Source organism: Anoplopoma fimbria, chromosome 22 (genome assembly GCF_027596085.1).
Source record: "Anoplopoma fimbria isolate UVic2021 breed Golden Eagle Sablefish chromosome 22, Afim_UVic_2022, whole genome shotgun sequence".
Lineage (NCBI taxonomy): Eukaryota > Metazoa > Chordata > Actinopteri > Perciformes > Anoplopomatidae > Anoplopoma > Anoplopoma fimbria.
Window position 1 is genome coordinate 4904042 of NC_072470.1, and position 72089 is coordinate 4976130.

Here is a 72089-nt window from a genome sequence, read left to right on the forward strand (position 1 = left end):
GAGAGGAGACACTGATCTGAGTACAGCCACACTGACAAGCGAAGACACACAGTCGTCCCTGCTGTGGGCAGATGGCACACATAATGCGCCAAACTTTCTGTTTTACAGTCATCTTCAAGAATTGGATAAAGCCAGGCTCCAAATTCTTGTTTTTACAGAGGAAATCTGGGAAATCTCTTTGTATCACTCCATAAATCAGAAAGATACTATCAACAGCAAATATAATCCATTTTCACCACGTTTTTAGGAATATAATGTGGTATAAATCAGACTATAAATGATATATGAACAAACCCTTCTGTTAACATCTTTACAATAAGGATAGGAATGAAACTAGAAAATTTGGTGTATGCAAGTGCTACTGAAGTGGAGATTTATGGCTCAGAAAAAGACAGCAATTTTTTTGTATTACAAGTTTTCTGTAATTTAAATGAGGCATTATCTAATGGTACTCTACAGATAGTAGTTAAATAAACACATAAATCAGTGTTTTTTGGGGGTTTTCCCCTTAGTCTAAAAGAATACATGTTAAGGAAGCAAAATAGTCCAAATATTAAAAATGACCAGTCGGAACAAATGTGTTAGGCCGAGTTTCTTTAACATAAAACATTTTCAAAGCATTTTTTTTTTAAAAATATATATTTAAAATCGTTAATGGATCATGAAGGATGTGAATCCTGGCTCATGCGTGTGAATTTGCGTCCTTGTGCACATGCACAACACAAACAAGACGATTCTTTAAATTCAGAAAGTGTTTTAAAGATATTAAATGTACTTCCTGAAGCTTGAATTTCTTCTGTCTCTCCATCTCACTTTCTTTTTTCTCTGATTCCCTCTCTCTCTCCCTCTTCCTCTCTTCTTGTTTAATGCTTTTAGATTCCTCTACTATCCCCTCACTCAACCATTTTCTCCACTCGGCCTCCCCCTTCCCTCTCCCTCCCCCCTTTTTATCCCCCTGACTGCGAACCCAAAGGTCACCTCTCCCCTGAGAGCCCTGTTTACCTGAACCGCTCGCTCTCTTTTTGACATTCACCTACTTGGAGTAAGATAGAAGGAGAAAAAGGAGGAACGTATTTAGCTCCTCTTGGCTCGGAGGTCTATCGCTCTACCAAACCTTTACAGGCACAGAAAACAAAATGTCAGTTTTCTGCACAAAGCTTTAATCAGAGATACTTGTTCACAATCTTCTCTTCCTCTCTACATTTAGGTGTCTACAATACGTATACTCCATCTCATTGCTTTGGTCCCGTGCTGGTACTCCTGTCTGTCCGTACAACCCCACCTCATAACTTCCGAACTATCCCTTTAATGATTTGGAAAAATAAGTTTGAAATTTCCCAATCCTTGAAATGCTTTCACATCAAGCTTATTGATTCTCCATTTACTCATTAGAAATATAATTCAGAAAATCTCCACATTTAGCTCTTTGTTCTGTTAATCAGATGTCAGATTAATGCCATGGCCACTTTTAAAGGATGTAGCGTGTATACATCTTTAAACAAGTCACTTCTCTTTTTCCTTTTCATGGAGGATGGATTGGAAAAGTGGTTTCATCCTTTTTCTTTGAATCCACTGCAGATATGAAGGTTCACACACAGAGTGTATAAAACACTTTATCGATATTGTAATGTAGATATTTTCAAACAACTGCTTCAACAAATCATCATCATACTGCTCTTCCTCTCTAATTATCTGAGCAGCTTTTGTGATCATGCAGTGTTTGAGATGTGAGACCGCGTGCCTTCGCTGTCACTTACACTGCGATCAGTGTGTGTGTTTACGTTGCGTGTTATGCATGCTGATGGTGACCCGGACCCCCGCAGGGCCTCCCACCCCTCAGGCCCTCCCCTCCCCCAGGGTGAGGGCAGCAGGATGGGGTCAAACAGACAAATCTACCCCCCTGCTCCATGGAGGCCTGCCCAGGGCCATTAGTATCCATTACCAGGAGGCACGGACAACCACAGCCTGTGGCGCTTCATTTCCACACACAGACACTCTATAGTTTGCTCACTTGCATGAGAAGACTTGCAGAAAAGACATAAGTCGACATAATGCACATAAGTGTGAGTGAATTCCCCGCTTTTATAAGAAATGCATGCGATTAACTGCTCAAATACTCATAAATATAGAGAGATATATCTGCATAGGTATGTAGAAATCTACACACAGACAAACACACTTGACAGGCCTCCAGCAGCTCACGACAGAGGTCCTTACTTCAAACAGACATTCTCAGAGGGGATGACCTTCTGGGAGTCTGTGGGACGTGTGTGTGTGTGTGTGTGTGTGTGTGTGTGTGTGTGTGTGTGTGTGTGTGTGTGTGTGTGTGTGTGTGTGGGTGTGGGTGATGAAAGTGAGAGTTGAGTACAGTCAGCTCCTTCTGACGTCTCTCCGTCACACACAAACAACACACGCCTTCCTAGCAAACAGGTGCGGGCTAAATGGTTATGAATGGGCTGCTGGACGAGGTTTTTACGGTGGGTAATGTCATTTTAATAGAAACATCCGGAGCAGCAGGCCGACCCATCTGTCTGAGAGAGAAACATGGAAGTGATAAAGACAGGGAAAAAGTAAAATAAGGACGAGAAGATAAAGAGAAAGCCATCAAAGAAAGGAAAAGAAGGACAAAAGAGATATAGAAAGAAAAAAGATTGAGTCATCACTGCATCCTTGGTTTGCTGTGTGTGTGTGTGTGAGTGTGTGTGTGTGTGTGTGTGTGTGTGTGTGTGTGTGTGTGTGTGTGTGTGTGTGTGTGTGTGTGTGTGTGTGTGTGTGTGTGTGTGTGTGTGTGTACGTCAGCTGTGTCTGGCTAACAAGCTGCACCCTCAACAGCCCATTATCTAGAGCATGGCAAATGGCCCATACCTGCAAGGTGTGTGTGTGTGTGTGTGTGTGTGTGTGTGTGTGTGTGTGTGTGTGTGTGTGTGTGTGTGTGTGTGTGTGTGTGTGTGTGTGTGTGTGTGTGTGTGTGTGTGTGATTCAGAGCGTAGCAGCTGTGTCATACCTGCGAGCGTCTTCGGGACACTCTCCCTGGTCCGTAATGGTGCAGAAGAGGGGGATTGTGGGAAAGGTGAAGGACAAAAACTGATATCTTCTGCCTCCTTCTCGTCTTTATCCCCCCCTGTCTCCTTCCCCCGTGTGAGGAAGGGCGGCGTGGACGTTTTCCTCGCCTCCTTGGAGGGCAGAGAGGAGACGGGGTGCCAGAGGCCATATACCAACATTAGACACACACTCACACACACACTCGGACAATACAAGAACAACTGTAATAAAAGCAAATAAGACAAGAAAAAATAAATCATTGTCAATAATTGATGATTTAAGAAATGTAATCAAGTCATCTAATTTCAGATATCCATAAACATCTCGTTACTTTTGTTTTCAAAAAGTCTTTAAAATGTTTATTTCTTTTGGCCAAAATTACTAGTAAGTGTCGTCTGATCCTATGGTTAGAGTGTGTCTACGTTTATGCAACTCCTTTAGTTAAAGTTATTACATCAAACACCATTTTTGATGACCATTCATGCAGAGAGAAACCAACGATATAAAAGGCTAAATAATTGCACAAGCATTTAAGAGCGATCGAACCAGACCTACCTTTGAAAACAAATCTATTATAAGTCTTCAAAAATGTTTGATCTGTGTGTGAAGTATAAATAAGGTGACGACAGACAAGAAGCTCTTCTCTTGTCCTTCTTTTCCTTCTCTCTCTCTTTCCGCTTCCTCTTTTCTCTCGCCGTGACCAGAAGAAGTTCTTCTGCACTGGTGCCCCTCCATCCATCCTTCCAAGCAGAAAACACACACACAGACGGACACTCCTCCTACTCACACACACCTACGTCCCACCCCCACCGCATGCATACACACTCACCACCGGCCACACCAGCGGAGGCCTTAGGGCTCAGCCATCTGCCGCCCACCCAGCCCATCGCCCCCCCTCTGTCGTGCCCACCTTCCCAACATATGCAGCCCTTGCCCTGGGTAAGGTGGCAGGGGCACTGGCCCCGGCCTCAGCCAAGAGATAGGGGTGAAGGAGCACATATGTAGCCCAGACGGTGTGAGTGAGAGAGCGGAGGAGAGAGGGGTGGGGGTGGAGACAGAGAGACAAATCAAGGATTAGATATCCGTCTCCTTGAATCTCTACATCTATTTTTCCCGCTCTGTCTCACCCATATGGCCTGTTTCTTGCATGTTCACACCAGCTCAGTGGCCACCAAGGTCGCACCCTGCAAAGGGCTAGTGGGGCCTCCAGCAAGGCAATTGAGAACGGAGCAGAGAGAGAGAGGGAGGAGGGTGAGAGGGGGGGGAGGCTACGTGGTGGAGTTGGCATTGTCACTGAGACACCTCCTTTTTTTTGTGTCCCTTTTTTCTCCTATCCTTCTCTTCCTCTCTCTATCTCTTCCCTCTGTCAAATCTGGCCTCGGGGCATTCTCCGCCACAGAAGGCAGGAGAAAAAAAACGAGTGTTGCACTTTCATCCTTTCATCATCCTTTCCATCCATCTACCCGACCCTCTGCCTATTCCGGATAAGATGTGTGTGTGTGTGTGTGTGTGTGTGTGTGTGTGTGTGTGTGTGTGTGTGTGTGTGTGTGTGTGTGTGTGTGTGTGTGTGTGTGTGTGTGTGTGTGTGTGTGTGTGTGTGTGTGAGAGACGAGCACTATGACAGCAGGGGTGACGTTTTGTTTTAACGCTAACATTAATTACATTGACTATTCCAAAGTCGTCCATATTTCATGAGCGTTCTTTTTGAATGCACAGGCGATGCGGCACTCTCCTATTCTCTTTAGTCTTCCTGTGCCTCTTTACACGTTCCAGGAAACCCAGCGCTCGTGTCAGTATCAGGGTGGGTTAGAAATCCAACAGGGAATTGGGCCAAAAATACCTTGGAAAGTTCACAGAATGCAGTTGTGGTAACAGCGGTGGCAGTTTCCACAGTTATCCAACTAAGTTCAACTTTGGCAAAGCTTAGAGATGTCTAAAAGAACAAATACAACAATGTTTATGCAAATACGCTGCAGAAAAAAACTCAATTCGGTGTTGATATTAATTGTAAAAATGGATGAGTGAAGTAGAGACAATGTTTGTGATGGAATTTCCAAAATGTCCTCAATATGTCAGGGTTTTTTTTTTTTGGTACAACAAAAGCTTTTAAAGCCCACTGTTGGCTGCACAGGAAACAATAACAATTTCCTCATTATACCTCGGCCAAAAAACATGATTGGTCAAAGACAACATCCAAATGTGCTGATAATTCCCACAATCCCCATAAATCACAGCGAATAACAAGCATTATACTCAAAAACAGAAAAGTGTTCTTTCAACTCATCATGCCTTTCAAGTTTAGTTATTGTAAGTGTGAGTGGAACTTATACCTTTATGTTATGCTCAATCTAAACATATGCATGCATTGAAAGCAGAAAAACAAAGATATAAATGAGTGAAAATTCCAAATAAACAATATGCAAAATTTCCCCTTTATAGCTGATTTTACTGAGAAAGACTTTTGGCTGAACCATCAAAAGATACAGACTTGGATTAAGTTTTCTCTGGCATTAAAGACACAGTGGTGCTGGAGTTGATGGGGATGCCATTAGTTTTGCAGGTATTTGATCATAAACCACAAAGTATTGGAGAAATAAAGATGTTGACCCGATGGTGGCTCTTGGTCCAAAGTCGAGATAACAACTTTGTTTGAGTTTGGACAAATTATCCTAAAGGGAACATGAGTGTGTTTACCAATTTTCATGGCAATCCATCCAATAGTTCAACTCTACTTCTGTATGAAACATTGTAGTCCTTCACTCTGCATCATTTTATATTTCTTCAATCTGACAGGAGATTAAGCTTTTACACGCGTGTTTGTGTGTGTGTGTGTGTGTGTGTGTGTGTGTGTGTGTGTGTGTGTGTGTGTGTGTGTGTGTGTGTGTGTGTGTGTGTGTGTGTGTGTGTGTGTGTGTGCGTGCTGCGTCTGATGGATCAGTGATTAAATAAATAATGGTAACCTTTCCTCTAACCTTTTCCCTCCTCCTCCTCCCCAACCCCGTCTGACCTTACAAGACCCACGCACATTAAAGACTCTCTTTTCCTTCATCTCCCCCCCCACCCTTCTTTCTTCATCTCTTTTACATAACTTTATCATACTCCGAGGCTCATGCATATGTCAATTGTATTCCTTTTCCTTTAAGGGTGTTTTCACTAATACTGGACCATGCACCTCACAGAAAGAAGAGTCGAGTCGTCAAAAGTTTCTCTTGTCTGAGGAAATATAACAGCCAAGAAGAAGCTAATTAATATTATATATTTGAAGTCATGATGAGCAACTTGTATTACTCTATGGGCCTAGTATTCATCAGCATCTTCATTTTTTCTCTCACTAGTTTTCTCTCTCTGCATCTTTCTCCCGTTTTCATCCTCATCTCTGGGATTATTCCCTCTCACACTAACTCTCCTCCTACAGGTCTCTGTTTCCGTTTCGCTCGCTTCCCTTCCACCCGTCAGACCCCTGAACCCCCATGAGCCAAAAAAGGTTCAACTGTTTCCTTCTTTTAGCATTAAGCTGTGTGTGGTTGTCAGTGGCTGTGTGTGTGTGTGTGTGTGTGTGTGTGATCTTTAAGATCTGCAGGTTCAAACGACTACTCTCACCACGCCTTGCCACTGAACTCCCCAAGAGGTCACTGAGACACCCGAATGTGTGTGTGCAAGTGTGAGTGTGGTTTGTGCGTGTGAGCTGACTCCCTGATCTCCTGCTCTAATACCCCGAGGACCTTTGGTTCCTTAACTATAGGAGGTCCTAAGCAACCAGCCCCCACACACACACACACACACACACACACACACATATCTTCAGAGGATATCAAAGATTATACATCAATCATTCTCACCTCTTGAAGTCTTGAAGAACGAGCACCTCATACGAAAGGTCAGCGCACGCCTGGAGAGCTACGACAAAATCAATATGCAACGATGAAGGTGATGATGAGGATGAATTATAGAAGGAACGATGGTGAGGATGAGGATGGCGACAAAACAAAGAGGGAGAGGATGTTGAGGGGGAATAGATGATCGGGATTTTTTTATTATCTTGAAAAGAAAGAATTGTTATTTAACGTTGCTGTTTTTGCAGCTTTTTGAGATGTCAAGTTGATGAAGATGTTTCTTCATCGGCTTGTGTTAGTAAATAAATAAATGTAAATAGCATTTATTTTATCGTTGGCGCAGTTTTGATTCATAGAGTGATGAGTTTAATCCGTGCAAACTTTCACAAGTTGTTGAAGTATGTGCCATGGTGTGAGGGCCTATGTGCCATCAGTGCTCGATGGCCTCTAATCAAGATGATAAAATCTTTTTTAACTTTTGTACGTTAAGTTAGTTTAGCGGGGGATTCATTTGCTTTCTTGTAAATAAAGCAGAAGAAAAACTGTTTAATATGTTGCCTTCATATTTAGCAGTACAAGTTTAAAACAGGTACAAGTTCAGGTCTGAAAAAATGTTCAGCCCAGCTTTGCTTCTTATTTTTTTTTGCCGTTAAATGCCATATCATACCACACACACACATTACAAATCTTACATATTTCCTCTGTTGTCCTCGAGGCCACCAAAACTTTTTCCTAATTCTCAGGTGCAAGAATAACAGAGCGGTTCCTCTTCTGCTGGTTTGAACTTCAGTGCAGTTCTGCTGCGCTGAACTTTGCTTGGCCCGGAGAGCTGAGTAACTGATTGAGATAGGAGCAGGGGAGCTTATCTCTGAGCGCTTGGTGTTTGGATACGTATGATGTCAGACCAGTTCTCATAATGCTTTCTAGGCTGCGTGTACAGATAAGCTTTGGGATCTGGAGAAGGTAGAGACATGTGCAGGTAGCAAACAAGACACAATTGAAATTGGAGCAAGAGAAAGGGCCCGTTTCTGTTCGTTTGTTCAAGTGTGTGCCTGTGAGTGTGTGAGTGTGTGAGTGTGTGTGTCTGATGTTCTTCTACGCCGAGCCTACTTTAGCTCACCGTACTCCCCGAGCAGTGACCGGAGCAGTAAGCCCCCCGTCCAAGCACTTGGAAAACTGGAACGAGGCGAGGAGAAAGAGGGTGATGGACGGGAAAGAAAGAGAACGATGCGATGGGGGAGAAAAAGGATGGAGCGCAAAGAAAGGGAGGACAGGAGAGGAGCGGAGGCAGAGACAGACAGACAGAGCAAGCAGCACATGGAACGGCACGAAACGGAAAGAACTGACGGACGAATGGAACCAAACGAAAGGAGGAGAAGTGTTGGATTGAGGGATGAGAGGGAAGGCGAGGCCACCTCTTCTTCTGCCTCTCCTCCTCTCGTCCCTCCTCTCCCCCCCGTGAGAATGCCGCCCGCATGTGTGTATTTTTCTTCCTCGTCAGATCTGCCGCGCTTTCATTCGCACACAAAGACGAGGACGTACCTGGCACAGGGGGACGTGAAGGAGCTGGCAGAAGTGTGTGTGTGTGTGTGTGAGAGAGAGTGTGTGTGTATGTGTGAGGTGAGGGAGAGAGAAACAGATAAAGAGACACTGGCTCACCTGCCTGGCAGACGAGGACGGCCTGTCTGTCTGAGATGTCCCACTTAACACTGACACACACTTAACCCGCTCAACACCAGCAGGCTCCTCTTTCTCCTTCTCCCAGCTCTAACATTCATACAGCCGACACACTGCATGACTATATTTAATGTAACACTGGTTGTATTTCAGATGTGAGGTGTAACTTTTGGTTTCTATATAGGTTCACTTTTGCCCGACACTATTTGTTTTCAAAATTTTTAAAATGACGATCTCCTTTCAATTGGAATAATGTGTATAAAGTAGCATAAAACCAGGGATTATTGTGGCACTGAACCCATCATTTTATAAAGACATTGACTAATAAACTGTATTTAATGTTGATTGCTCAGATTGGAGCCAATACTTAATCTGCTTAAGTAACTTTGTTGGCCCTCTGACTTTTCATGGTTTGTCCAATACTTAACTAAACTAATAATGTTCCTTTGTCTTTCGTACTAATTAGCAAATGTTAGCATGCTAACAGGCTAAACTAGGATGGTGCACATGGTAAACACCATCATGTTAATATAAGTACGTCCTCACAGAGTATCTGGCGTGGCTGTAGACTCTCAGGTATTTTTGAAAATGTATATTTTTTCCCTCCGTTCTGTCCACTTGACCTTTGTTCTAAAAAAAATATATATCAGTCCTCACTAGAATGAAAAACATCTTCAAATACGAGCTGGGCCAGCAGGTGGTGAAAAAGGCTTTGTCAACGTTATAGATATTTAGAAATATAGACAAATGAAACCACAATCCTGCAGGGTTGGATTCCACTATAAAACAGTCTTTTCTTCACATTGTGGGTGAATAAACTGATGCATGTTGAGTTGCGATCATATTTTACAGAGAATTTATTTGCAGGAAAATACCGGAGAAGAGTTGCAAGAGATTGCAGCACTTAACAATAATAGTAGGATACTGTTTCCCTTGTTCTCTAAGAACGTGTTATGAAAAACACCAAAGAGTTAATTGATCCTTTTCACTGGATGAGATTAATTGTTTGTCATACAATTTATGTGCAGATAATTTCCTCTCCTTTTTTATTGAGTTTAGCTGAGAAAAAAAGAAAATTGGCTAAAAAGTCAAATTACTGCCCAACAGCTGCAGCACAATGAGTTTTGACGCCGGAGTGATAATGTGTCCATGCTAAAGACATTGGAGGGGTCTGCAATGCGACACAAACAAACAATAAACAAGGAAGCAAACAAATTGACGCACACATGAATACACACACACAGACAAACACACACACACACACACACACACACACACACACACACACACACACACACACACACACACACACACACACACACACACATCAAACCGCTATGCTGCAATTAGCTTGTTTTAAAGGAAACAAATAACAGTAATTTCAACAGAACAGCATCCATAACAATTCACCCCTGGAGGGGATCAGCTATTTGAGCACACAGGATACACTCACACATAGGAATACTCACACACACACACACACACACACACACACACACACACACACACACACACACACACACACACACACACACACACACAGTCTGGTGCATGCAAAGAGTCGTATTTAAAAGGACACACAAGGATGCACTCACACACACACACACAGCTCCAGAGCAGCAGAAAGGGTCAGCTCAGTGTCTGAGTTATTATGCTACTTTGTTCTGCCTCAGTGGGAAGGCTGCACCCCGCACACACACACACACAAAGAATTATTATCACCTATCAACACTCAAGGTGCAAATATAAAAGGGTTGGTTTGATAATGGATTGAAAGAGATGAATAAAAGATTGGTGTTTTTTTAAAAAAAAGGGATGGTAGGATGAAAGGTGTCTGGTTGCTGTTTCTTTGCATGTGTGCAGAAGTTTGGCGAGCAGAACCCGTCCTCTGTCTCTCTCTCTCTCTCTTTACGTGACCTCTCCGTCCATCTATCCATCCATTCTTCTCCGTCTGTGTGGACAACAATGGCGTGAAACATCTGCGGCTACCAGGTAATTATGGCTGAGCCAAAAACCAGCGGGCAGTGGCACGCCGAAGAGCTCCGGCACCCCGCAATTAGCCCTGCATGTCCATCTCCCCCCCCGATGACCACAGTATTACCACTATGAGGAGACAGAGGAGAGAGTAGGGGGAGGAAAGACAGATGGTTGACATCAGAGGGACAAACACACCATCAAAACTGTCAATCAGAACAACTCCTGTCTTATGTCCTGATCGTGTCTTTCTTTTAACAATCATTTAATGCAAATTCATCTTTATTTTGCTACTTTTCAGCCTGTTTTTTTTTGGGATGTATGTGAACATCTGGAATTTCTCTGGTGCTCAAGAATAAAGGCAATAGGAGAAGATTGCCACGTATAGAAACTCCCCATTCACTCCCTATAAACACGTTTTATCCTTTATACGCACTTTTGTGACTGATGAAATACAGTTCTGTTGAATAAAACATTAATATTTGACAAGGCCGACACAAATGTCCGTCTGGTTTTATTTGATTGCATTGTCTGAATTTGCTCTTGTATCAGTCTTGTATCTGATTTGACCCCCAGCGTAAACAGCAGTAATACATAAAGTCGTGACAGAATGAAGACAGCCAGTCACTTTGAAGCTCACAAGTTTTCATTTCAAATTCAAATCCCAGTTTAGTCACCGTTTCACAAACTTTTCCTTTGGGGCAGCTTCCCTCGCCTTCTCACATTTACCGTCCTCTGTGTCTTCATTACGTGTGTTTGATTGCTAGGTGCATGAGTGTTTGTGCACACACACACACACACACACACACACACACACACACACACACACACACATCTACACATGTCAGTGTGTGTGTCTGTGTGAGCTCTCCACTGTCGGTGCGATTGTTTGCTTATGCATGTGCACCCTGAGAGCGTATGTGTGTGTTTCTGACTGCGGGTGCATTTTATGATGTGTACTTTTTGTTTCTCTTCCTGGTCCAGGAGTCCCCGTCAGGACCCCTAGGCGTCCCTGTGCCTGCCTGCCAAAAACGTCTGCATCTCCTGGACCCCCTCGAGGCAGGGGACAGCCAAATGTCACTTGGACCCTCTACAGAGTGGTGAGTGGAGAGGACAGGAAGAGGGGAATGGGGGAGAGGGGAGGAGGAAGGAGGGAGGAGGAGACGGGGAATTAAATGAGAGGGGACAGAAAGTTAAAGAGGAGATACGAGGATACGTAGAGCGGTGAGGAGACAGGTGGATGGAGGGAAACTGATTCACTCTAAATGATGTTCAGCTCTTACTTAAAGTTTGATTTGCTTCCTCTCAGGCAGCCAGCGGCTTTGGCAGACTGTTTCAAATATAGTATGGAAATGCTGAGACTTTTGTTGCTGTGCTCAAGAGAGCTCTAACAGCCACAGAACGATGGGATGTAGAAATTGAAATCAAGGTTGAACTCTTTCTTGCACTAAATGTGCAGACAAAGAACATTTAACATGTTTTTGTCAGTGTCACATGAAAATAAAGGTGACGTAATGGGATGTATCACCTGCCTAAAGCTAGTTTAAAATCTCTGAAATGAATCCAAACAAGAGGCGGCCTGGCAGAGTCGTAACATATAAGATCCTGTGTGCTTTTATATAATACAGTCGAAACACAAGTATGATTTTCACACAGATATTTTTGTGATGAGGATGCTTTTCCTCATCTTTTCTAATTTGTTTGGCGTGTAAGCTCATTATATGTTAGATGCAGTGCAACACATGTAAAATCACTCATCTAAATTACTTTGGGTGATGTTTCTATTGAACCAAATGCCGCTTTTTTTTGTCCTCCTGCCCATCTCCCCCATTCATCTCTGCCAGTCCAACTGTGTGAATGTGTCCCTTTCTCCTTGTCCTTGCATGGGGGACAAATGGAGGACAAGACACATGGAGCATTTATTCAAACTGTGGTCCTTCCTAATAGGAAACACTCACTTCAACTTATGAGAGGTATATGGAGGAACACGAGGGAATAAAAACATGTCTTATTCTGGGCCACAGCTGCTGAGATGAAAACACACACACACACACACACACACACACACACACACACACACACACACACACCTGTAACCTTCTGCTCACCCCTGATTCCCAATAGAGCTGTGTCTACTTTACGAGTCCCCTGAGTGTCCTGTCACACTGGGGGACTCGGAGTATCGAACAGGGATGTACACGGATCACGCACATGAATGGAAACAATAGAGCGGCCTTCAGGCTTTTATTCTCCGATTGATACAACGTGAACATTTCTGCTGTGATTTATGGGTCAAGTCCGCAGAGAGAAAGACACAAAAATTGATAAACAGGATTTAATTTCAGTGTGAGATAAAGACATTATTCATTACAGATAAAAACAGAAAGTCTCATATATCTCAATAGAATCGTGTGGGCTCATCACATGCAGGCAGATAATCTCGACCGCTCATATTATGATGCTTTTTGTTTAATTTATTCAAATCACTTTTGGTCCTAGATTATAGTGTCTTGGTTTGTTAAAATGCTGCGATTATGCTGCGTTAGAGAGGCAGGTAACTTAGAATTAGCAGTAAGACGAGGTGTGTAATTAAACGAGTTGTCGTACATTTACAATACGATGCATAATTCAAGCAGCCATGCACACGAGAAAAGAATGAACTGGCTGTAACTAGTAACTAGCTCTCCAAACAGCACCTACATGGCAATTACAGATGAGAGATAGGTGTGTGTGTGTGTGTATGTGTGAACATCCACTAAGTTAATGGCTGTGTGGACGCGGCAGTCTAAATGTGTTCATCTGTAACATTTTATCCTGGTTCACCTCACTCAGCCGCTGTCACACGCCGCCAGAACACACTCAAACACACACGAGCTCGCAAAAAGCAGGAAAGGGCAGCAGGGAAAAAGACGGAGCAACACAGGGAGGGAGGGAAGGAGGGAGGGAGGGAGAAAATGATCTGGCAGCACCGGAGTCCGTTTTACACAGCAGGTAGTTTCCCCCAAAACTCTGGAACTTTTACAAGAATTCAGGGCATTTTTTCCACTTTTTAGATTGTTCATTGGTCACGATTCTGTCCCTAAAAATAAAAAGGTGATGGTGTACAAATACTGCAGCTGACGTGGAGATTGTATAACTGAATAATGCTGATTGATAGAGAGAAAAAGTGATGGATTGTAAATTAAAAAGTCTATCAAAGAGCATCACAATTGGGCTGTGCCAGGTGTAACTGAAGAAGAAACCCTCAATAACATCAATAATTGTACTTCATGTTCCATTCACGTTTCAATTTTTTACCCTTCCTCCTAATTTATCTTATCTTCAGGGTTTTTCAGGTGTTTTGTAGCCCGATTTAAACTCCAGAAGACTCAAATTTATCCATAACATTAATGTTTTATGACTTAATAATCAACTATCAAAATTAGAGTTTGAAAAACATCAGGTATTATTTGCTCTGAAAAAAAGTAAAAGATTACGTTAATATGCTTCGTCAGGAATGTATGTGAAACACCCAAAACGGTTCAAACTAACAAAAAAGGGGTTCATGTAAGTTCCTATTTCCTTCATTTTTAAACAGGGTCCAACTGACCAAACGTGGATAAAAAGAACAATTTCTCAATTAGACATCCAATTACTTATTTAGTCGCGTTCACAGAAGACTAAAACTTATATGAGCATACATTGTGGGGAGATGCAGGAATGTTTAAGCACTGATCCAATGAGCTGCACCATTTAAAAATACACCAGAACCTGATAGTATTACTAAAATATTAAGAAATCCTATTACAATACAGGAAGAAAGAATGTGTGGCAATGAGACATTATTTCCTGAGCTTTAAATCCAAGAATCATGTAAAGGAAGACAGATTGCTCTTCATACTGCAGGATAAGACTGCTGGTATGTGGTCACAGAATTTGGCAAGTGACTTTTAAGTATATATAATACTGTAACGCAACTTTTTTTCTTGACCCCTCAAAAGGAAGTTAAAGCTTATAGCTGCAAACTGAAATTAATTTCTATGACCGATCAAGCATTTATCTTATTCTGCCTAATGCTTTGTGGTGACTTGTAAAGGCCATCTTGGAAATACCACACATAACCAATGCAATTTCAAACTCTGAAAATAAGAGAAATATTTTCGCTCTGGTGTCAGTAAAAGTGCATAAAATCATCTATTTGTGCAGCTATTCAAGCCTGTGACTGGAGGAGCTCACCGACAGACCTCAGAACACAGACTGTAATCCTCATTCACTGCAGAATATTTGGTGTACACTCATAAAGGCTTGAATGGGGTTCTGGAATTTAATTAATCAACGTTTTGAATATGTATTATGTTTATGAAGACATACTCGGTTAATTAAAATGTACAAAGTATTTTCAGCATGTTTATCAACTATAAATACTTGATTAATTAAGAAGAAGGAGAGGAGGGACATTATTGGATGTTCACTTATCTCCCCCTTGTGGTTATTTACTGCAACTACATGTCAGCCACATCCTCTGAGATGTGCAACAAATTTACAAACAGAGACAATTGTCTCCATATCGAGGAATTTAGGACTTCAAGACATTGTTTGATGATGTGAGCTTTTTAGGAGGTAGTCTAAGATAAGATAAGATAATCTTTATAATAATAATTAAAAAAAAAAAGATCAGTATTATAAATAGCAAATAATATGTGGACTGTTTGTTGTAGCAAGTTTATTTCTGTCTCACTAAAATCACCATGGGGTGTATGTTTAGAGAGAAATGAATGATGTGCTGGGGATGCACAAAAACAATAACTATTATAACTATAACTATAAGTATATCAACACATTACCTTAGTTAATTACAATACAACTGAGATTAGGACTTCAAAGAAATACTAAAACATTTAATCACATTAAATTAGGAAATAACCTAAATAAATAATGGATAAAATACAGGTATTTTACAGTGTGAGAAAGGGGAGTACTCAGAATGCATTTCTTAGTAATTATTATATTCCTTTATTATTATATTCTTTATTGATCCCCATGGGGGAAATTCAAGAGTTATAATCAAGTAGTTATAATCATTTTTATTATTATTATTATTATTATTATTATTATTAATGTTTCGAGCAATTAATTTTTTTAATATTTCAAAAGAAAATATAAAAATCTCTCCATGTTATTAATAATCTTCCAGTGAACTTGTCCTGTTTCCAAGATATACAGCAATACAGTGACGTAGTACGGCCGACGTCGGGCCCCGTTCCAATTCGTAGCTGAGACACCTCTGTGCGGATACAACGCAGAGTAGGTGAGAACCTTTCAAGCTACTGTCGCCTTTTTCTGAGAAAACAACAACTCCTTTTCTGTTGCACAAGTCAAAAACACTGTTAAGTTATCACCACGCTGCGTGGGGTGGCCTTCTGTACGCGTTTCCTTAACGTAGTGGTGAATACGTCGAGAATTGGAATGCGACCCAAACAGGAAGTATCCAGAGTTCACGGAACTACATCAACATTGTGCGTGTTTCAACACGTGTTTCAGTGGTGAGGACCGCACGTCAATGCCACAGACTCCAAACTCTAAACTCTGTGATATTGTGCTTGAATGCGTAATTCGGCTTATGTATTTAAATGAAACAAGCTCTCTGCCGGTCACGACCCACTTGTCAGGGTGATGTTTTCCCCGCATGACTAGCTGTGCATTGAGTTACAGTTCCTGTTTTTGCCCCTCCATCTTGCTCCCGTAACATGAAGTTATGGAGGAGCGGAAGCTAAAGAGAAAGAGTCCCAGGACCTCCACCAACACCGCGGGCCCAGCCGGTGGCTCTGGCCGGAAGAGCAACGCTTCCACCGGGGGACGGCACGTCGGCTCCAGCCAAAAGAGCAAAACTAGGAGGTAGCAGCAGTGCATGATTGTTTTTATACTATTAGTCTCTTATAACATTTCTAGCTGCCTCAGACGTAATACATTGCAAGTATGAGGTTGCTTGTCAGATGTGATTGCTCATTCCGTGTTGTTTCTGTCTGTTTCAGGGGTGTAAGAGACAAACCCAGGCAGAATCTGGGTTTGGGTGGTAGATCTACTCAGAACCAGGGCCAGGCAGCACCCATCATCCAGCACTCCTTTCTGACAGATGTTTCAGATGTACAGGAGATGGAGAACGGCCTGCTCAGCCTCCTCAATGACTTCCACTCAGGGAAACTACAAGCATTTGGTAATTTTGGGTTTAAGAGGGACTCTTCACCAAAAAAAGCATGTTTAGAGCAAACCATGCATTATTATTATATTCCTTTATTGATCCCCATGGGGGAAATTCAAGTGTTGCAGCAGCTCAACTACACAGACACAGACAATAAATACACATACTATACAACTACACAGACAATAAATACACATACTATACAACTACACAGACAATAAATACACATACTATACAACAAAATAAAGATAGAACACATTACATTACATTACAGTCATTTAGCAGACGCTTTTATCCAAAGCAATAAATACACATACTATACAACTACACAGACAATAAATACACATTACAATCAGTAGTATGTTACATATCATTCACCCATTCACACACTGATGACAGGCTACCATGCAAGGTGCCACCATCAGACTCTAACTAACATTCATGCAACATCCAGTCCACACCGATGGCAAGCCTTCAGGAGCAACTTGGGGTTAAGCGTCTTGCCCAAGGACACATCGACTGCATATGCAACTTTAGAGAGTCATAGATCCAGCTGACAGTATACACTAAATGATAACTCATAAACTTCCCCCTCTCCTGTGTCAGGCAACGAGTGCTCCATTGACCAGATGGAGCATGTGAGAGAGATGCAGGAGAAGCTGGCACGTTTGCACTTTGACCTCTACAGCGAGGTGGACGAAATGCCTGAAGACCAGAGGAAAGTAGGCTGCGACACCAACATGGACAAATTACTTCTTAATGTAAGACTGACTTTATTCTTACTATGTTTTTACTAATGTGTGAGTAGCGGCATTCTTCTAAGACACCCAGATGTTATAGCTTTTGATATTTTATGAGATGTGCTGTTGCATGTACTTTACAGAAAGTAGTTCATCGATGTGGTGTAACTACTCAACATCTCAGCAAGGATTTAGCTGCTAATTCCCTTCTCGAGTGTTAAACTTAAAGAGTTTAGGGAGATGCTTGTTGCTTGTGGAACAGGATCAAGAAGGTGATCACAGATTGCTGTACAAACTGCTGACGTGTGTAACAAGATCAAAATGTTCTTTCTCTCCACAGCTTGAGGAGCTGAGTTCTTCAATGTATCCTTTGGATATTTAACATGCGCCAGTCTTCAAGGATTATAAGTGCTTAGTTGCTTTCTAAAGGCTTTGAAATAAAAAGTAAAACTTCTTTCCCTCCACGTTTCCTGATAGTCCAGCACTAATCTTGTTAAAAACTTCAGACTTGTCTCTGTTTTTTCCTCAACCCTGCTTCTCCAGTCAGAAACTGAATCTAGCCGACTCCCAAGAGATCCCCAGGACTGCCAGTATGTGATTTCACCTGACCCCGACCCATGTCCCCTAGAGGGGCCGCAGCAGATAAGGTGGAGTTGAAAACAAGCTCCAGGCACTTTTTCCTCTTTAAGTATTGTGGCGACAAAGCTGTTCACCAGCGTTCCCTGTCTGTACAGCAGGATGGATGTATTGTAAGATGTCACAACAGGGATGCACTAGCAGCCTTATTTTTCACTGCCTGCAGTAAATACGATGACTAATATCAAGTAGAAAATAGTTAGAATCAAATCTGATCAAACAGCAGGATGACAGTAATTAACCTCCTGAGATATGATTGAATTTCTTATAATGAATCAGTGTTTTCTCTTTTCTTTCAGAGGCAGAGTTGTATAGAGGGAGTAAGGTCCATCATATTTTAAGCTACTGTCTGACCTACAGTACAGTACAATATACTTTACATATTGGCATTGGTGCATCCCTGTCATGGCCTGTTTAAAGTCAACTTGTCGTCGGTTCACTCATCTCTAAATGGTTTAGATTTTTTGCAGTACACTGCTAACCGAAGTGATGTTGATATAAAGCACTCACCTTGTTTTATCCAGCAGTTGATTAATTCACAAGTCCTTCAAATGACATCTTCAGTGTTTGTTTATCAGCTTTGTTTTAGGTGAACTGACTGCGAGCTTGCTCCTTTAGCTATTCTCAGATATATATATATATATAAACTCACTCTGTTGCACTTTGTCTTAATTGTTGTCAATAAGTGTCTGTAAAGCCACAAAGTAAAGAACCAGAGCTAAACTAATCAAAATATAGATGCAGAAATTATGCAACTGGAACTGTTTCTCAACATATAGCTTTAAACCCAATCATATATTTTAGAGACGATAAAAATGTTTCTTGGTGAGATTAAATTATAGTAAAATCTGAAAATAACATTTAAACAATAGAAGCTGCAGTGATCCCAGCTTGTGATCTGCATATGACTTCTTGCTTCATGTGAGCGGCCTGATATCAGCTCCAACACCTCGTTCAGTGTTGAACATATTTGCACATATCTTGCAACATGCAAAACACACATCATCACTATTGTGTCGGGTTGACCCTGGAAAATAATTAATTATCCAAATGTTGACCCTACAACCAAGCCTTAAGTATTTTGATTTAATCATTTTTGCCTTATTGGTTCTAACCTTTTGAATTAACTTGCACAGAGCAGGTTGTGGGTTTTAAGATAATATATGATCATTTGATGCTGCTTTTAATGTAAATCCTACTTTTATTTTATCACTTCTTTTAATAACCAGTGTTGTTGGGGGGATTATTTTTGAAGTGTTTTACTATTTTAAATGTTTGGTGGTTGTATTTTTATTGACCTAATAAATGTGTTGTCTGAATCTCCTGGCTACAGCTTTTAAACATTTTGTTTTTAAAAGATTCAAAAGGGAAATACTCTATTTAGAGACAAAAAAAATGAGGAAATTGTCGGGGGAAAAAACCGAATGTAAGCGTATCAACCTCATGTCCTCCCTCTGATTTTTATCTGTGTACTTACGTCATGGCCACATCATTTTGGAGGATCTATGTGAGTAATTTGCACACTAATTTCTTGAAGCTGCAAACTTAAAGAATCCTTTCCTGCAGATATTAACATTGTAGTAGAGTTGTGTTTCATGTTTTCTGTTCATTTAACATCTAGATTTTTCTCAGTCATCCTGTGGTATGAGGGGGGGATATGACACACATCTAAATGAATGCATTGATTCATTAATTGCACCATAATATGAATGTTTTTATCATATTGCAGATTATTGATCTGGCAGCTCAAGTGTTTTTTGTTGTCTAATATGATTCCATGTGTGTATATATAAGCTTTTACCACTCCATAAAGGGATTAATTTATCAAAGAAGTTGTCAGAAGTGTGGACAACCTAACCTGTTGTTTATGCTGACAACCTGTTTGCTTCTCGACCATCAGGTTACTTATTAATGTGGCTGTGCAGCCTGTGTGGAGGAATGTGCACATCCTTCTGTTGATGCGTCTCTACGGTTACTGAGCAGAGCAGCTCTCTGCAGCCTGGTATTCAGAGTTTGCACATTATCAGAGAGCTGAATGTGACCGTGAATTGGAGTTGACACGAGGCGTTTTCTCAGTGCGCGCGTGAGGCGAACATGGAGACGAACGCGAGGTCGACCCCTCACTCGGTGAAGCGGTGGCAGCTCAGCGGGACGGACTATGAGCCGCAGCGGACCGGGACCCTCTTCAGCAGCCGGACTCCTCTGAACCACAGGACGAGCAACCTGCAGGTCAGACAGACATGAGCTCGAGGCCTGACACACCTTTTATTAAATTATGATTTACTTCTATTTATAACCACCAGGTGGCAGGACGTGGTACGTTATCATACCGTGCAGCATTTATGAGATACTCAGATTTATGATGTCATAATATGAAATGACCCTTCAGGTGGCCAATTAGTCTGATTACACACAGGTGTGTCAAACGTCATTATTTTTATTATTATTTATTAGTCATTATTTAATTGCATATTATGAATTGTGTGCAGGTTGAAGTCCCGTATCCTAAGTCACATTGCAACTTACTGAGCTGTAATGTTGAGGGGGGGAATTCTGCTTTGTGCTGCATGGCGTCATGTATAGTCATTTGTTTATTTAAAAAAATAATAATAATAATGTTTTGGATATTTAAAGATATGTTGAGTTGCCCTAGCAAGAAATCTAGAAAATGTATACAAACTGAGATACACATTGTTGTTATGGAGGTTGAGTGTCCAGGCAAGTTCTCTCTGGAACTTTGTATCATGTCATGTCACCGTCCTAGTTGTTGCTGTCCTCAAGTGTCTTGTAAGCCCATGTAATGCAGCAGGAGACATACATGAATACATATTGTTGCTACTGTACCATTTTATGTTAGTGGGCAGAAATAAGTTTAAAATACAGTGAGGGTGTTTCTCTTTGTCTTTCTTGAATCCAAGTGATTTCATCAAAATCACTTGGACCAATTAGGCTTGAGCAATAAAAAAGAATAAATTATTATATACTTCATGCTCTCTGCAAAATACACAAGATCACAAAAGTACAGACCCGTAAGCTCATAAGCATATACTCCTTTAATGCAGTATGTATTCATTTTTTCCCATGGGCCATAATAATAATAATAATAATAATAATCAATCCTTTATTAGTCCCACAATGGGGAAATTATTTCTCTGCATTTAACCCATCCCGGAGGAGCAGTGGGCTGCAATGAAGCGCCCGGGGAGCAACTTGGGGTTAGGTGTCTCGCTCAAGGACACCTCGGCATGTTGCCGGTAGAGGGGCTTGAACCACCAACCTTGTGGTTACAGGACAAGCGCTCTACCTCATGTGCCACAGCCGCCCAAAATAATAAATAGCCGCCCATAAGTGCCGCTATGAATTCCACTGCATGTAGTGAAGAATTAATTTGCACAGAGATTAGAGCCCCATTAGACCAATGCTTTTAGCCATTGTCATCAGTCTTACTGCTTTTTCTTTTTTTTTTATTCCTATAATCAGTGTTTCGTCACAGCAGCCAGACTCTTATGCAATAAGCTGCACCTTCCATATGTTCTTCACTGACTGTATGAACTTTGTTGGTGTCTTTTTCTCATTTCCTCCCAGTTGTTTGAGGAGAGGATGAACCTGGTGATGCACTGGTTTGACCTTTGGACTGACGGACAGAGGAAACACCTGTTGCACTCTTTGTTCACACGCTGCACCAAGTCACAGCTCAAGTAAGGTCCATCTCTCTGTTTGTTTTCATGTTTGTGTCATTAAAAGTGTTGCTATACTACTTTGAAACCAAGGTTATTGCATTTGTTTTCTTTAGGTACTGCAAGGATTTGCTGATCGAGACGGTTCCTGTGACTCAGGTGGACTTCACGGCGGTGCTGCCACGCTTCCTGTCCCTCTATGTGATGTCATTTTTATCCCCTCTTGACCTCTGCTTTGCTGCGCAAGTCAGCTGGCACTGGAGGGTCCTTGCTGAGCAGGTGAGAGGCGAGATATTTGATGTTTACTGCAGTTTCCACGCTGACAATAAGACATTTTCTTGCCTTCCCTCCATCTCTCTCCTCCCAGGACTGTCTCTGGGCCGGCCGCTGCATCTCAAGAGGCTGGTTCCTTCCCTACACTCCAGGAGAGAAAGAATTTGGAGCGTGGAAGAACCACTACGTCTCCTGCGTCTCCACGCTGGACTGGCTCACCCCCAGGGAGGCAGCCGAGCAGTACGGGACCCTCAACCAGCAAAGTGCGGGGATGACGGAGGAGGAGCAGGAGAGGAGGAAGGAGAGGAAGATCAGACAGATGATCAGAGACAAACTTCAGGAGGACAAGAGTGAGTAGGAAATAAAGACATCAAAAGAAACAAGATCTCAAAATGATACATGTGTTTTGAGGGTGTCATCAAAGTTGCAGGTTTATATTATGATCTTGACTCTTACTTGTTACCTCTTTCCTTTACTATATACTCTGTCAAATGAAGCTGAAGTAGAAGTATCCTTCAAAAAAAAGATAAACTACTATACTCTGTCCCAATCTTCTAAGCAGAAATGTATTTAAGGTATCTCACATAGCTTGTACTTTAAGACCAGTGTGTATATGTCTGTGATATTTGCAGGAGAATCTCTGAGAACCAGGAAAGCCTGGGGCAGCTACACGAAGCCAGAAGGAGCCAGAGGTGGAAGAACTCAGACAGGGAGGCCCGGCTCTGGAATAACATTCAGCTCTTGGCCCTCTCTCTGCTGGCCTCCAAGGGCCGTTGGGTCTCCCAGCGTCTGTCTTAGCCCGGACATGGGACAGACCAGGACTGCAGCCCAGAGCTTGGAGAGGGTCCAGGTCTCCAGTCCTAGCAGGTGATTGTCTACTGACGATGACACATTCACTTACCCAAGATACATTGTATGATATAATGCAAACCAATGTAAAAGCTCTGTAATAAATCCTGTCTTTTTAAAATTAAACTTCAAAATTTGTTTAGCCAGAATGGTCCCATTGAGACCATTTATTAAGTTTGAACTAAAGCTGTAATGTGAGCGCAAACCTAACCTTTCTCTCTTTTCAATGAAAGACTGAGCAAAGCCAGAGGAGCGCTGTCGTCCTTCACCAGCAGACCTCCACTGCCACATGCAGACTACCTGACCCCTCCGGCTCTCTTACTGCTGATCTCCAACAGAATCCCTGCCTATGAGGTAAAAAAAAACCAGTAAGAGTCTATTTAGTTTCAGAATAAAGCAGCGTAAAATGAAAAAGGCACATTGAGAAGATGAACATCTCATATTTCTCCTTCTCTATCTCTTTTTTTCTTTCTCCTCATGCTACATCTAGGTGGTGCTGAGTGGCGTGAAGTCAGGAGTGATGGTGGTTCTGTACGACCACAGGGGGACTCTCTCAGCTCTGTTAACCCAGGTCGAGAGGACTATTTCTGGGCAGAGAGCTCAGAGGCTGGGCCTGCTAGCTCCTGGAGGAACGGAGGAAATCCATCTGCTCCGTGGTGAGAATTAATAATCCTGTGTGTCTTAATGTGTGGAAACACTGCAGAGGTTAGTTCCAGCCCAAATTCAGAATCCAGTGCTAGAAGTTTATCTCTCAGGATACAGTGAGGCACATCTGCTAAAACCATTTCATGGCTTATTTTGTTCTGATAGCACTTTTTTTATTTTACAGTAAGTTTGTAGCTATCCTGGTCCCTTGGCCCAGGACTAATCATCATAAATCTTGCATCAATTTTTCATTACGCATGGACTCACCATATAACAGATTAGCAAGCCCTGGTTTTCATTTTTCATACACCTTTAAAGAAAAAAAAAAAAGATTTAAAACCTTCCCTAATTTTAAGATACATACAAAGACTCCACACCATAACTCTGTGGCACAGTGATAAATGTACTTAGTCACAGTTTGGTTCATATTTAACAGAAAATGTGTTTACTTCATGGTATGAGGCATACACAAGTTTGTCAATTTATCTTTCAAACTTGATTGGTTAAAGTCGAAAATGCACGTTGCTCAAACTGAAAACTGTTAACTAAACTCTTGTAATGAACCTTATTTTTCTGTCCACAAGTCCTGATTCCACCTACTTTTTCCTTTTGAACCTTTAGGTAGCAGCCTGTCAGAGAAGACTCTACTGAATCCCGACCATAGAGACTTCTGGGAAAAGCTGTGTGGCTGGGTGGCACCAACTGAGGAAGGAGGAGGGATTGACATCTTCTCACCGCTGGCTGCATCTGGTAGGTCGACACAGATATTAGGACAAACACACACACACTTCTCTGTAATCTGTATCTTCCGTCACGGTCTCACCTACTCCCACTTCGCCTCTGGCTTTCTCTGTCTTCCTCAGCATCGGGAGTCGCTCTCATGCAGGCTCTCTCTACGCTAACGGGTCTGAAGGCTCAGGCGCCGATGGGTTTTGCCACCGGAAGTTTCCAGAACAGTGAGTCACAATGTACAAGACTAAAACACCTCCAGAAGATATCTAAGCCAGCAGACGCCTTATGTGATTCTTGGCCCAATTTGAAAAAGTTATAATTCTTAAGATTTTGATTCAGTGACTCCAGCACCAAGTGTAAATGAATTGTTAATAATCGTGTTAAAGCCACGACAAATAGTTTGTTTTTTCACCCTCTCCCAGTCCTGAGTGAGTGGTCTGACGGCAGTGTGCGCACCGGACTCTCGGAGCAGCAACCAGCAGCCCCGGCACTGCAGTTTGTGTGTGACGGTGTTCTGCAGGGCTGGTGCAGACAGGCTCAGTGGATGGAGGAGGCTCTGGGGGAGCTGAGGGTCTGCCGGGGGCCACAGCTACAGCGGGTCAGCCTCCAGGCCAGGAGCCGAGTGCTGGGTGGGTTTCACATGCATGTAGATTTAAATGCAAGTACGCACAGCTGGAGTTGTGGCAGGTTTAAACAAATGCCTGCATGCTCTGTGTCCTGTAAACTTTCTGAGGAATCTATTTATTGATTTACAGGTCATTTTCTGTGGGAGAAAATCTGCCTCGAGGAGCTTTGTGTGTCCAAAGATCTAAATGAGGCTCTGACTGAGGGACTCACTGCTCTCACAAGACAGGAAGAGGTGGGAATGTTTAATACATTTATACAATAGAACAATATAGAGAAGTTAGTCATGTTTGGTTTAAGTTGCATCATTTACTGTGGATAACAGTGTGTGTTTCTTTATTTCTGCTCTCACGTCTTCAGAACAGACCTCTGGAGTTTCTTGCCGTCTTCCTGACGAGATGGAGTGAGGAGAAGGAGGGAGAAGAGAGTAGCGGAGGGGAAAAGAGGAGAAACAAAGGAGCACATGATTTCTCTTTGGCACCACACGACTCACAGAAATGTGCCGGCCTCATACCTGAGCTACCACAGGTGAGTTTAACTGGTCCATTCAGAGAAGGTTGAAGGAGCACACGTAATCTTTACAGCTCGTGTTCTTTGTTTCTGTCTTTAGATAGTGTTTGATTGGAGAGGTGCAGCTGCCAGAGAGCTCCACCACAGCGAGTGTCTTTATCTGAGCAGACTGGGCGCTGTGCTGAAGGTAGGTAACTGGTAGACGTTCAAAACATCAACAGGAAATGTAGTGGTACTTTCACATGTTAGGTTGTTGAGAGGCCATTGTTTCAGGAGCAGTCTAATCAGACTGAGAAATATTTCCTCTGAAAGTGAATGGACATTAAGTAATGCTGTCAAACCAAGTCCAGAACCCGGTCACTGACAATTTATAGGAACTGGAAACTTTCTGCAAACTGCAAGGAGTTATAACAATGCATTTTTAAACTAGGTGTTGGTTGATGGTTCTGCAGCTGCATGGCCTATTTTTCCCCACTTTTCTTATTAATATCTGATTTGGGAAATATTATTCAGATGATTTAAGAGCAACTACACACCAAGCAAGTGTTGTTTGTCCATTTAGATGAAGCAAATGTTCAGAGATCTGTCAGTATCAGTTTACCAATGTATTTATCTGATACCTGCCCTTCCTTTGTGCTAAAGGTGTACCAGGAGCCTCTTACAGCAGCTCTCAACTCCAACAGAGCCATCATCAGCTACGCCGACATTCACATTGTCCTCAGCCCTGTCACTCAAATACTGGAGCTCAACAGGTACACACACACACACACACACACATAAATATTTGCACGACCCCGTCTTGTTTGCATCCCTCTGTGTGGACATGATATATGTGCGCGTGTTTGCTTCAGGGTGTTTCTGGCGGATTTACAAGCCCGGCTGCAACAGTGGGGTGCAGAGCAGTGTGTCGGAGATGTGCTTGTAAAACTGTGCTCAAAACTCAGAGTCTACACCAACTACCTCAACAACTACATCACCGCCCTCTGCACCATCGACAAGGTACAGTCAGACAATGCATGGAGCACATAAACCAGGTCTATAGTCAACAGCTGTCTGAGAAAGCTTTGCCTCTGTCTGATCTCAGTGCAGGGAGACGAAGCCTCCGTTCCGGGCTTTCCTGAAGCGAGCAGACAGAAATCTTGCAACACACATGCTGAGGTAACATAAACACTCATATTTTTTATTTGTTTACAGAGCAATTATCATCCAAACCCGACCAAAAGACTATTAGTTCATTAAACCGCATTGTGTTTGTGAAGCCTGCAGGAGCTGCTGCTGTGTCCAGTGTGGAGGATACAGGAGTACGTGACTCTGCTTCAGGTGTTGTCTTTACACACACACGCCGGCCACCCCGACCACACACACCTCTCCTCTGCTCTAAACACCCTGCTGGGATTCAGAGAGTTCATACAGAAGGTATAACGTCGATGTTTAATTCCGGAGTTTGTTGCATTTCTGTTCTCAGTGTCATGAACATGCAGATGTGTTTTCTTCTGCTTCAGTTGAAGCGTAACTCAGAGAGAGACGGGCTGATGGAGGAAACGCAGAAGATGATCCAAGGCTGTCCGGTAAAAAGACTGCTCCCATCTTTTACCCCACGCTCTCGAAACAGCATATAAAATGTACATGTTGAAGTATTTTTATATGTATATGGTGTGTGTGTCTGTTTGTGCTTTTTAGAGCCTCAGTGAAGGAAACAGGCAGCTGATAACAACACAGGATGCTGCTTTGCTCAGGAGCCCTGATGAACAGATTCCTGACTCACTCAGGTGTGTGGGGATTTTTTTTTGGATTCACTGAGTGGATTTGTCGAAGTTGATGGATCAACCTTTTGACTATTTTAACCAACCTAAGTACTTACAATTGCATGACAAACAGATGTGTTTTTCACTAAGGTTTAGACTTTGAGCATAGAGCACATTTTGTGAGAAAGCTATATATTTACTTCGAAATTGTTTTTCAAATATATGCTCAATTTTGAATTTCAAGACTTTTTTCTCTCAACTTTTATTTTACTGATTATTTTAAATGTTTATTAAACTTATTTTACTTTTTCTTAGATTTATAATATCCTTTTGATTAATATTTTAAAACTGTTTGGTTATGTTTTTTGTCACTGTTTGTCTGACATTTTATTTTTTTCTAGTTAAACTCTTCAAGTACTACATTGATAAAGCTTTTTTTATTATTCTATTATTATTACTTAAGTAGCACTTTGCACAATCAAATACTGTATGTTTTATATTACATTATTAAAGATTGTTAATCTAATCAAGTAATAATTTTTCTCTGTTTGTGTGCATGATTAGGACCTACGAGCAGGTGTCTGATGTGGGCCTGTTCCTGTTTAACGACGCTTTGGTGTTGACGCGGCGAAACGTGCAACACACACCGTTCTCGTTGGCTCACCAGAGCACACACACTTTCCTGGCCTCTGTGGCTCTCTCCAGTCTGGCCGTCAGAGAGATCACACACACACGCTGTGAGTTTTCACATTTTAAGAATACAATGTGTCACAACATTCGTTATCTTCTGTCATCTTCTGTACATGATTATTAAAGTTAATGTTCTTTTCGACACCTTCTGACAGGTAAAAGTATTTTTAATATCTTTCTCTTTAGATGTGCGTCATGCCTTTGTCCTGGAGGGTCCTTGTCGTTCTTGGGTTTGTGCCACAGAAAGAGGAGAGGAGAGAGAGCACTTCCTGTCCGTGCTGCGTTCAGCCATAAACTCTGCTCTGACGGGACATCGGTGACGGCGCCGTGACGAGGAAACCCCGGCAAGACAAGAAGAGGTTAGGACACCACTGTTGGCCTTTTAAGATGATAAGTTAAACACATTTTCTTTTAGGAAACATCAAACAGCAATTATTTTTCCACACCACACATGATGTAAAGACTACCAACTCCTGCCACTGTGTCAGTGGTGTTCTGAGTGTCTCACTTCAACCTTAATAGTATTCAGATTATAGTTTAGATTATTATCAGGGGGAATCCTGTTGTCACATAATGATTTAACATTAGCATAATGGGATATGGTCACTTTTTGCATTTGCAATATTTGGAGTATTTTGAAACCTTTTGCACTATCCTGCTTGTTATTGACTGGAAGGTGCATCACATTACATATCCCATCAACCTGTATTTTATTTTCTTTATGCATTTCTATACCTACGTCTCCTGATACTGCATGAGTTGTTCAATAACTGATGAACTGTGTTAACTCGGCATGAGCTAGACATGTTAAACTCCCTCTACGGATTAAAAAAAACAACTTTTATACATCCGTACTTCAACACAATACTGTTGAGAAAACAGCTTAATAAATCTCAATACTTTGTTAGTACGGCTAATGTTGCTCATTAAAATCAAGTCGTTATTTTGATACTCTTCCATCGTGAACCTGATGTAGCTCAACTTAAAAACTGTTGTAGTTCTTTACCATATGTTGACGTGGGAATCGCAGCAGATATTATGATGTGTTTGCGTTGTGTCTGCCGAAACTGTTTTTTTTTGTCTTTTGTGTAAAGTAGCTTTGTGTTAAACACTCCATACATACTTACTATAAAATGAGAATATTGTGGGTTTTACTTTTATTGTAATCACATCATGCATTCATTCCTTTAACATTAAACCAGTAACATTAGCTAAACAATCCCATCATCACAAGTAGCATCTTTAATTTACAACAAATCCTTTAAATGTCTTGTTTCTCATTGTGCCTCTTGTATTTTAAAACTATTCACATACCAAGTTTTCAGTGTTAATAAAAATACATTTTACAATGCAATTTTTTTAACTTTTTTAATAAGCTTTGATTATCCAATTATATACATGTTTATTTTTTGATTTATTTTATTATTATTCATTTTTAATAATCAAATCAGATACATTTCTTTTATTCCAGGTATAAAAAGTATTTATTGATAACCAAAAATAACACTAATGTCACATTTCAGATATTATCACTATGGAGTAGCTACATTACAACACATCACTTATACACTTATGTACATTATTGCCATTTATTTAAAAAAAACATCCATGTGTTCCATCCCTAGAGATTAGAATAAAAGCTGTGTCAGATACAGCATTTAAAGCAGATACAGCATTTAAAGATCTATACAAATGCTGACGATACAACAACACATAACATACCTAAAGTATAGTCTTACTCTTTTTTTAATTTGTTTTGATCCCAGGGACATCTTCACACCAATCTGTGACATTGGAACTACTTTCTAAAATGTTTCGTAGGTTTATTGAGAGCTAATACAGTGTGGACACATTGAACACATTGACACAAAGCACTGTTGTATGTTGCAGTCTTTAGAGCACCACGGATGAAGATTAGGCCTTAGTGGAACAATTATATTCTTAAAACATTACATTAAAGCAGTACTTTGACAGTTTGAAATTTAATATTATTATTTTTTATTTTTTATACCATTTATGATTCTGTTTAATATCTGTAGTAACTATGAGGATGATGTAAGCTGACCTTGTCAAACTTTAAAAAATATCTGAAAAAGCACAAGTGATATCACAGTTTGCGGTTCACTAGATTTGGGTTGTTGTTATTGTTGTTGTTGTTGTTGGTGTGTGCTGCAGCCACGTGTGTGTGCTGCTCTTTCCCAGTGGCTGGATGAGCGGGCGGTGGCTGACTCTTGCTCTGCGGCCCCTGGTTTGCTGCCGTGCTGTTTGTCCCTTTCTGGGAGCTGAAGCCCTTAGGTTTGGGGATTCTTGTAGGTCCTGGTTTTCGTAATGCTTCTAGAGGTATCTGTGGAGAAACATGGACAAAACAATGAAGTAAAGTTTGACAACTAGTGACTTACAGTAAAGTAAATGAGGAAGGAGTGGGGAGAAAATGGGACACACAGTATACAGGGAGTGTTGTAAAGATATGATGCAATACCGACGATGACCACTAGATGATATCAAATCATGTTTTATGGGCAGTAAATGACCACACATACAAACTGTTACTGCATGAATGTTTCACTTTGGTTTTGTCTTTTGGATTATACTTTTTTTTCAGATTTTAACTTATGTTCCCAATAAAAATAAGGCCTCTGCCATGGCAACCACTTTGAAAATGCATAACATCCTTTCAACAATGTTAATACATGTTCATTAAATGTGATAAACATTGTAAACTTCAATAATTACATTTTCTGTTGTCTGTCTTTTGTACATCATTTACTTATAAGTGTGCTTTTACCAAAGATCAATTCAAATAATGTGAAACGTGTAAAGCTGCTTTATCTAATGGATTATAGAAGGCATTTTTTATTTACATTTATAGACAAAACAATTAGTCAATTAATCAATAAGATGAATAGAAAATGAAAATATTTTTTAGCTGCAGCCCTAGAATTTTTGTTTTGTTTTAATTATTTACCTCCTGTAACTTGTGAAAAACTTAGAGATTGCTCTCTTTCCAATAAAATAGTTTTTTCGTAGCTGTCCCTAATAACCCAGTTTATAGCATTATCAATGACGTGTGAGTTTGTTGCTAGGTAACCAGTGTTTGTCTTTTTCAGCACGGTCTGCATACAAGAAGAGAAAATATCGTGGGAAACATCACATTTCTCAGATTCTCAAACAACTTGCTGCTCCGTTTACTGTGTAATCACATTTCAATCAACGTGTTTACATGTGCTGCAGCGGGCCAGCAGACTGAGGTAGTACCGGCCCTCATACAGTAGAAACAGTATCCTGTTTACTGTGATAAGATGTTTCCACAGTCATGAGTAACCTCAGCAGCATGAATGTTGGCCACAAAATACTCCTTTAAATTTCATGTTATTATATTGTATTCACGTGTCTCGATTTCTAAATTAGCTCTATAAATCATACATTTAATAATTATAAGAACATAGATGTCTGAGTCTATCTATTCATTTTCAAGCTTATAGTTTGTTGGTTCCTAATCACTCTGTACTCGGTACACAATTAGTTACTTCAAAGTTACCGAGGGATGTAATTGGCACATATAATTGTCACAGCCTGGTTATTCTTTTTTTTTCTGCACCTATTTTGCAAAAGGTAATTGCATTTTGCAGAAAGTGCTGACAACATACTGTTGCAAACCACCCCGGATAATCCATTTCAATTAATTACTGCAGCATTTTAGATATCTGTATGTCTGATTGAGACAAAAAAAAGCATTTTGCAACAGAGACAAAGAGCTCCCTATTTAACAAAATGTCCCATGGATCTGCTCTACACTTCTGCAGCTGAGTAAAACTGAAACTCCTCAGTGTTTCCATGAGTTTCATCACTTTATTCCCAAGCAACACAACCAAAACGTCCCGCTTGAGAAAAAAGCACTTGGATATGTTCATGTGCGACTTGAGGTTTTGAGAATTAACAAAAACGTGCAGTGAACTATATCCCTAAATATTCATACAGGGTATAAATTTCAGAATAAGTAGGGCCTTTGCTCCAGCGAAGGTAATGGTCCAGAAAATCTGTACGAGGCTCCACGTCAGGGGAGTGTTGTTGATTCTGCATGGAGAGAGGCCTTAATGTGCGGCTTTGTTCTCTCGTATATCAGCGGTGCAGCAGGACTTCAACTAAGTACTTCCTCTGCCCCGCGCTCTGCATTACGGGCCCGGCTGTTTCCGTGGCAACAAAACACGGGGTTTGTTTTGGTGCTTGTGTTGCGGTGGGAGCGAGGCTACTTTCACAGTGTCTGCCCCTCTCACACGCAGTATGAAGCCTTTTGTTTAGCGAAAGGCCCCATACCACTGTTTATTATCCTTCCTTGGTTTTATTGTGCCTGTCGGTCAAGGTGAGCAAATCCCTCGGCTGTTATTAGCATTGTGGGCTCAAAGGAGGAAATCCGCTCTCGCCTGCAGGGTAATACTCAACTCCTCTTTCTGGCGTGCAGATTGGTAATTAAACCTTCTTGGCTGCACTTTATCAGTAGCTGATTAAATCATGTTTATAATATTAAAAATTCCATTACAATGTTTGGTGTTTTTCTGTTTTATTTCACCCCCCCCAAAAAGTGCTGCTTTCAATCAGCAGCGTCATTGTGAGTTTAGAGTGATTACTCCCTCCCTTCTCAGCCAACAGAAGCACCACTCTAGGCTTTTCAATGCAATACTCTTTGGCTCCCAGCGTGTCACTTGATACTCATTCTATCAGTCTGGCCGGGTACCACGAGCAGATCTGTCCTCCTCGGCTGAACCAGATGAGGACAGTTTATGATACAAGAAGGTCTAAAGTGAGTCAGGGAGTAATTGAGGTCGCAGACAGTAATCCCAGCTGCTGGATGCTTTCTCAAGTAGTGGTCTAATGAATAGCATCTTGTTTAGCCCCTGCATCATTTCATTGCGCCCAGACTGCTTTGGATCCGGTTTCTCCAGCTGCGCTCCTTCACACTCATTCAATTTAATGCTTGATTTAATCATCTCCTCCTTGTCACACTGATGTGTGTGTATGTGTGTGTTTTGGTTGGGTTTGGCGTTTTCCTGCAACAGTTGTCTTGCTTCGTCTAAGTGACACTGACAGCTTGGTATGTGCTTTATAGTATGTTTGTGAATTTATCAGCTCGGTTTGTCTGCTTCTTGTACAGTAAAGAGGAATGTTGCATCTAATTCAAGCTCATTTGATTTTATATTTATTTTATTTTTGTAAAATGTATTTAAGAGTTAGGAAAGGAGGATGAATCCTGAAGTACTTTGTGACATAATTTGCCTTCATGTCTTTGGACTGTTGTCCTTAGTGGCTGTTTCTTCTTTGACACAGTAAACAGAGTGTGGGGAGAATTTGATGACAAGTTTGGAGCTAGCATTGTTAGCTTTTCCACTATATTGTATTGATGTTGAGCTCCGTGTGTGAAGCAAACAACACTAACCAGTGTCTGATAAACACACTTAATCCCCAGAAATATACAGTTTGTTTCAATTTACTCTGCATGCATTCTTTGAAAGCCAGCTAATCCATCTGAAACCCCAAGATAGCATTTGAAATGTACGGCTGTGTATCTGTCCTTGTAAAATAATGCATGCATGTGAAGCCCCACTACAGTTCATATTCAGACGTCTCAGTGCCCTCAGACTATCATAGTTAATGGGCACATTATATTTTTATATACTTAATAAACTCCTATTATACTTCTTCAGATTTACCAAATCCTACTGTAAGAAAAACTGTGTGGTTATTCAACTTGGCAGTTACTTTCTCATTAACATTTATTTTTTCCTGCATTAGCGTTGTATTGAGACAACACATTAATGAATGTCCTGTGACAGATCATCCCACATCCTCCCCACTGTATCCTCTCCCACATCCCTTCCATTCCTGTCTTTCAGTCTCCATCCCCTCATCATCATCGTCTTCTGACCTTCGGTACAGATGTAAAATTAACAAATCGCACGTATGTGGTAAAGTTTTCCACTGTGGGCACATAAAACCACATGTAGAAGAATGCATATACACAGAGAAACATTCATAAGTTGTTCTGATGATTCATTTCAAAGCACATGATTCATGGGAGAAATCAAAATAAACCAGACGTTTTGGGTTACTACCCGATGAATAGCAGGCTAAGTGAGACTTTATGCTAAAAGACCACTGAGATTAAACTATCAACAAATAAATTAGTGTTTCTGAGACGTATCAGGTTTTCTGGAAGGCCTTTATATGTTTAAAGTCTGTTTCCTGGGGTGCATATGTATGTATATATATATAAAATGGGCAACAAATGGCGGGTTTTCATCTTTCTTCCAGCACTGAAAGATTTGATTTTAAGCATTTTCTTTGTCATAACATGTCAATCCCAGATAGATCTTTTTTAGAGCAATTCCCCCAGCACTCAGTGGGTATTGAGTGTTTTGCTCAAGGACACCTCAACATGTTGGATGATGGCCAAAGTAAACGGAGAGTATTAATAGCTTAAATAACCACTGTTTTTATCTGCTGTTGGTTTAGTTTGTCATTGAGGACCAGAGAGAGATCAACCTTGCTGAGTTTGTGTTATATACTGTGTGATCGCAACTGGAATCATGTTGTTAATGGTAACCATGTTTCACTAAACTACTATCCAAACCATAATTTAGTTATATATGAAAGTCCAGTGGAGAAGAGAAACTGTAATACTACCAAATCACAGACTTTTTTTAGATTCACCTCCAACAGCAGCTTTATGGAGCACCACTCTGAGGTTTAAAGGTTTCGAGCAGAGTTTCCGTTGTATCATCTAAAGACACCAAGTTCACATCACGCTGGTTTTAATTCTCGGTCTCTGGGTTTCTGTGTGCTGGATGTAAAAAGAAACTATGACATCAGCCTATGATTTTTTTGTCCTGTAAACTGGGTCAAGTGTGAGCACAAAGGTTTTTTCAGACAACTCTTCCACTTGGGTATCATTTAATTAGGTCTAACAAAGTCTTGACAGTCTTTATGCTCAAATCTGAGAAAGTGAGTTTTAACCCTTTGACTATTAATGGTTTAACATGAACACATTCGATTGCAATCTCAAGTGTTAAAAAGTTACTGTGCATGCACCAAAAATCAAATCAAACAACTGATTTCAATTTAATCACATTTTTTCTCAGATTATTTTTTTTTAATTTTACACATTCAGAACATGCTGGATTTAGTGAATAAATGAAATTGGCAAGCATGGATGACAAACTATAAAACATAACAATTATTTTTGCACACTTTAATTCTCAGAAAACCAAACAACTTAATCATAATGCAGTATGTGTAATATGAAGTATAAAAACTGGTATGATACATCAGTGTGAATAGTCTGACTACATGGCAAAATGGCCACTGAGTACAATACAGTAAGTGCACATAAGTTAAAACCTGGTGTTATGTCAAATTAAATCAAATGTTCTAGTGCTTTAAAATGGTATTGTTTTCTCATGCAGGCAAACAATTTTTGGAACTTAATCACACAGAACCAAGCAAACCAACCAAAGTAAAAAGGAAACATTCAAACCCTGGTTTTAAGAATAAAACATAAATCAAGTAAAACTGACATGTAAATGTATTGGGGTATAGAGTTGGGGTTTAGGGGTCTAATTGGATGTCATGGGCAGGATTCAGTAACAATGGATGTGATGGAGGGTTTTGGGGGTTATCAGGTCAATCATAGACATTACTTACTGTAATTTGTGATGGCCTTTGGATTGGGGTGGAGGTGGGCTTAATCGTGATGCTACTTGTAATTTTGCTGCTGCCTTTTGCAGTAGGAGTGCTGCAATTTGCAAGCACCTGAGTCCTTTGCTCCTGGAGTCCAGGTGTGTGGCATGGACTCAGTGATTGCGTCGGCGTGCTGATGCTCTGAATGAAGGGGCTCCCTAAGTGAATGTGGATTTTGTTGTCCTCCGTGGTGATGAGGTTTGGCCCAGAGCTGTTAGACCTCTGGACCTGCCAGTTGCTTTGCCTCTCCGGCGTCACACGGAAGATGGCGTGCCCTCCGAGAACCTCCACTGGCTCCGTGGAGAGGGAGCGTTCGGGGTGCCTGTCGTGACCGACACAATTTGTATAGGAGACATGGCTCTGTCTGGTGTCACAGAGCCACAAGAGTCTGGAGTCATTGCTCTGGAGTATGTAGCCATCGTGAAAGGTGACAGGGCTCTATCTGGTGAACACAGTTCGTCAGAGATTGGGGAACCTTTGGATTTGGGGGAAATGGATTTAGCAGTCGGGGATAGGGAAGCATTCTGGATGATGGTAATTCTCTGTTTGGGTGGACCTCCACTTGTGGGTATGACGGCAGTACTGGTGAACGACTGGGTGTTTTCTGTGGTCGGGCTGGTGATCTCTAGCGTTGCTGTGTTGTGTCCGTGGTCAGGAGTCACTTTAATGTGCAGAGGCTGCCCAGGACTGTGGGTCAACACGACATCCCCCGGCTGAACGTGGTTACCATTCTGTCGTGGTTGCACTTTACCGTTCACCTGATGGGGCGTGTCTTTGTTTTTAAGCAACGGCACTCGGGCTCTTCTCAGGTTGTTTAGATTATTTACATTAGTGATCAGCGCCGGGCTGCATTTGCTGAGCTGAATCTCGTTGCTGTAATTTGCGTTATCTTCGGGTTCGCTCTCGTCGTACAGCTTCCCGTTCACCACAGCGCGTTCCAGTGGAGCCATAGTCATACAGTTGGGAGACATGACGTCAAGTGGCTCCGTCTGAACTTCCTTGGTGGAAACATGAAGGTCTGAAAAGCGCCTTCCATTCATGCCAGGGCGAAGACTTTTGCTGAAGCGCCTGTATCGCTCAAGCTCTCTCGTGAGTGTCTCCATTTCTCTGGCCAGTTCTTTGTTTCTGACCTCCTGTTGGGTCAGTTTCCTTTGGAGCGTAGAGTGGTCAGTTTTCATGCGGCAGATGGACTCCTCTGTTCCCATGTATTCATGGATCTTCTCCTTCAGAGCTGCTACCTCTCTGGTCAAATGACTGGACTTTGCCTCCTCGTCCTTCAGGCGTTTATAAAGAACATGCTCTTGGTTGCACTCTTTCTTTTCAGCCAGTTGGTACTTTGAAAGTTCCTGTCTGGATATTTCCAGCTCCTCCATCAAGGCTTTACCTTTCTCTTGTTCATTGGTGAATCTTTTCTCCAGTGATTCAAACTCCTCTGTTTTTAAGAGGTCTCCTTCTACCACCTTCATGTCCTTTAATTTGCGCCTGAGGCGTTCAACCTCCTGCGTCAAATCCTTTACTTTGTTGTCTTCTTGTTGGAAGCGGTTAGCAATGGGTGTTTTGATGTTCTCTTCTTTAGCTTTGCTTCTCACGTATTCTCTTTCCATGTTCTCAAGCGACTGCAACCTTTTCTTCATCATGTTGATTTTAGACTCCAAATCATTGCTCTTTTCCTCCTCAGAAAGCAACTTGGCCTTCAAGTCATCCCTTTCCTTTGTAGCGTTGCACATTTTCTCCTCCAGCTCAGCCTTTGACCTCAGTGCTTTCTTGCTCTCATCAATTAGCTTCTCTGTGACTGATGTAACTTTGTCCTGTTCAGCTTGAAGTTTGCCAGTGCTGTTCTGGACCTTGTTCTCCATTTGCTTTAGCTTCTCTGCCATCGCCTTCCTCTCATCCACCAGCATGACTGTCAGAGTCTTTAACTTGGTTAGATCTTCTTTCAGTGTCAGCTCTGTCTTTCCCAGTTGGTTTTCAGCAGCCTCCAGTTCTTTGACCCTGACTTTCAAGACTTCCAGCTCACTGGTCAGGACCTTTGACACCGTCCTCTCCTTCTCCAGGTTACTTTTGAGAGAGTTGCATTCTTGTTTGCTCTTGCTGAATGCGTCCTCTAATTTCTCCAAGTCCATAATTCTGTGGTTCAGTTTATCGACTTCAGCCTTCAAGCTCCTGCTTTGATTGGCCTCTTTCTCCAGTTTCTTGTTGAGGTCCCTGCAGTGGTCCTCCATTCTGATCAACTCTTCATCCTTTCCTTCCATTTCAAGTACCCTTTTCCTTAACTCTTCCAGCTCAGACATGAGGCTAGAGTTTCCACAATCACCACGGCTGATTTTGTCCCTCAGCTCCAGCAGTTCCTCCTCAGCTCTGCGCAGGGTCTTGTTGGTCTCCTCCAGCTCATCGAGCTGCCTGCTGAGAGTTGACATCTTCTGGCGCAGCTGCCTGCTTTGGGCATCCTCGCTGGTCAGTTTGGCAGTCATGGCTTCTTGTTCCTGATGGTATCGACCTCCTTGGTCACGCAGCTCAGCCTCCAAGCGAAAGACCTTTTGCTCCTCTTCCTGCAGACGGGCATTAGCTGAGCTCAGCTCCTCCTGGGCTTGTGAAGCAGTGGCACTCAGTTCTTGGACCTTTGCTGTTTGTTGATTGAGCTGCTCAGTGAGACGCTGCTGTTCATCCACGACCATCAACGCAAACGACTTGAGTTTTGTCAGCTCCTCCTTCAGACTGGTGACCTTTTTGTTGTTCTCGTCGTCCTTTCTTTCTTGGTAGGCCTTATCCTGATCAATTAACAGCTTCAACCTGTAAAAAACAAAAACAAAGCAAACCTGTTTTTTGATGTGTATATATATATATATATATATAGATGAACTTAAAATAGAAAAAGTGTTTGCAAAATTGTTACTTTCCCCTGCAGTTGCACTTTCTATAAGCTGCACATTCATTTTTCGAGTGAATCTTGGACCACCACATATTTAAATTATTGATAAATTGAAAATGTCAGCCTTTTTATATTTCCCTATGTCATATATGAAAGGTGCCCGAGAAACTCTAGATCCCCACTGTCATTACCAATTTGGCCCACTTCTCCAAGCGCCGACACATCATAAACACTGTTATTTTCCTCGCATTTCTGAGGCGGACTAACGTTTTTCTGTCATGGAAAATTTAACACATCATAAAAAGCATTACTTTAACTCTCTCAGGTTGGGAGTCTGAAATACCAGTGGTTGCATTTCTTTTTGTTCCCTTGTTGCCAACTTATTCGCCTATGGTTTGGAAACCTGAGTTACTGCTGTAAATATTAGGCCTTGAGTTTAACGATCACTTTCCATAGTATTTGACAGTGCAACATATGGCCGATAAAGTCCTCTGGGAAATAATGTGAAAAGACAGACATGCAGCCAAACGTTAACGTTGACCTCTGAAAATGATCTCACCAGATAAGATGAGCAATACTGTAAAAATGATGACGGCATGTCTGACCAGGAGGATGTTGAAATTCACTACTGCAGACTAAAAACCAAATACCGTAAGGTGAAAAATCGTTTTGTGGGATATATGGGATATTTATATTTCCACAACTACTTTTATCTCAAATTTCTATCTACAAAACCCTGGTGGGCTACAAAATACTCATATTATGTCAAAGTACAATGCACGTGTGCTGTTATATGTAGTTGCAGTGTGTAGCCAGGGTCAGTACATCTCGCACATGCATACATCACTATGCCAAAGTGCCTACAGTCCCAGGGGGAAAGTATGTTATGTCTGCTGTGTGTGCAGCTGCCAGGCATTTCCACACAGATGGCCCACTGGCATGGAACAATCCTTTAATTAAGGGGTTCCTCTCTACTACCACCCCTCCTCCCCCTTACCAAAACCACCGCCACCATCTACCCTCCCTGTTTTTTCTTCTTCTATACATTTAAAGGAATTCCCCCTGCTTCAAAGGCAATTACAGTCCCACAGAGTTCATACAGAAATCCCCCCACACACACAAACACACACTCTCAGGGATCACTTATTCCACATGCACACTTGGATTGTGGGCCATGATGTAAGTGTAGAAGGGCGGGTCGCTTCTCAGCAGTATGACACTTCTTTCTCCGGTAGCTGCTAAAGGGTGGGAGCGGGTAGGGGGGCATGTGTAACTGCATCCATGTGTTGCAATTGGATCCAGACCGAACAATGCTCAATGAAATATTATAAGGGTATGCATAAGAGTAATTATTAGTGTGGTTTGGGTGGATTAGAAGATTTATGGGGCCACGTTTCAATAAGCAAGAACGCTATTATTATTTGTTATGAAGTATGTTGTAAACTTGATTTTATGTAAACTGTATCAAGTTGAAACCGAAAATAAAAGTCTAACAAGGATCTGCCATTCACACAGGTTATAGTGTTGGTTGTTAACATTTTGCAGTGATGGAAAGTCATTTACTCAAGTGCTGTATACAATTTTGAGTAACTTTATTATGACTTATTATAAATAAGGCTACCCAGCATCACAAGTGCCTACACATTAATGCATTAGTGATTGTAATCCAACATGTATTATTAATAATGTATTATTCTAAATGGGCCCTTAAGCAGTTGCATTTTTAGTATAGTATATTTTGAAGCTAATATATGTACTTAACTCCAAATAGAATTTAAAATGCATTACTTTAAACACAGTTTTTTTTATTTCTTCTTTGATTTAAGTTAAAAATCTGGCTTTTTGGATGACAGGGCTGCCTTTTTAGTCATTATATAACCTATAAAGCAAACCTTACTCCCCCCCTTAAGTTTTTGTAGACTCCTTTCTACTTTTTCTGTTGGTATTCCAGGTGCTCAGAATATTTTTCTGTATAGCTTTGTTGACTTTAACTTTGCCCTTGTTACAGAATATACTCCCTGCCTGTTGATAAACTATTTTAATCATCTTAACTTTCAAGGACTCTGGATAAGAGTGGCGTGCACAGAGCCTTATCTTGGAACATGCATGTGTTGAAAAATTACATTTTTCTCCGAATGGATTGTGGACGTAAAACTCTCAGTTGTTAAGTGAAACTAGCAGACGTCTCTCCTGCGATTTAGCCTGTCGCCTCTAATCACTGTTTATTCAATCTCTTATCTCAGTCCTCGCTGTTTTTCTAGTGATGTCATCGGCCAAAAATAGAAAGAGAAATGTACTTAGTTCCATGGACGGGGCTGGGAACTGTGTTTTAAATACTTCTAAGTCCTGAACAGGATATAAATCCTGTATACTGCAGCTTGAAAGGGGCACTTTGCTCTAATAAAGGTAAATCCTTTGAGAGGAAACGACATGGCTCATGTGCCCAAAACACGCTGCTTGGCTCACACCGGTGAAATTACTTCTAGCCCTTTATGGGACTATATCACGCTATTCCCAATGAACTTTGTGGTACATGAGGAAATGTTGAACTTTTTCTCATCAGGCACACACACATAGATGAGTGTATTTAGCCGACAGAGCCAAGTCTGAGAGCATTTCTGTAGCTAGATGTATTTTATTGTAGACCTGCAGGTCTGCATGTAATATAATAGGAGGGACAGTAGATGAGTCACCTTTTGGTGAAAAAATCTTGCAGCTGACCCTCAAATTATGGAGACCAACCACACTTTAAGGAGTAGTAATAGCTCGAATAACCAGCTTTGACATCAGATATAAGTCAGAAGAAGCAGTTGCCGCATGTGTTCAGGGAATACATAAATATTACGGCTGATCTACACAGAACTTCCCCACATTTCCCTCCCCATCATGTTTTATCTCACGTCGTTATAGAGCAAAGAACCGTACAGCTTGAAAAAACATAATTTTGGAGGAATAAATAGTAAAGTGCTTCACATAAAGCTGGTGACATTAAAGTTTCATAGCTATCAACATTACAAGGCACCTTACCACCCACTCTACAGCCTGTACAACCTTTGCAACAGGCACCAAATTCAGATTGGTTTCCCCTAAAAATGGAGGCATGGCCGCCACCGGGGGTCGTTAATATGTCATGGAAAGAAAGGGTTGCACAGATTTCACTGGTGGGTTGGAGTGCCAAAAGGGGATTTCTTTACTTTACAGGCTTGTTTCTGGCTTTGTTGTAAATATGTGTTGTGCCTGCTATCATAAATGACATTCAAAAAGTAAAGCAAAGTGGTCAGGGAGTCACAACTAGCCACAGCTTCTCAGAGGGCTTCCCTCTCTAAACGTGGCTCCCGACGCTGGAAACTGTGGCTCACCCGCTGCTTATTGCTGTGTTACACGTTCCATATGTCATTTCCTAACCAGAAAGTGATTAGGTCATGTATGTACAGACCGATATATCCTGCGCATAAACACATGGCCACCTCCGCTTTAACATGTGGATGGTGGGCCGAGCGCCCTCATGTGTGACAGAGTTAGAAAGGGGGGACGCTGATTGATGCAGTGTGTGGACTCTGTGTAAAGTCCTCTCAGGCTAAGTGATATGCCCCCAGAGTGCAATCAACATGTGTAAAATATGTTACTCTGATTTTTATTAACTTCCTGTAGTGGTGGTGATTTTGGTTAATGGAGAGGTGTGTTTCCAAAAGAGACGAGATGTGATGTTTGTGTCTTTTTTGTGTATTAATGAATTAGATTACACAGTGTTTCTAAAAATCCTGAGTATACATTATAGAGCTGTTGATACCAGTGGTGGAAAGTAACTGAGTACATTTACTCAGTGCTGTCCAATTTTGAGGTACTTTACTGGAGTATTTCCATGTTCTGCTGCTTTATACTTCTACTCCGACTACTATCATAGTTTTTACTCCACAACATGTATTTGATAACTTTAGTTACACATCCTAACGTGCATAATGAGTACATTTAATTGAGTACTTTAAGTATATTTTAATACTAATACTTTTTTACTTTTACTTTATATTTTGAATGCAGGACTTTTACTTTTAACAGAGTATTTCTACACTGTGGTATTACTATTTTTAGTTATGTAAAAGATCTGAGTACTTCAGCTTATAGTATTTAAACACAACAGATGATTCTTTCCTCAAAACTTAGCTGCCATTTAATGTAAATAAGTTCTTGAGAGGACTCCTAATTGCTTTAGTATTGGTGTCATTAATGTATTATAAGTTCTAAGTGTTAATCAGAGGAGTCTCTTTTTGAAATAGAGATTTTCACAACCACAGTCATCTAGTCAACTGACAAGAAAAAGCCATCAAAAGTACTTGATACCTTAAAATACAGAACACCTCTTTGGTGAAGTCCTAAAAAAATAATCATTGATAAACACTGTATTTATTAAATTTGCAAGGTCATAAGTGTCAAGAACACTTTCCGACAAGACCGAGATTCATTACTGTCTAAATAGTTAATATATTTGGACTTGTTCAATTCCCACCATGGATTATATACTATTTAACACATTTCAAAACGTATTTAAAACTTTCCAAGATTTGTTTAAATACTTTGAGGTAACTTTGTCGTTGGCTTTCGCTGATTTAGAAAACATTCTCCTAAGTTTTAGAACTTCTTTGACAAGCCGCTTTAAAGATAAACGCTCTGAGAAGTAACTTACAGTAACCACACAAAACATATTAATCTACTCCAAAAGAAGTACTATTAAAACACACTCTATGAAAGTATAACACAAGAACAGCAGCATGAAATGATGCTTCCCTTAACATCTGTACGTCTCTAATCCAATCAGGAGAACTATTTTCTTAAAGTCTTTAAAGTCTTTTCCTTTTAAATTCAGAGTTTTGTAGTAGAGCCTACCTGTGCCGAACGCTTTCCCGTCTTCAGTGCCATAAGCTCATTATCTTCCCGTACAACACCCGACCCTCAACTCTTGCTCTCTGTGTGTGTGTCTCACTCTCTTAGAGCCTGTAATGTGGGCATTCCTGCAGTCAGACCAAACAATAAGGGATGTGCTCCCTGCCTATGGACCATTACATCATCAGCATGTCCTTATATGGAGCTTTGCATTGCAGAGGCTCGCAAGAAGGGGGTGTGCTTGCTCGCATGTGTAACTGTGTGGTGTGTACCTGCGTGTGCGTATTTCTGAGTGTTTGAGCGAGTCTCCTGATGTAAGTGTTTAACTAAAGGATGTGGCAGAGAAACGGGAAGGTTTTTCTTGACGTATGTAATGTGTGAAATATCTGCCCAGTCTGTCGCTACTCAGGAGTCAGGGCAGGAGGTGAGGAGAGACAAGGAGTTCGAGTTACAGTATTTCCTTCTGGCTCTTGTCAACAAAAGTCATTTATTCAGCCAACTGAGTGAGGGAATAAAGAATCGGCTTGCAAAGTTAATAAGAAAATCTTGGAAGAGGATTTGTAATTGAGACCAATGCTGAAGAACAAGACAAGACATGTAACACAGATCTTTGACGTGTGAAATGTTTTAACATTTAGCTTAGCATAAAGACTGGAAACAAAAGGACACAGCTAGCGTGGCTGTGTTCATATTTAAAAGTTCAAGCTCACACCATTATTGTTTTATCCATACAGAACAAAGTATTGAAAATCACAATTTTCCCTCTACAATGTAGTCGAAAAAAGGAAACGTTCCTCAAAATGTCACTTGTCGACAGTACCTGGGTGCATGTACTTTGTTATTTTCCACTACTGGTGTATAGTTCATTTTGCTGCCAACATTGTGAGACTATCTGAGGGTTGGGTAGTTACACACCTGTGTGTGTAAAAGGGGCTTTAAGCTAATGGCTCCACAAACATAATAATGGATTTTCATGCAGCAGTGTAATCGTAGCCTAAGCCAACACACATTGCTCTTTATCAGTGGCACATTGTTCGACTCACAATGCCTCAGTCTTTACTTTCATTATCAGACTGCTCTTACCTATCTCATACATGTCTCAGGCTGAAGCTGCTGACTAAATCCATCTTTTAAAAGTCTTAACATGCTGCGTCATCTATTGTCATATGATGGGAGCAAATTTTAGAGAGATTTTTCAGGGAGGTTATTGCTTAGCTGTCAGTGTTTCTATTGTTCTGAGAAAACTTTGCCCTGTTTACTCAAACAATGAGGCCGGTGACACTGCGTGGTGCAGAAACATACCAGCAACTCAAGTAGCGACTTCCTGACAAACACGGTGCAACAACAGCAGCAGGGCCTCATGTTTGGTGTCCAGGCGACGATGCATGACATGCAATAAGACAGCAAATTAGTCACATATATCAGTCTGTAAAAACACAAAGTGTGTTCTGTCACTATGCGCTCTCAGGCACTATGTAGCAGTTAACTGATTCCAGCCGTGCAAGCGAATAACAAGGGCAAGACTCTTCCTGTCTCTTGCCCACTAAATGAAATATGTCATGGCTTCACAATGGCTGAGGTCACTGTTACTAAATGTTACGAGCTTTGCCAACCAAGGACACAGGGATTTGCTGGATTAATTTTTAAGCCCCACTAGGAAGGATTTTTAATGTAAAAATACAATCACGGCGTACATCTTTGACCTTCATAAGTAGTCTATCAACACACGTCATCCAACCTGGCTTCATGGCTCGGCTGAACGTCTGCCAAAAGCTACGTAGCACAATTACAAGTCCCTGGTTGTCCCCTCTGTGCTGTCATTAATTTCCAGCTTTAAAGGATGTAATTAGACATCAGAGGTAAAGTAATGATAGGAAACGAGGCTGCTATGTTCAGCTTTAAGTCCAAAACAATCTCTCAACCAACTTCACAAAAACTAAAGTCCAGAAATGTAAAACAGAAAGCTTCCATCATAGTGTACTCTAAGCAAAATTTAATTAGTTGTTCTCCAAATGTTGACAAATACAAGAAATGCCAGCGTAGAAACTGTGTTTAGTGGCAGATGGAGCAGCTTTCGTGAGTCACAGCCGGAGCCAGACTCACAAATTCCTAAAAAGAGGCAAACTGAAAACATGTGGCCCAAAGACTTACGTAAAAACTTGCAATTAATCACAGTGCTTTCAACCAATTGGAGGAGACCGCTGTTGGATGATAATGAATGAGGCTGTGTGAAAAAGGTTTGGATGGCCATCTTGGTCACGCAGCGCCGATAGAAGCCAAAGATAGCATTTCTGTGTCTCAGGAACTCGCCATGTTGCCTGTGCAAACACACCAAATGTGATTTGGTTTTTGGAGAAAACTGCAAGTCTTAAACTTGCCATTCAATACACTGACCTCTGAGATGAGGAGGAGTTTTTCTAGAAGCGCCGTATGGTAATTGTCACATGTGTTGTTGACAGTCAGAGGCCAGGGGATCAGAGGCTGGAGGAGTTCGATGTACATCCAGAACGACATGGTTGAGCTCCCTGCAGGGACTGGAGTCTTGACTCTTTCTCGCTTCTCAAACAAAACAGTTCCTGTGTCCATTTGAAAGGATGACAACTCGACTGCTAAGAAAGACTTTTCCCTGAAGCACTCTCAAGTCTTTAAAGTAGCATTTTAGTACTTTGCCACAAGGCCATGGGAATCTGGGAACTGTTGTGCAGACTCAGGTCAAGCAGGATTGATTTCAGGCAATTTAAGAAACAATATTTCAGTGTCACGCACTCCAGCAACTGAGCTCCGGCTCTAAACTATGATGTATTTTAGTTTTGTGCTCTCTCCCATTTCCATGCAACAAACTGTTTGTTCTTGGAACAAACAATTCGTCCATCCGAAATAAGATTCTATTTCTGGGTATGGACATATTCGGGGCCTGGAGTACTCTAAACTTGAAACAGATGTCGGGGATCAAACACAAGAGCAGGCCACACAAACATGTTTGCTGTGACAAGCCTCTGCCAAATGACAAATAGTGGCGAGATGAAGATGTTATTTGTAACCTCTATGGGATGACTATCGCGCTGACAATGCACAAAGGAATGTAGAGGTTTGGGAGTTGGTTTGCATTAGCAACGTGTGAGGTTCGGCGAGGTAGTCTTTAAGTCCAGAGGGACGGTAGTCCAGCATTTCAACGTGCTGTCATATTGTTCTCAAAGTCAAAACATGAGCTGCCTGGATGAATGAAGGGATTTATCTGCTCAATGATGCAGCAAACATTATTACTTTGTCCCTGGACGTCTTTGTGGCCTCGCCGTTAAGATTCCTACTACATCATTTTCCAGAAGCTTGGGACCTTACCCCTCTCTCTTTATCTACATTTTCACCGTACAATAAAGTCAATAAAGATCCAAAAATATATCTTAAAGCAAAACACAGGGTTGTCCAATGAAACTGGATCAACTTCTACCAAAACATATTACTTCATCCCAAAATGCACTAAATTGGCCAATTGAGTACATGCACATATTTGCTAAATGACCTACTGTTTACCTCACAATCGTTAAGAATGAGGTGTTTGGAGTGTTGTTTCCATTCACCTGTTTTGGTGCTTGGTTTAAATTTATGCAAAAAAAAGGGAAAACTTTGGAAATTGCAAAGCTAAAGTCGTAAAATGGAGGTTTTTAGGCTTGGCTGAGGTGTCGAAGTTTCCACAAAAGGAAAAAGGGACGAAGTACAATGGAAACTTAGCAGACACATATCTTGTGTCACGCACATCAGCAATAGTTAAATGGCACACTTAATTCTTAATATTCACTCAACAATTATGGATGGAAACTTGCATTCACATGCGTTTTTGGGTGGAAATTTGGTTAAAATTAGTGCTACATTTGAATGGAAACTTAACTAAAACTGTCAAATCTTCTCGCCTGTAATCTACATGAACATGTTGTCACCATTGCAAGGAACTATATCTGCTCTGAACGACCTCAAAGACTTGGCTTCTTCTTCTTTAATGTAACATGAGTGAAAACATGTTATGAGATATCCCTGATTTCTGTTACTTCAACAGTCTGCGACCAAACGTGTCATACGAGCGCATTAGAGTGTTGTGAGTGTGTGCAGGAAAAGACACCTGCCTGAGAGTTTGTAAGTGCATGAGTTTATGTTTATGTTTGTGTTTGTGTGTGTGTGCGTGTGCGTGTGCGTGTGCGTGTGCGTGTGTGTGTGTGTGTGTGTGTGTGTGCGTGTGTGTGTGTGTGTGTGTGTGTGTGTGTGTGTGTGTGCTGGCTGGTACCTGATATCTAGCATGAATCTGATAAACCATTAATGACCAAACCATATGGAGGCAAGAGATTTCCTACCTCTGTGAGAGCTCCGGCAGTGAATGCATGTCTGTGAGACACACATTTCCACATGTTTTTTGGGTTGTTTTTTTTTGCCCTACAGTAATATGTGTGAGTTCAGGGGCAGCAAACCAGACAAAGACAGACACAAAGACACACACTCACCCTCTCCAGCGAGCGTGATTTTGTGTTTGGTGGGATTTCTGTAGCACATCAGACAAACCGCCGTCTCAGACGAGGCCTGGTCTTGCCCCGTACACTCAGCGCTGCCTCACACACACACACACACACACATGCTTGTGCGATAGGCGCAGCCCGGGGCTGATTACCTGACATACATAGATGACATCATCGGCTTGTAATCAAATCCATATGTCTCCTTCCCTCATCCCCTTCTCTCGCTCTGTCTCTATCTCTCGCTGGAATTCTTTAACTCTTTTTATCCACCCATGACTTTGTCTCCACATTCCTCTTTCTGCTTGTTGTTCTTTTATCTCTTCTCTTGTCTTTCTACCTCTCCCTTTACACTCTCTCTTAGTATTTGTCTGTTTTTTATTTTCTGTCCGTCTCTTGTTTCTGATCTCATCCCGGGCTTCGATGTTAAAATGTGATTTTGATTGCCAGGCTCAAAACGCTCATACAGACGTTTTTATGGCTGACAACCTTTTGTAAGTTGTTGTGATGACATGTTGTACTGACTTTGTGTTCTCCCTCTTGAACCTGCCTTCTCTTTTCTTTTTCTTCCTGGTATTTTTTTCATTTCTTCTTGTTTTTATGCAGTTTCTCCTTTACTCTATCTTATTCTAGTCTGTGCACCAGGTGTGTAAAAGCATGTATTTTTGTGTCTTTCTCTCTAATGAAAAGTGAGGTTGGGGGCTGATCTTGACCTCTCACCTCATCTTTCTGCCAGCTGTAACCCAGGGGGAGCTTTGTAGCACTAAAGGCATGTCTGCTACCCTCTTAAAGGTTAAAAAAAAATGTTTTACTGGCTTATTTTTCTTCTCCAGTCACTGACAACATTTCTATACATTTTCTTTCGGTGAAGCCACTGTTAACAAGATATTTCATTTGCCGTTCAGACTAAGAAAATGATCAACGCAGCATATTTTTGGGTAACAGCTTTTATTAATATTTGACTCCAAACATATGTGTTCGTGTCTGTTGAATTTCTGTATCTGTCTCCATAACTCACTGTCACCGTTACATAACTAGGATTTTGCAGTCTCATGCAGCCTCCAGAGACCCATAAGAGTACTTTACCTTTTACACTTATATCTCTTGCTTTATTGGTTGTCTTTGTTATTCTTTGAAACATTTTGCAACACATACAAAAGCACTCATTTCTCATCGGTAGCTGGAAATGTCAAGGGTCCACGATTCCCCATTTCTGGCACTGTGAATTTGATAAGAGACCCGTTATGCTAACAAGAAATCAATATCTAAACATCTGCAATATTTATATTATTCCCGTCGAAGAATGTGAGGACAATCTTTTGAATTTCAGTCTCGAGAAATAATTAAGACAAACTGTATCGAGGTGGTAGAGGCCGAGCACAGCACATTTTTCTTAGTTCTTGATGGAATAAAGTCAGCGATGGGGACAAATAGTTTCCTTTAGCCGCCTACATAATGAATGAAAGACGTCATGCCACCGTGAAGTGATACAAGATTATAGGCAGGAATCAATCTTGCAGCCTCAGATTGAAGGGCTGGACCAGCTAGAGGGGCTGTAATTTACACACTAACAACAGCTATTGCCTAACAAAGGATCACACGGGTTGTGAGAAAGTAAGAGAGGTGTGTGTGTTTGTGTTTGTTTGTGTTTGTCGTCGGCAGGGCAGTCGTGTGTCTGCTGCCTTCAATTGGTACAGCTGATAATCATTACCCCCCGGCATTTGGACTTTTGGTGTAAATCGCGAACACTTAAGGAGGATGTTCCGCTTGCTGTTTGCACAGACGTGGAGGATTTCAAAGCTCACATTAACCAGCAGCCATTACATCAACAGCAAGGCTACGACTTAGCATCAGCTGGCGAACAAATCAGATTGGCGAATCAAACCCTGGCTTATGTCAAATAAATCTAAAAGAGCAGATTTGTTTTGGAGGAAATATAATGCCGGTCGGATTACATTTTCATCTCTGTTCTTAATTTACAGATCTAGCGTATTTTCAAAACCATACAAACGCATTTTCTAGCAGAATCTAATGCAAAATGACTGAGTAAGAGACACCTCACTCTCCATCTCTCTCAGCAGCTGATGTTTCATTGCCAACAGAAAGTCATTTTTTCAAAATTTCCCCCCCTAACATATTGAACGTGACAGTACATTTTTTTGGCACATTATTCCGGTCTCTTCCCTTTAGACTTTTAATATGATTTTTACTAACCATGATATTGAACCCCACATGTTTTTACCTAATGGTTAACTGTACAGTATTTAACTAATTATATATAATTGAAAAATAAAGTGAATCTTTTTCCTAAAAGACATAGTGATCTTGGGACTCAGGTTGGTGGCAGGTGTGTCTTGTGCAGTCGGCCTATTGTAGCTTGAGGGTTTAATGTTACTGCGACAACAAATATGCTTACACAAATAAGTGGATATATTTTTCTTTTTATGAATTACAAATTTTCAGATGTACCCACTGGTTAGAAATCACTGCCCCTCAGCATGTATTAAAGTTATTGTAGCTTTAGAGGGAAACTCCTGCTCTTAAACCTCCACAAGAACATGTTTCTGATCCATTTCGGCTTCAGACCCAAACTCTAACAAGGACAATCTCGTAACTTGGCAGCAAATTACATTACATATTACATTACATTACATTACAGTCATTTAGCAGACGCTTTTATCCAAAGCGACTTACAATCAGTAGTATATTACATACCATGATGACAGGCTACCATGCAAGGTGCCACCATCAGACTCTAACTAACATTCATTCACATCCAGTCCACACCGATGGCAAGCCTTCAGGAGCAACTTGGGGTTAAGTGTCTTGCCCAAGGACACATCGACTGCCAAAGCCGGGTATCGAACCACCGACCCTCTGATTGAACCACCGACCCTCTGATTGGAGAACTACCTTGCTTGATATACACACACACACACACACACACACACACACACACACACACACACACACACACACACACACACACACACACACACACACACACACACACACACACACACACACACACACACACACACTAATCTGTCCAGCTGTCAGGTGAGCGGGGTGGAGCTGCATCCAGAGACTCTTTGATGGATTCCTGATGGATTAGCATTGATCTCAAGCGGCCGGCTGAGGCTCTCTAATCAGATTTCAAGGAGCTGAGCTTTCTCATGTTGTCAAGTCATAAAGCCTGACATTTCTCACACCTGCCTGCTTGTCGATCCACCTGTTTATCTATTCTTTCTATTCTATCTATATCATGAACTTACACATCCATCCTCACCTGTGTCCTAATCAGCCCGTCAGTCTGCACCGAAAACAAAGGTTGTATTTACTCAGTTAAAGATAGCTGCACTTCAAAGCCTCAGTGCTGGGACTGTGTTTAAAGGGGGGGTGTACTAAATGCTAGTTCAGCCTGGAAAAATGACAGTGTGACCACGAGTCAATGGAGTAAGGTTTTGAATTCAGTAAACTGCAGCTCATCCCACTGAGCTGAAAATAGTTTTCAGGTTTACCACCTACTCCTTTCTAAAACACGTTTTTATATTTGTCTCACAAACAAACTTATGTTATAATTCTCCAGTCTGCCGTCAGTGCTGTGTATCCGACTCCTACTTAAGATATCTGCCCCATTTATTCATTCTCTGACTTATCTACAAACACTGTCCAGCATTTTTAAACACAGGAAATGGGTTTCCTAATCTGGTCATCCTTTCACAACTGCATAAATGGAGAAAATCCAAAAAGCCGAAAGCGAAATACACTCCACTGATAGGGATGTCACCACATTGCTATTTCGACACTGGGCTGACTAAAGGCACAGCTCCAAACGCTGTAAACACGAGGCTCAGTTTGAGTCAGAGGAGAGTGTAAATGAGCTGCAAAGCAACAAGTTGCTCAAGGAAAAGTTTTTTGTGTAACAGACATGAGAACATACTTTTGGCATTCAGGTGGTAAGCATCATGGTGCTATTTGAGGGAGATTTACGTGTGAGAAACACAGTGTGTAAAAGTGTGCCTATGTAGGGTGTTTAGCTGGCATAGAGGAGTTCTTGTTCTCTGCGTTGGCACATAACAGGGATTCTTTTTACTTTTTGTTTTCTAGCTTCAGCAGTCCATTTAGTTTCTGATGCCAGCACCTTTTCAGGGAAGCATTCCCCGTCTTTATTGTTCTGTAGCCGGCCGCGCCAGTTCAACGCAAGTTTGAGCATAAATTGGAGTGTAAGTAACCTTTGTAGTTCGCCTGCAGGTTAGTTTCTAAACATTAACTGTTGTGGTACTAAATTAGCCATCTTATGAAATGGCTGGCAAGTCTTCCTCTAGAGGCAATACCAATACGAAGCAAGTTCAACATATCTCCGGTGTTTGCAGTGGAAAGAACAAGGCATTGCAACATTGTCATGAACACCATCATTTCCACAAGGAGGTGACCGAAGTATCTATTATTTTATTCTACAAGAACACATATACGCAACAAATTCATTTAATTGAATACACAAATTAAGTCCTAATTATAGACGGGTCTACTTCCTAAAGGCAACGGCAACTAGTGCCAACAGGCTAAATCCAAGCTCCATGAAGGAGCTAACTGATGCTATCAGATCTCAGGTCTGATATCAGGTCTTAAAGTTACTAAAAAGCATAACTCCCATGCTACGTTCAACTAAGCTACATTAGAATTTACACATCGCTGTTGCACCTGCCTGCTGGTCTCTAAGTTATCTACATGTTTAGAATAGAAGATTATGTAGTTGACAGGTCAACAAAATCCTGATGTGTTGTTATTTACGTATCAAAACTAAGGTTGTAGACTTTCAGATGTATTGAAGACATTTTCTGTCTGCCCTTCATTCTGCCCGGGCCACAGCAGTCTCTCTCCGTGGATGACACACCCCTGTCAAAACTCTCCAGATGTCCCCGTTCATCATTTATCTGAACCCTCTCATAAAGCTTTGGCTCTGTTCGCTTCCACCGAAGAGCAAGACCTCACATGACACGCATCGTTTTTCAGAAGTAATGGCTCACATGTGAGGGGATTAGAGCGATTGGAAAGAAATGACAGGTGATCTGTTACATTTACTGGAAAGATGCTATCAGATTACAGCAAATAAAAAGATTTGTGGCGGGACTACATGTCCAACAATCCCTGCCTGCCAAACAACCCATATGACTGATGGATGATTCACAAGAGTGTAACCTGCCACCTGTTTTAAGTTTGATGGACATATCAAGACATATATAAAATAGTGGGCACAAACTTCTGCATATTCAACACTAATAAAGTTTAATGTGATTTTCCAGTACGGTGACCATTCAGCAAACAATGCCTATTATCTAAACTTGATATTTTAGCGCTGTTACTCGCTCTTCCTCTTCTCTCTCTTCCTCTCACTCCCTCCCGTCTTATCCTCCAGCTCTCCTCTCAGCCTTTCCATCACAGCCATCCAGCTGCTCGCTCTATCCGGGGATCCTCCCACTCGTTGCTCACCTCTTTGTGTTCGGGAGGAATGTAAATGATAGTGATTCGGGATGTGGGGTGTGACGCTGGAATTTACTTAAGCGAGACAGAGCTGTGATGGACTGTGAGTCTGTGTGATCGTCTGTCTTGGTGGGTGCGTTAGGGTGACATCACTCCCCTCCCGGAGAGCTCTGAAGGGGATGAGATCCCGGCTGGGCGGCCATTTGGGATCCTGGACACAAACTATTGCCTGCTCACTTCCTGTCCAGGCGTGCAGCTTTCGTTATCCCAGTTACTTGGAAACTGGCCTCTAATTGTCTCTGAATTAAAGTGAGGAGACGCAGACGAAGGCTCAAACCACTTAGCTGCCACGTCATCGCTTCAATTTCTCATGGATTGTTGTACGTTGTCCCAACACAGTTTTTCTTGGCAGCGTGTCATCCTTTTGTCTCCCGTGGGTTTTTTCCTCACACAATGATTGTCATATATCATTTAACTTGAGTGATGCAAACAGCTTGAGCTAATCCTTTATTAAAAAGGATGGATGCTTGATTGCGCTTTGTGTTATGAGGCAACAAAAGAGCTGCTTGTCTGTTGTGTATCTGGACATTTTGTTCTTTGGAGTGAAACACAAATCCATATGCAGCGTGTTCTTAAAGTTGTAAAACTTAAAACTGTGGTGGTTAGATTTAGGCAACGAAACGACTTGGTCAGAGTAAGCAAAAACATTATGGTTTGGCATAAAACAAGTACGCTTGTCGTGTGACTTGTAGCGTAGCGTAGCGTCACGTAACATGATGTCGTCAGCAAAAATCACTCAACATTTGGTTTCACATGCAACACCAACGTGAAAGAGATGTTTGTTTGAAGCATCCACCACCACTCCCTCCGCCTTCAGAGGACTTCTCGCTCTAAATACTAGGTCCATTGTGCTGACCGTCTAATAATGACGCGGATGGGTTTACATTGGAGTTAGTTGAAAGCCTGGTGCGTCTCATACACAGACTATGGGGTGCCTTAGTATTTGATGCACGGGGAGCGAGACTGCAGCCAGTAAATGGATATCTTCAGGTCACCTTTTATCCTGCAACCTGGTTGGGTTGGTCCGATCTGCTCCCTTTTGTAGCTGTCTTAACCGTGACTTTATGCCGCACCAGTCCATAAAATCTGAAACCACTCAGGGAAGGAACATGTTACGGATACTGTGGTAAAGTGCAGCCCTGGTGTTTTCACGTCTCTTGGCTGCATTAGGATCCCCGTGGCAGAAAACACTTATAATGTTGATGAAGTGCACCGGTGGGATACCTCGGAGCACGTTGAGGGGCTGCCTGGAGGGATCAGCAGCGTTATTAATGAAAGGCCTGCATGTTGGATTTTAGCCCGTCTATGTTCTGGGTGACGTCACCGTCTGGATAGACACGACCAGCCTCACCTCAGTGACTGAACACAACAGATGGCTCACATCTGGAGGGATTCCAGAGAGGCATTTTAGCGCCGAGGGTTACGAGGTTTAGCTTTGTCCACTGGCTTCCAGTGCTGATGAGGATTGATGGTTATTTTATTTTATTTTAGTGCAATTAGCTCTGGCAGGGCGCCGAGTCTTGAGTGGTTTTACAAGATATTTAAAAAATGTAAAAAGACACATCTGTTGGCGTAGTATCATGGATCTTTACATAACCTTCTGTCCTCTTGTTTTTTAAATACATAATTATCCCATCGAATGTTTCGTAATACTTATAATTATATAGCTGGTCAAAGAGATTTTAGTGAAGAAAGAGTTTGTCGTGCAAAGTTTTTAATGCTTTTTCAAGAAGGATCATAATTGCATTATGCAAGACACGTCTTTCTGCAGCTCTCCACTATGAAGCATAATACTGAACTTATACACCTGGGAGATCGCTAATGCAACAACAGTCTTGCACTGTTGGCTGCTCAGCAGCTCCACTTGAGTAGTTGGAGCTTAACTGGGGCTTAAGCTCCCAAAGGTTGCCCAAAAGCACTTTTTGAGCCAACAACCTTCCCATCACAAGCTTACTTTTCAACATTTGGTCTCCCAAAGGCCCCCGAGCCGTTGAGTAAGGGGAGCCTGATGAAAAATTACTCTTTGGCCTCAAAACAAATTCCAAATCAGTTTTTCATTTGATCCTAAAAATTGCATTTAATTTTAGTCTTCCCAAGCAAGAGAAAGGCTTCCATTTAAAATGCAATATTAAAATTTGGATGCCGTGCAGTCCGTCTGAAACGACGCCAAGGCCTAAAGAATAGCTGCTAAATCAGATTTTTATGATATTTTGGGTTGAGCATAAAACTGGCTGTAATATACGACTTCTCGAAATGTGAGCTCATAATTTTCTTTGTTTGGAAAAAAAAAGAGTGCGCCTCAGGAATGAGCTCATGCTATACTTACATTAAATTAGAGAGATCCAGGCATAGCATTTATTCTCTCTTGTGTTTGCTCTTTGTCCAGACCGCAGATACCGTACCTCCTCCTTGGCATGCTTAAACTTTACAAGAGCCCTTCTGAAATTGTTGGATGCCTTCAAACAGATTATAGGTGATTTGAAGAGATATTTTCTGCTTTGGCACTGGGACACTGCAATACTTTGTGGACTGATAATAAAACAAAACATCAGTGTCTTCTGGAGGAATGAGATAAGGAACTAGAGTAAAGAAACCCGAACAAATAAAGCATAAAACATTTAATGTCACACATGGCTCTTTGCAGAAGCCTCGTAAGGGTTTAGTATCCAGCCTTATTTGTCTCCTTGCTGACATGGATACTTCCCTTTTCTTCCACTACATTAGGCCATGAGAGGCTCCTGAAACTGGATAGTTCCTTTAAACCGTTTTTCCACCCTTTAGTCATACTACCCACCCACCCACCCACCATTCCCCACCTCTGCCAGGAGGATTTGCTCGGTTTCAAGCCCAAAAACATTTGTCCTGAGACATCAGTCCCAGGACTTTGACAAAAGTCTGATTTCATCACACTAATCTTTTTATGGTGGAGCGCAAAGGCAATTTTAAATCCTGCTGCAACCCCATAAAAAAAAAAGTTGTCTCCCGGACGTCTTTATCCTTCAGTGTTACAAGGGGCAGCCAGCCGTTCATGGCTCACTGAGGCTGCAGCTCCTCACCAGGTCAACACAACAGGACAGGAGATTTCTGAGTAAAACTAAGTTGACTGCATAATTTAATCTTGGAAAAAGGCAGTGTAATTGAGGTTTTGGGATTGGATCAAAAAGACCGTTTTACTCTGGAAATGACTTGTAGAACGAGTGCGGTTCACAGTTTTGGGCGGAGGAGGGGAAGGTGGATGTTGTTTGTTTTGCTGTTATGACACTGCAGCTCAAAAAGTGTATTTTCATAACCTATCAACCATAGGAGCCATCAGAGTTGTTGCATTGGTGTATTAATTAGCTTGGCTCTGGTCTCATCTCCTGCCATAAAAATACTTTGAGAAGTTGTTTTTCTGTTAAGTCATGCATATTATTCAGAGTTAAATTACATTTCTGCAGAGGCATGGTGGGCTTGTAAAACATTAAACTGTAAAACTTTGCTTCCACATTCTTTTAATGAAAATATTTCTCACGACATAACTCACAGATACGTAATGATTAAGTGAGAATGATTTCCTTCAGATAGTTATTAAAACATTCATTACTATTGAGGGAAAGGTGTGTCTGAAAAGATAATGTTTACCCTCGACCTCAGCCTTGTAACAGAGCGGAGCCAGCTATTCTCCGCTCTCGTAACCTTACAGCAAAGCCTTCTCATCAATCATCTGCAGTACCTTACATCGGATCTGGGCGGAGGGAATTTAAAACCCAACCCTGGCTCTTATTTCCTGGTTGGTCTGAGAGTCTTGTCAGAGCCCAGGATGCACTGCGACATGGTGGTCCCTCTGACAGCTCTCTATTGTTCTCCGCCAAACAGTCAATCCCCAAAGCTTTAAATTTTGGTTTCCATATCACATCTTGACACCCGACCATCTCCGCCTCGACAGGTCCTCTAATACAGCCTCTCACAATAACCATAAACTAACTTTTACCTCCACTGATTTATTTTGCTTTCATATGTTGCACGGGGATTTTATTTTTTACGTCTTTAAATTCCTTTCAGATGATGAATGTTAAAGATTGTACGGATACAAAAAATCCAACTCTCTTAGCCACAAATTAAGAGCTGTTGGTTTTGTTTTCCAGACAAACGTCGTCAAGGAAAAGTAAATGAAAGCCTGCGTCCTATAAAGATCCCTCATTAACAGTTAGCACCTCCAAATCAGGTGCTTTCATACCCCCTGAGAAAGTTACAAGAGCTATTTTTGATTTTACACAAATCCTATAAAATCCCTGCAAACACAATGACGCAAGAAAGTGGAACCTGTTTAATGGATGACAAAATATTTATCTGAAAATAAATCTACAGTTTCAGTTAAGATCGTAAAAAAAAAAAGAAAATTCTATTTTGTATCAATAGTTGCATAAATCACAAAAGCTGCTACCGCTTGAGAGGACGCCATTATTGCTGCTTTGACACAGTACGGTGTCCTTCATCAAGATGACTGACATGTGGTCGGGTGTGAACTTCCCAAATGAGGCAACAAATTTCCATTGTGTAATGTAGTGAGAGAAGAAAGATAATTGAAAGTATTCCTTTTTTGAGCCAAATGCAGTCCCAGGGGCAGGGTTTTATTGACGGTAAAGCTCGGCTAAAATCACTCTTCCTCCCAGTGGGTGAAACAGGATATGAGGTCATGAGTTGTGCTGACATAAACGTCCTGAGTGGACTCATCTGCCAAGGTGTTGCCATAAAACCTTTTTTTTTTTCTTCTTAAACACCCTATTTATAAGCAATAAATGACCAAATAATACATATTTTTTAACACACTATACATTTTTAATGATAGCTTAAAACAAAGCTATTTAATTTGGCTTATAATTATATTCATTATTACTATTATTATTCTGGTTATTATCATTATTATTATGATCATTTTGATGCAGTCAGAGATCAAGTCTTTACGTTTTTATATGATGCATTTTAAGCTTACAAAAAATTATGTAAAAACAAACTAATGATGATAAATATAATGAAGTATATATCCTACTTAAATGTATTATTGAAGTACTTATTTTTTCATTGAAAAACCATGAAATGTGGCCGAAAGCTGTGGAACAAATGTAGCAAGTGGACTTTGAGTCAATTTTAGAACACATTTATAATAGTAACTTTTACACATTGTAAGAAGTTTGTGCAATCATGCTGCATACAGTATCATTAAATATAATTACAGCTTTGTAAATACTCAATCAATTACCCATTAACTGTTTATACACCAGTTAGGAAAGAAAATCAATCACTGTGTTTGAATACTAAATATTAAATAACTGTATATTCCATCATGTTTAATGGCCTGCTACAGCACAGCAGCCTGTCTTTGTTCTAAACAAAAGGGAGGGAATGTCACCACATTGATTTACTTTCCCTGTTTGCACAATCCATCGTGTTCACGTCCAGATAGCCCATTCACCAAAATGAGACATTTGAGTTGGCAGATCCAGGCAGGCTCTTTCCCCCACCCCATATTTCACTCACTATCTCGACACCGAGTTGGCCGCGAGGACAGGCACAGGCTCATTGTTCAGACTCCGCAGCTGCCAGCGACGAGGACATAATGTGCGAGTTTTCTCGCTGTCGCTTCCTTCCAGCCTGACAGGACGGGAGGGAGAAATTACTTCCCTTTGCCATGTTTTGCCAAGCTGTAACTCAAGAAGGTGTCTGCTAGAACAAATGTGAGAAGAAGGTAAATCAGAAAGATTAGGCCCTCGCTGGCAGGTGAATGTATCCTCTACAATGTCAAGCTTACATGTCCTTCGCTGGATTTTTCTCTGTTGCCTGTTGCAATTTGAGTCTCGCCATCATTGGCTGTCTCCGGCTCTGTCAGAGGCCAAGCACGGTTCACAGCAAGTGTAGAAATGTCATGCTAACTCTACATTAGCTGCATTTTTTTACTCCTTGACCCCCGGCCCTCCGCCCACGGTGCTATTTCCTTTCACAAATAGAGGATTAGCTCATACATCACTCCTACAGATTCCCAGTCACCAGCATCATTTGTCAAGCTATTTCCAGTGGGCCATTCAGTTCTTTCTGCTCTTTTCTTTTTTTTTAAAAACGCTGACAGACGTTACAAATAATCTGTCTTAATGCTCTAAGAACACTGTGGCTCAATTTTACTGCAGTATTTCATGTGTAGTCAAACGAGTGCCATCTTGCCATCAACAAAGCATGATGTCACTGCTCTTCATGTTGATGCCATTTATTGTCCCCTGATGATTGAAACAAGACCTTTACAGAGAAGCAATCCAGTCTATTAACGAGCCCCATACTGAGGCTTACACAAAAAAATGAACTCAACATTAATACTAGTTAGAAAAATGACTTTTCCCACACTGTTAATGCAGAAAATAAGCCTTTATTTGGAGACTTTCTGCACTCCTGTCTTTGAAACAAGACGCTGATTTAATAGATTTCTTCCATTAATTCCACACTTACGCTACAAAGCCAGTGAAAAGACTTTCCCAGAACAGGAATAGCGTACAGTACAGCATTAAAGTTCTATTTTAAGGTTCCTCTCCTTTTAAAGCAAGTTTGAAAAAGGTTGGAAAAGTACGAGCAGCGAGTGTTGCGTCCTTGTGGTCGGTGAGGTCTAATCGCTGCATTCTGTCAGAGAGATGTAATCACATTACGCCATGCAATGACGACTCTCTGGGCCTAATTACCACCTAGTTTGCAGATGTAGCGGGGTAATACGTTGACAGTCTCTCACACACACTTTAAGTAAGGGTGCACACATAAAACTACGCTTTCATGTGACTGGTGTCTGTTTCGTGTTACTGCCTTTTGTCCTCTAACGTCTCTTGATGCACAACTACCGGCACATCTGCAGCGCAGCGTTGTTCTGTATCTGTGAGTGACGGTGCACCTTGTCTCTAGCTTTTTAAACATTACCTTCATATTTTGGCTATGACATAACTCCTCCAATTAAACAAAAACAAACAATGACAGATTGTTAATCAGGAAACCAGACCTGTAATTGCTGTGTCGACAAGACCGTACACAAACTAGAACAGAACAAGCCCCTTGACTACTTCCATTATATCTAAAGGAAATGCTTTGCTCAAGGGCACACCAATCTGTTTCCGTTGGTGATTTTCTTTTCCCAAAACAGACAGCAGATCCTAAATGCAAAAACTATGAGCTCACTTCTTTCCCCTTTTAACGACGGACATCATTATTTATTTTCAAGATCTTAAAAAAAAGCTAATTTCTCTGATCGTGCAGATTTTGTGTTTTCACTTTGCTGCTTTTGATACAAGAAACTTGAACCCTTAATTCAAAAAAAATATTTGAAACAAAATAAGAAAAGTCTGTTTTACTTCAAAGCATTTCATTTTTTGTTACCAGAAATCCTTCTTCACTCTTAAAATGTATTCTCAGCTCCAATCCCACTTGACAAAAAGCCCACTAACACCCACCAACATCTGGCTTTTGTCTTCAGTGGCAAAAGGTTACAAACGACATCCATTTCCAGGACAGCTGACTCTGCAGTAGTCACGCAATGCTAAGCGACGCGCATTGAAGTGAATATAGGATAAATAAAACCAACAGGGATTTGGACAATTATTATAATTTATGAACTTACAAACATACAATTAATATGCTTTCCTCATAGCCACCAGACTCAGTCAGTCATCGGTCATTTTTCTTCTCTCATCATCAAAACAACTTCATTCAAACTCAACAGAAGCAAAATAAAACTCATCAAAACCATCTTTGTTAGTCTTCCCACTGTTCCAATAATCATCAACTCTGGTTTGAGAGTTTGACAGAGGGACTGAATAAGTTACAGATACTAAAAATAGAAGAGATAAGCACAGTAACTGTTACTGTTTTACTAACTCTGTTCTCACTTTTGTGACATTAAAAGTGCAAATTTTGGTGGGAAAGGGTAGACGACTAAATAAATCACTTTGCGGACGGAGTCAGTGTCTTACAGTTTATAGATAAAGTTGGGCGGTTCAACAGCTTTTAAGGTTAAAGTTATAGAAAAATAAGATAAGTTGCCTTGTCTTTATACCGTCAACCTTGTTACAGTAGATTCAGACAAATGAGCCAGAGGTGGAGGAGACTGTGGAGCAATCTGCTCGCTATCAGGCCAAAGGGAGTGTTTGGCTGACCCGCCTGAATAATGAGGTCAGTGGTCACTCCGTTTTTCCAAAGATGTGGGAATGATAGTGACGAGCGTCTAGATACACAAACACACCCATGCCATCAATATTTGTAGATCATAACCCATAATTTCATTTTACGTTGCTTATGATCAATAAATATATATATATATATATATATATATATACATGTAAATGTAGTGCACTATATAGTAAAACAGGAGTGATTTTAGATACAGTAGTTCTCTAACTTGGTTCAATTAGTGAGGCGCCTTCACCCTGTTGCCTCACTGTTCTGTGACTGCAGTTAAAGGAGCTGAAGAGATATGAAATTATGACTTTGAGACTTTAAATATGTTTGTTTTATCAAAGAAATAATCAAGGCAATGAATGATTAATTAATGACAAATTCAAACTAGGTTTTTAGTATTTTTTTAATATGTTTGAATTGAAAACTAGATTTTTATTACATTAGCTACAATGCTAGTCATTTAACCCGTAACTTAAGTTACTGTGACTGATGAGTCAGTTGAAAAGTTTGCAAGAATATAAGTTATTGTTAAAGAACAATTTAGGTTAAAATTTTTGCTGTCAAATCAATGCATTTATTTAGAAATTACAATATTTACATCTGACATTATTTTAAAGTTGTAATGAAGTGGAAATAGAAGTATTTGAGTAAATGTACTTAATTACTTTCGACCACTCACTTGTGATGAAACTAATCCAATATTTCTTTATGCTCACTTAAGCTGTAAATTTCCTTGAAACCTTTCTTGTAATGATTCTCATAAAGTCTTTTCAGTAGTTCCTTCCGTGTTGCCCCTTCACATTCTGGATTCACTTGGTCCAATAAATTCAGTGTTAAGTTGTATATTTGTCGTCTAAACTAGAAGACATTCTCATAAAGTTCTAGAGAACTCTCAAGCTTCTTGAGGAGAGGAAGTCGAGCGACGCACTGACGCGTTTGTCAGAATGTGTTTCGAGTGTAACGAGGTGGCTGAACGTTGTGTGTGTGTGTGTGCGTGGAGGCTGTCGCTGAATGTGTCATACTGGTGTGATTCCTGACCTCAACATGGGGGCACGCTGGTGGACACTGTAAATATCTGAGCAACGTCATATGCAGTAGTCAGAACGAGGAATAGCTTTCCTTCCCATAAAAGGAAGTGCTTCATAAACGCGTGCTTTCCTGTACCAACATTTAATAAACAAGACATACGTTTCCAGAAAGTTTAGAATATCTCATAGTTTGAAACTGACCAGACAATTTCTCCTAAAACATATCTCAGCGTCTCATTCATCATATCAAAGGTTTGACGCTGGCTTTGAACAGGAATGTATAAAATGCACCAGGCTGAGACATTTTTGGGAGGAACACAGGTGTGCTCCTCCTCAGAGTTAGGTAAGCCATCACATGTCAGCTACAGTTGATGAATGTGGCAGATTTCTGTCTCCTCACCAACAGTTTTTCAGTACTGATACTGATCTTAACAACGCATAGGTGAGGACGGATCCTGCTCATGCATGCACTGGAATATGTTTATACACAGCCAAAACATCTGCTTTACAACTTCCTACACTGTATAACTGTTTTCTTTCCTTCAAAGTTCCCAACCTGCCTCTAAGGTGAACCGGCAGAGACAGGAACAGTAATAATTAATAACCCCGAAAAAAATCCCAGATCGTAAAAAAAAAAAGGAAAAAAACGCAGTGCTCTGTTTCAAAGAACAGGGCAGGTCCGGATAATAAGCATCTCAGCGATGGTGAGGACATCGCCGAAGAATGTTCTCCATCGGATCCATGCTAGTGATGTCACCACCGCTGCAGTTAAGTCAACCAGATGGCATGGAGATATACTGTGTGCCCTGCAAATCATTATGACGGGGAAGGTCATGTGGTGTCACGTTAGCAGCTACTGTGCTTTTTATCTCCAAACCCCCCTCCCCTCAGAAATTGTGATTCTACCTTCTTGTGCCAGTACATTACGTCAACACGTTTGTTTCATATCATCTGCAGGCTGTTTTTTCATCCCCCGCTCTGTTTCTATGGCAAGTTCACAGCTATTGAACACCATCATGAAGGCCATGCTGCATTGTGCAAGCATCATGACTAATGCAATACAGAAAATGACAATGTAGATTTTGGGAAAGTACGCACATCCTTTTAGTGTGAATCAGGAAGTAGAGAGACATCCAACACTCACAGACATCTGATTTCAATGAATGTTTTTGCTGTCATGTAGCCAAGGATCATATTGGCAACATAATGGACCAAGCAGTGAATATAATATTACATTCAGCGTAATAACTTACACTAATGTACCCTTCGGTCAGTGTTAGATTTTTGTTGGGACTGTAAGAGACAGTTTCTATGACTATAGCCGACCACTACAGGATTCTTGATATCAATATCACAACCAATATTAATTTGTCACATGAACCAACAATTGTATCTATGAAATGCCCTGAGCAAGATATTTTAAAGCTGTCATTGCTCTTTAATGGGCTTAACTGTTTCAAAACAACATATCTTTGGAACTACTGTGCTGCAGTTTATTGATATTTGTTGACCAACATATACACGGATAACAACAAACCTGAGATAAGCTAATATTGGATGATTTATTGGCCTGCTTGCTGATCGGTCTCTTATACCGTGGAAACCTCTAATAGTGATCATGTTTATTATTATTATTTGGTGCAAGTTCAAGTTTGTATTGTTTTCCTGTAAATGTCCCTTTAAGTGAGCCCCTATAACAGTCCAAATGTGGACAATAATAATGAAATCTGAGTGATATAGTGAACTTATGCTTATACTTGTGCTTTAGTCTGTTCTCATAAGTATCTCATTTTGCGTACTTCTCACCTTTAATACTGCAGTTTTTCTGTTTGTTATTTTTAGGTGGTGTTTATTATGTGTAGCTGTCAAATCAAACTCAGAAACAACAGCATTAAAGTGTTAAAGACGAAACAGCAGCAAGTAAGACTTTCATCCAAAAAAAAATGTGGATTCAGTTACACGAGACCTTTTGCCTCTCTTCTCCCTTTAGTATAAAAATGATCCCAGACCAGCTGGCTTGGTAAACATGAGGGCGCTGTGTGCATTTTACTGCCATTACATCACAGCAGTGATATCCAAGTTCATGTTCCTGTTGCTGTCATCCGGAGACGTGAAGCTGCCTGGTGTAGCTTTAAATGGTAACGATAGCAGGAGGCTCATATTTCCCCTCGGCCTCTCTGGGTTCAGTGCATCACATGTCAACATTAGCTGAACTCCTCACACTAACATCAGTCAGTGTGTTTCCAACGTGAACCACAGATTTAAGTTTTGTTATGCTATGCATGAATTCAGAGGTCATAAAATGAGATTCTCTGCAGAAGAACAAAGGCGAGCAAAATGTATGCAGCCTGTGTGTCGATATCTGTGCGCTGAAGTCATGTTGTAAGTAACATCTGTTGATGGTTAAGATGCCGCTCTCGCTCTCACACCCCTGCTGCTCCTGCGGTACCCGGCGCGCGATGAGGTCATCACTCATGGACGGCTGCTTGATCGCCAATTAATCAGAGGGGAGCCGGGTTCATCCCCAACCCCCTGCCCAGATTAACTTCCTTTTTAGGGCTTCCAGGGTGAAACACAGTCCACAGTCAGAGTCACAAATCTTGCAATGATTTAAGGTCAGAATAGAAAATGCAGCAGCAGATGAGAATATATAATTGTACAACGCGGGTGTGTGCTTTTAAAGAGGGAAAAGGGTTTTCTCCAGTTTACTCCAGGATGTAAGCACAACTTCTCAGTACCCATTAAAAGGAAATGATTACATCCAGCTAAAATGCATCACACAACAACGACTTAACAAGAGTGACATTAAACTGCCGCCGGTCTTAAAAGACAGAGAGCTGTTTCAGCTCTCCTTAAACAAGTGATAAGTGGAGTTTCCTCTTGAAAGTCAAAGCTATTTTGGGGTTTTTCAGTTTTTCTCGCCCTCTGTAATAATGTTTTGGAAGGAGTGCAGAGCAGAACAGAAGCCGCTGAACAAACTCTGGGTTTTGTGCTCGCTGAAGGACTAAAATGACGCTTACTCAAGCTCCTCTGGGATTCTTTGTTTTATTCCTGAGGCAGCCTTGATGACATGTCTACCTCCACATCTTTAGAGGAGTAGTGGGCTGTTACATGAAAGATATATATTTTTGTTGGAAGTTTTGATAGCACAAGGGAGTACATCCCCAATTTTATTGGCTGCTGGACTGCAAGTTTTAACAGATAATTCAGTTAGTTTTTTCCAGCTTGGGTCTGATTAAGTTGTGTTGTGCTCTGGGAACACAAGGACATCACTGAAACTGATTAGAGCGTTGTCATAAACAATAGAAATGAGGGTCAAGTTATGCTAAATATCCGGCAAACTACACCTACTGTTTAGTTTATGATATAAATGCTGCTTGGCCCCATTCATGAACCCCATATGTGTATTCTCACTCATTTGCATACACATAGAGCAGTACTATATAATATAATATTAATAGATTGCATGCATTGACATGCAGAATTCATAGGCAACGGAGCCAAGAATTTTGTATCGGAAGCAAACTGTTAACCACCAGCTATTGTCCGACAATGATTCAGCTTTTTATTGGTTTAAAACTAGCTTGTAAACTGGCTGCTTGTGTGTACATGTCGTCCTCTGACTCCAACTCCTTCAGACCGATACAGCTTCCGTTCACATGATTGGTATGAAATAAAGAACTGGTATTAGTACAAGCATCGTTATCCTCTAGAGATGATACCAAGCTGTTGTCTCAAGTTAGGATTGTCTGGAAAAACAACTCAGGGAGGTATTGAGGTACAGCTAGAGGACACCTCCACACACACACCTAATAACTTTACACATGACATAATCATATGTTGCGTCCAACCAATAAGGACAGATGACAACAGCAGACACCCCCCCCCACACACACACACACACACACATATATATTATACTTGCTTCTTTATACATTAACTGCTCGCGAACCCGTGACTGAAAATATTTCCATGGTAATCTGGCATCTTGTTGAACATTCAGAGTTTCTCTGAGCCATTAGGTTTTTTTTCTTTCCTTTTTTTTTGTTCTCCTCTCAGTTATATAAACCTCTCGCCTTTTCTCACGCAGTAATTAGCTCGACCCTGGACAGAGGCCTATTTTTCATGGCACTCTGTCCTTTCTGACATGCCTGGTGACAAATCGCAGACCGTCGTCACAAAGTCCGCCGGTCCAACTCAAACAATCTGCTTCGGCTAAAGAGCAATGGTGTGAAAGACAGAATGAAATGTCACAATGTGAAATGAAACGTATGGTGAGTTTTGGGTTACTACACATACCCTCTGTGTGTTTTGTGGGTGTGTGTGTTATGTGATATTGCTGAGTGAGCAGTAAACAGAGCACTGCAAGTGACTGCTCTGTATTTGACATTCACAGAAAAAATCTGTCAGACATGTTTCCACCTTAGCTGGCAATGTTAAACAGCACTTCCAAATATATCATCCCAGACTCGTCTCACATTACACTGGATCACAGTTTAAGACAACATGCAGGTACAGTAATCTAAAGTATCTGTAATGTCGCAGTACAATGCCTCCTAACGTCACACATATGAAATTACAGCTAAGAGGCAATGCATGCTTTAGTCTGTTATCAGGGACTCTGTCAGGGAATCATGCACAATGTCATCAGGCAATTTGTGCCTGATGACAGCACTAGATGACGCCAAAGTCCCCTGGACCATACATTTAATGGCATCCCTCTAAAAGATGCTGGTATATTTCAGTCTGTATAAAAGAAGTGGTCTAACCGCCTGACAGTAGAGCCACGTTGCTAGCATGGCTAAACATCTGTTTTGGTCTTAGGTCAGTGTACAAGACAGAAAATTGCAAAGAGTGCAAGTTATTCTACTATATTTTTATGATGTTGGACAGTTTAGAGAATTACCACATCATAGCACATTATAAAGCCGCAGCATAAACAATCTGAGCGCTTCGTTCTGAGCTGCTGCCTCTGAGTTACGGTTTTGCTGAAATGCAGACTTAGCTGAAGGATAGGTATCAAGGGATATGTATTTTCTCTCTGGTTTACAAATAGCTGCAGTGCTACCATAAAGCAGAGCTGTAAATGTAAAGCTTATTTGTGTATCGAAGCTCAAACCTGAATTATCTGTCGACAAACTCTTTCCTCCCTCACTCGATGGCTGGATCATCTCCAGTAAAAAGTCATTGTGGGCTCCAGCTTTGTCCAGAGTTGTTCAATAAAAGGTGATAATAAAAGTAAAGGGAAATACAATAATGGAACTCTTTAGGGTGCTTTCCCCCCTGTAATCCTGAAGAACACTTTGATTTAATGCTTACATTAAATATGATTATTAAGTCATTTTGGCAGCGCTGATGTTGGATGGGGGATTTGAACATCCAAGCTAATCCAATGTCCGCTATCCTTATCCTCCATCTCATGGTCATGGAAGAAGACAAACAGTTCATCATTTCATAAATACATGTAGACAAAGCAGCGACTCTGCTTATGTTGTTTGTTGGAAGACTGGCATCTTTTCTTGGGGGCTACCTTGTATTAATTCGTACACTGACCTCTCACGCTCCTGCTCCAGCAGGTTGGTGAACTCGTCGCTCTTCTTCATGAACTCTCCGTGGTTCCTCTTCTCGTCCTCCAGCTTGTACAGGGCCTGTTTGTGCGACTGCTCAACCATCAACAGCTGCTCCAACATCCGCCGGTGCGTCTCCCTCTGCTTCTCCACTAACTTGTCCAGCTGGGAGGGCAGCACACAGAAAACACCTGTCACATCTGGACACTGAGGGTGTTTCAGACCCTGTATACCGTCTTTTAATTGAGGGTTGATGTTACCTCTATCATGGGCTTCTCGTAGATGTCCTCCTCGAACATCTCAGCCTTGCCCTGGATGGCGTCTCTCTGCAGAGACTGCAGGACTGGCTGTGGAGAGACAAAGCCATATTTGGCCTCCAGCAGGGCCATGTCCATTTTCTCTGCCCTCAGCACTGTGATCACTTCATCTCTGGCCTGCAGGGGGGAAAGAAGGTGGAATTGGTTAGACTCAACTTTGTGAAACAGGATTAACAACCAGCAGACTTCCAATATGCAGCAACAGGATTACGTTTTTGGGGCATAAATGCAGGAGACACAATTTAGATATGTTTTGGTTGCCACAAGTCCGGTGCTACAGAGTAGATACTTCAATCTCTGCTCCGTTTGCTATTGTCGACCTTGTTCTTTGTATCTACATTACATTACATTACATTACATTACATTACAGTCATTTAGCAGACGCTTTTATCCAAAGCGACTTACAGGAAGTGTATTCAACATAGGTATATCTAGCTTCTGTAACTTCAGCAATAAGGCAGACTTTGCCTTGTTCCTATCGTACAGTAACAGTGCCAGGGGATTCCTGGATCCAGTATTGGAATGACAGGAAGTAGCCTCAGCTGTTGGCTGCCTATTAACACAGGCTTTTAGTCTTCCTCGAGTGCCCACTGAGCCACCGTGTCTGACTCTATGTCCGACTGGGGTCCCTGCCATGTCTGCTGTTTCCAATGCTCAGTCATCTCTACATACTGGATTACCTGCAGCTCCCCCTCCAGCAAGCTCAGTAGAAAGACGAGGTCATCTCGGGAAAGATCCCTGCCCTTCTCCCTCCGACCTCCTTTTGCAGCTCCACTGGCGCTGCTACTCCCACTCCCACTCCCACCAGCACAGGAGCTGTTCTTGGCCGTCTTGTGGTTCCGCTGAATGGTGCCGGTGTCGTCCGGCGGCTCCCGGTGTCGGCTGCGGCGCTCGGCCCTTCCCGAGGGCTCCTCTCGCTCTACGGATCGCTTGCGCGTGTCCGCCTGCTGCTGCTGTTCCGCCTTGGCCTTGGTTACGTCCTCCAGACTGTTGCTACGGGACCGCATGTTCCTCTACCTGTTGAATGAATGGAAGATGTTAGGATAAGGGTGCTTTTTTGTATGTCCTTCATCCAGACACACACGCATTACCTGTCTTGAGAATCGAATGCATTATTTATCTCTGCAATAAGTCAAGACAGAGGCAACACAAGAAACAGAATACATAATGTGCCAAATTTGAATCCATGACTTTGACACTCTCAGATACTCTTACACCGTCATGTGTAATCAATCTGTGATGTTTGTTGCAATCCAGGAGTTACTGTGTGACTAATGAGATATTTCAATTTACATTTTCTGGCCAGATGATTCAGGCATTACTGGACATGGATGCCACTTTTTTAAACTGCTTCAGTTATTGACGTCTTATATATATCGCAGACAAACCCCGACAAATCCCAAGAAATAAGAAAAATACTCTACAGTGAGCACAAAGAGTCTGTGCATGTCTGAACATAACTTTTGTTTCTTGCTTGTTGACTGTGTATTTGGATCTCGTCACCCTTTGCTGATATAACCTGTTCTGTCATCAAACTGTGAGTAGACCTTAAACTAGACCTACGTACTACATCAAGTTACACATTTGTCATCTGTACAGCGCCGCAGCATGTCATCATTGCCTGTCCATGTTATCATTAGTCACTCAGCAGTATGAAGTCATCACCACCACGTTGTACCCCGGCTACAAAGCACGAATATGCCACAAAGTCCTGTCGTTATAAATTACCCAAAATTGCCAAACGTCATTCACAGCTCATGAATTTTCTAATTAACGTGTCATTTTTTACGATAAGAGGGATCTTAAATCAGTCCCGCTGACGGATTTAGGCACTGTGGTCTTCTTGTATACCTACTTTGTCTTTTTTACAGATGATGATAGGTGGTCCGATGTGTTTGAGCCTGGAGAGTGATTGAAAAAATGGTAACGTCATAGTAGATAAAAAGCATCATGGCTACCTACCAAAGTTTGTTTGGAGTGTACAGTGTGTCTTTGTGACTTCTGGTTTATGAATGGGCTATTCAGTGACTCACTGACTAAGATAAATCAAAATATGATAAATAGAAGAACGCTGTAAGCCGCAGACTCACAAGGCAAAACAACTGTAAGCTCCTTTGCCAAGTAATGTATTACTTTTTCAGCATTATGCTCAGCTAAAGTAAATATATCCAAAAGGCAAAGCAGGACTGAAAGGAAAACATGCTGAAACTCATTTGTACGAGTGTTTGATGTGAGAGAGAATAATCGGCCCAAAGGCATTACGTCATCTATCCGTTTCAAATCATATCAAAATGTTTCCAGCTCAAAAGTTTTAGTTCCAGCTTAAGACGGAATTTCACAACAGTAACTGACATTTATTTTGTCATTTTTCGACTATTACTTAATCTGTCAGGCAACACAAAATATGTAGATTTTAGATTTAGTTCTGCAGATAAATGTTGAATTGAACGTCTTTTTGATAGCTCATAAATGGTGATGATCTGAACTTTGATGATCATAAACTGATATTCAAGTTTATGAAAAAGTGGATAAATCAATGAAATGATAAAGGACTCTATAATAACTGAAACATCTAATTAACTAGATTAAACTACATAGATTTTGTCATGTTTAAAAGCCCTTCTCTAGAGCCAGTGTTTGGTTTGTCCGTTCTGGGCGGATGTAGAAACATGGTGGTGCCACATGACGAAGAGAAACTGCTCCCTATGATGATATGAAGGGCTCACTCTAAGCTAACAAAAACACCTTTTAGTTTCAGGAGTTTACACACTGATGAAAATATAGTTACAAATATTTTATTATTGATAGTAAATACTTTACACTGGACCTTAAAGTATAAGATCTCGATAATCCTTCCAGCACTCACTGAGACAGAACAAAAAATCTCACCACTCCAACCTAAATTTCCTAATTGGACCTTCGAAACAATATGTGCAAGACTCCTTCAGTGTGCGTCCAGCCTCTGTGTGAGGCCCCTTTGACAGTTTATGAGTAAGAAAGATGGCTGAGTGATTGCATTGTGCACACTCTCGGCAAGGCGCCACATGATTCAGAGCTGAGGTAATTCCCTGCAGTCTAAGACAGACTCCACATCGACTTACTCAGAGATCTGGGCCACAGGCGATAGAGTGAACAGTGTGTGTGTTTGAACAGATGTAGGTAATGGACATTCGTATCATTCATGTACAATATGTAAAGTATACAGAAGGTCTCTTTGTAACCTTACCTTCATTAGAACACTATGTAATGCCTCTAATGAGAAGTTGCACTAGATACATAATTAGGTCAGCTATCAGTTACTCCTGCAGCCTGTAATAATCACACAGATGCTCACTCTGATGACGCACACGCGAATAAAAAGCTGCTGGACACAGATTTGAGCAGAGATTGTGCAACAAATCCAAAGGGTCACAGACGTGTAACGTGGCCCCGCTGGGAGTCCTACATGTGCAAGTATCACATATCTGCAAAATGTCCAAGATAGATCAGAAATATATCACATAGTTCATAAAATGGTTCACTGAGGGGACAGGAAAAACGCTTCGTATTGGATCTGACGGATCGCCAACCTGGTCCAATACTGTGGTGGTGGGAGGCGAATGAATAGTTTTGAGATTGGTGTTATATCTCTAGTGAGTGGTCCTGATGGT

At 41.2% G+C, this 72089-nt stretch overlaps 4 protein-coding genes across 4 annotated transcripts; 2 read left to right on the plus strand and 2 right to left on the minus strand.

Annotated features, from left to right (window-relative positions):
- Positions 1-15751: 15751 nt before the first annotated feature.
- Positions 15752-19398, plus strand: ccdc28a (coiled-coil domain containing 28A). The gene is made up of 6 exons (XM_054623840.1): positions 15752-15813; positions 16259-16400; positions 16538-16719; positions 17311-17465; positions 17785-17807; positions 17988-19398. Exons 2-6 carry the CDS (start codon positions 16261-16263, stop codon positions 18040-18042), a joined length of 555 nt encoding a protein of 184 aa, XP_054479815.1. The 5' UTR covers positions 15752-15813; positions 16259-16260; the 3' UTR covers positions 18043-19398.
- A 680-nt stretch (positions 19399-20078) lies between these two features.
- On the plus strand, positions 20079-29105 carry LOC129111895 (epithelial cell-transforming sequence 2 oncogene-like). The gene is made up of 21 exons (XM_054624047.1): positions 20079-20309; positions 21666-21778; positions 21874-22036; positions 22125-22380; positions 22663-22897; positions 23119-23233; positions 23370-23535; positions 24146-24274; positions 24388-24480; positions 24679-24885; positions 25012-25115; positions 25241-25408; positions 25491-25577; positions 26033-26142; positions 26242-26389; positions 26475-26548; positions 26650-26806; positions 26893-26958; positions 27071-27159; positions 27700-27872; positions 28012-29105. Exons 1-21 carry the CDS (start codon positions 20175-20177, stop codon positions 28143-28145), a joined length of 2922 nt encoding a protein of 973 aa, XP_054480022.1. The 5' UTR covers positions 20079-20174; the 3' UTR covers positions 28146-29105.
- A 5657-nt stretch (positions 29106-34762) lies between these two features.
- LOC129111898 (filamin A-interacting protein 1-like) lies at positions 34763-43405 on the minus strand. Its single transcript, XM_054624051.1, is given in 3 exon segments — positions 34763-35882; positions 35885-38346; positions 43307-43405. Coding segments are annotated over 2 exon segments (2730 nt in total). The 5' UTR covers positions 38232-38346; positions 43307-43405; the 3' UTR covers positions 34763-35499.
- A 15457-nt stretch (positions 43406-58862) lies between these two features.
- LOC129112013 (filamin A-interacting protein 1-like) lies at positions 58863-69446 on the minus strand. Its single transcript, XM_054624185.1, has 4 exons — positions 69120-69446; positions 68383-68556; positions 68109-68287; positions 58863-58977 (listed from the first exon to the last, which is right to left on the minus strand). The coding sequence occupies exons 1-4, from the start codon at positions 69444-69446 to the stop codon at positions 58863-58865; spliced, it is 795 nt and encodes a 264-aa protein (XP_054480160.1).
- Positions 69447-72089: the final 2643 nt, after the last annotated feature.

Coding starts and splice junctions, on each gene's coding strand:
- ccdc28a (XM_054623840.1), top strand. CDS start 16,261: ATGGAGGAGCGGAAGCTAAAGAGAAAGAGTCCCAGGACCTCCACCAAC. Junction 17,466..17,784: donor TGGACAAATTACTTCTTAAT/GTAAGACTGACT, acceptor TTCTCTCCACAG/CTTGAGGAGCTGAGTTCTTC. Junction 17,808..17,987: donor GAGGAGCTGAGTTCTTCAAT/GTATCCTTTGGA, acceptor CTGCTTCTCCAG/TCAGAAACTGAATCTAGCCG.
- LOC129112013 (XM_054624185.1), bottom strand. CDS start 69,446: ATGCGGTCCCGTAGCAACAGTCTGGAGGACGTAACCAAGGCCAAGGCG. Junction 68,557..69,119: donor TGCTGGAGGGGGAGCTGCAG/GTAATCCAGTAT, acceptor TCCCCCCTGCAG/GCCAGAGATGAAGTGATCAC. Junction 58,978..68,108: donor CTGGAGCAGGAGCGTGAGAG/GTCAGTGTACGA, acceptor CCGTCCTGTCAG/GCTGGAAGGAAGCGACAGCG.
- LOC129111895 (XM_054624047.1), top strand. CDS start 20,175: ATGGAGACGAACGCGAGGTCGACCCCTCACTCGGTGAAGCGGTGGCAG. Junction 20,310..21,665: donor ACAGGACGAGCAACCTGCAG/GTCAGACAGACA, acceptor ATTTCCTCCCAG/TTGTTTGAGGAGAGGATGAA. Junction 26,390..26,474: donor CCCTCTGCACCATCGACAAG/GTACAGTCAGAC, acceptor GTCTGATCTCAG/TGCAGGGAGACGAAGCCTCC.